The sequence below is a fragment of the Dasypus novemcinctus genome, chromosome 30 (genome assembly GCF_030445035.2).
Source record: "Dasypus novemcinctus isolate mDasNov1 chromosome 30, mDasNov1.1.hap2, whole genome shotgun sequence".
Lineage (NCBI taxonomy): Eukaryota > Metazoa > Chordata > Mammalia > Cingulata > Dasypodidae > Dasypus > Dasypus novemcinctus.
The window spans coordinates 47650485-47722573 of NC_080702.1; the positions used below are offsets into that span (position 1 = coordinate 47650485).

General features: G+C 37.1%; 1 protein-coding gene and 1 pseudogene across 1 annotated transcript; both read left to right on the plus strand.

Annotated features, from left to right (window-relative positions):
• Positions 1 to 22024: 22024 nt before the first annotated feature.
• On the plus strand, positions 22025 to 22972 carry LOC131276883 (olfactory receptor 7A10-like). The gene has a single exon (XM_058290464.1). It carries the CDS (start codon positions 22025 to 22027, stop codon positions 22970 to 22972), a length of 948 nt encoding a protein of 315 aa, XP_058146447.1.
• Positions 22973 to 35143: 12171 nt separating this feature from the next.
• Positions 35144 to 39300, plus strand: LOC131276884 (keratinocyte-associated transmembrane protein 2 pseudogene; annotated as a pseudogene).
• Positions 39301 to 72089: the final 32789 nt, after the last annotated feature.

Consider the following 72089-nt stretch of genomic DNA (forward strand, 5'->3'; position numbering starts at 1 on the left):
CCTTCAGGACAATGAAATAAATATTCTGCATCTTCAAACATAATCCCAACTCTCCACAGTCAACCTGCCAGCATTGCTTTTCACTGTCACCTGCCCTCATCCATTCTGATTTCCAAGATGTTGAACTTAACATGCACCTTTAAGAGAAGGCCATAGTTTCCATATTCAGTGACTTTATCTTTCTTCTTCCCTCTTCCTGGTATCTCTGCAACAGTTCCAGTTGAAGTTTTTTTCACTCCTGTTTTTTATGGAAACCTCTAAACTCCCTCAGGACAGGCTGGCATCATCTATTTTGAACCTTATTTTGTTTATCATCCTCACAGGTGCACATAATTTGGATGATAGGAACCTTGGTTTCATGCTGCTTTTACTAAAGTCTCTGTGTTTTTTCACTGCCAGATGTGAGTTCCTTGAGGGATAGAGCAGAAATCTACATACTCTCCCCCCAGACCTGTTCAGTTCATGCCTGTTTATGACAATGGGTCAATAAATATATATTTTGAGAATGAAGGAAAGAATGTAGTTTCACAGAAATGTCAATGATGGAAAAAGAAGAAGCTGAGGATTGCTAAAATACATGTAGAAGACATACTAACAGCATATTCTGTGACTAGATCCCATATGTGGGTCAATACTGTACTTTGTAAGAATTACAGAATAGAACAAAATATGCTATAAGGAATTAAAGTGTGACTCAAAGAATTAGGGACCCATTCCAAGTATTTTCATGCTTATACAAATGTGTCTGTGTGTGCTTTGCAGATCAGATCTAGAGAAGGAAAGCCACAGCTATTAAAAAATAGGACACAGGTGAACTGAAATGAAGCATGGTAAGTGAGAATGGCATGAGGTTGATAGAATTGATGGAATAAAGGTGAAAGGACCATCCATGGTAAACCACTGGAGAATTTTCTGTTTGGGTGCCTTTTCCATCATGTGCCCTTTTCTGTGTCTCTGAAGTAACTTTACACAAAATCCAATCTTCATTTTCCTCATTGTGGCACTTTATAGCCTCCTCTGGGTCAGCAAGAGTCCATCAGCGAAGCAAGATTTTTCTTGTTCCACTCATCAATGCCTCATGTAAGATCTCCCTGCACTTGAGGAGGTATCCAGAAACAAAAGGGTGTATTTTCTCTTAGGAAAAATCTGCTGATCCTGAGTCAAGGGACACACAGAGAGAGTTTAGATTTGAGGATGCCACAATGTTCCAGTGAAAAATAAGTCATGGCTCTGAATTGAATCAGACTATTCTAGGAAGCATATTGGGCATGATTTCAAATCCTGAGGGAAGTCATTCCTTCCTCATAAAGATTGAAGGGAGTTTTGAACAAAATGGTGATTAAAAAAATTGGATAGTAGAGAAAACAGATTTTTCATAAAAGTGCACTTCAAAGTTTGTGGAAAATGTAGAAAAAGGAGAGATTTTATTTAGAGTAATGGAAAATGTTATATTTTTCTCTTTGTGTAATATAAAACATGGAATTTTGTCATGTATTAAAATGCATATGCCCACTAACACAAAGACACCAAAGATGTCATGAAGTGACAGGTTGCTGAGGAAGAAGTGTGTGGGCATACGGAGGTGGGTGTGAATGATGGTGGCCAAATTGCTGAGCAGGTTCATGGACAGGAAGGGCACAGTGAAGAGGGGTGGCAATTCTGGTTCCTGTAGTCTTCTGTTTTTAGAAATAGTGTCATTCTGATATGTGTGAAATGATGCCACATTGCAAGTTTTTTTTTAATTTTTTATCTTTATTATTAAAGAAGTTTTAGATGACTGAAAAGTTACATTGAAAATATAGGGGATTCCCGTGTACCCAATCCTTCCCCATCTCACCTTTTCCCATATTAATAACATCTTACATATGTATGATATATGGTTACAATTGATGAACACATCATAAAGTGTCTATAGTTTACATTATTGGTAACATTTCACACCACCCAATTTTAAAGGCTTTGACAAAATGTATAGTGGCTGATATCCATTATTGCAAAAATGTGAAGAAAAAGTAGAATGCCCTAAAAATGCTCTTTATTCCAACTTTTTTTCCCTCTGCCTCCTCTCAGAAACTCTGGTAACCCCTATTGCCAGATCAATAGTAAAAGTCCTTCTGTTACTACTATAATAATTTTACCTTGGTCTATAGTTGCAACACACACTTATGTTTATTCATTCCTTAAACTTGAGGATCTGGGGATGGTGATACCTGATCTGCTTCAGGATGAGAGGGTGCTTACTTCCTTTGGGGTGACTGGGTGGAACTGTCTTGCTTGCAGTTGTAAATAGTCTCTGTTGTTTGGTAAGGGCATTGTCCATCATCTTCATTTTGTTTGTTATCCTTAGCAAGTCTGAAGAACTGGAAATTTAAGTGTTGATTGCAAGTCTCCTGAGATTTAGGGGTCAAGCAGCATATGTACAGAACAAAGACTAAGTCTCTGGTACGTATATTTAGTGGGTAGAGTGCTAATTATAGGTTCAAATAAAAGGAGAAGAATCAGGTGTAGGGAAATGATAAGTGAGTATCATTTATTTTATATTGAGGTGATAGGTTATCATATATTCCAAGGTAAAACCGATTGATAGCGTGCCGATTTCATAGGGTTGTCTGCCCTACCTTTAGTGTCTAGATGTCTCTAGTGCCTTTAGGTGCACCCTGTTTGAGGCATTCTTTGTTGTGACATTTGTGAAATCCACCTGAGATGTGCATTAATTATAAACTTTGGAATAATCTCCTGACTCATGCTGAAATTTCTTAGCCATAAAACTCTGTTGTATTTAAATTTTCTCCATTTGCCACTTATGAATAATGCTGCCATGAACATTGGTGCACATATATCTGTTGCCATCCCTGCTTTCAATTCTTCTAGGTATTATCCTAGTAGTGGGATTGGTGGATCATATGGAAATTCTCTTTGTACCTTCCTGACGTAATGCCAAACCATCCTACAAAGTGGCTGCACCAATCTACATTCTCACCAGCAGTGGGTGAGTGTTTCTCTTCCCCCACATCCACTCTAATACTTGTAGTTTTGTGTATTTTTTTTTCTATAGTACCCTGTCTAATGGGAGTAAGATGTCATCACATTATACTTTAGATTTAACTTTCCTCAATATCTAGTGATGCTGTGCATCTTTTCATGTGCTTTTTTAAAATGTATTTTTAAAATACATATATTACATAAAATGTTACATTAAAAGGATATAGGGGACTCCTGTATTCCCCACATCCCACATATCCAACTTTTCCCACATTAATAGGTTCTTTCCTTAGTGTACATTCATTGCAATTTATAAACACATGTTAGAGCATTGCCACAGAGCATGGATTATAATTTACATTGTAGTTTACACTCTCTCCGACTCCATTCGGTAGGATATGGCAAGATATATAATGTTTGGTATGTATCTTTGCAATGTCATTCTCAAAATTCTAAGTCCAAAAAGGCCTTCATATTATACCTCTTGTTCCCACTTCCTCCCTTCAGCAACTCCACTGGCCAAGGTGTCCACATCATTGATATAATTTCTACCATTTCTAGAATCACAATAAATTTATAGTATAATAGCAGTAAGTCCACTATAAACCATATTTTATTCCCCAATCCTGAGGATTCAGGATGGTGATGCCCACTCCCCCTCTAACTAAGAGAGAACTTTCATCCCATATGGCTGATGGATGGAAATCTCCTGCTTGTAGCTGTTGACACTTTCAGTTCCTTGATGTGGTGGTTGTCGATACTCACATCCTTGTTAGTTGTCCTAGGTGAGTCCAATGAACTGGAGAATAGGCATTGCAATTCTCCTGAGCCTCTGGCCCCAGGAGGCACACAGACAGCCCAGAGATTCAAGTCTCCTGAGCATACACCCTCCAACTCCTTCACCAACTGTATGTTCAATAAAATGGACCAAAAATGTGTGTGTAGAGAAGTCATATCTGAGTTTGACTCTGACACACTTGGAAGTACAAATTCCACAGTAAGGTCCACTGGTAATGCACCAGACTCCAGATTACCTGCCATGACCAAAGGACCTGGGTATCTCCAATGAATTCAGGAGCCCCACTATTTGGGCTCATAACTTCTTTTGCTGTCTATGAGATCCTGCTGAGACGTGTGTAAGTGTTAACATCTGTGATAACCTCCTGACTCATTTTGATGTCTTATAGCCATATAAACTCAATTGTATTTACTATTTCCCACTTTATTCAAGGTCTTTTGAAACCATTTGTATTTTTTCTTCATAAAGTGTCTTTTCCAGACTTTTGTCCATTTAAAAATTGGAATGTTTGTCTTTTTATCATTGAGTTGAAGGATCATTTTTAAAATACACTTGATATTAAACCTTTATTGTGTATGGTTTCCAAATATTTTCTCCCACTGTGTAGGCTGCCCTTTTCACCTTCCTGACAAAGTTCTTTGAAGTACAAGCATTTTCAAATGAGGTGGTATCATTTTTCAGTTTTTTTAGCTTGTTCTTGCTTTGTGTGTAACATCTAAGAAACCACCTTTTACCCCAAGATGCTGAAGATCCTTACCTACATATTCTTGAAGGAGTTATATAGTTCTGGCTCAAATATTTAGGCCTGTGATCCATTTTGAGTGTATTTTATATAAGGTGTGGGGACAGGAATTATTTCATTCTTTGGATATTGAAGTACAGCTCTCCCAGCAACATTTTTAAATTTTCTCTATAAGTTTAAAAAAAATTTTTGGTGATAAATGTAGATTCACATACAATTGTAAGAAATGATACAGAGAAATAGTACAGAGAAATGATACAGAGAGGTTTCATGTATGCTTTACCCAGTTCTTCCCAATATAACATCTTCCAAAATTATAATACAACATCACAACCAGCATGATATTGTTACTACCATGATACAGAACATTTTCGTTACCCCAAGGATCCTTCTTTTTTTTTTTCACTAGTGTGGTATATTCATTGCAATTGATGAATATATTTTGGATACTGCTACACCACATGGACTATTATTTACATTTTAGTTTACACTCTATCCAAGTCCATTCAGTGAGTTATGGCAGGATATATAATGTCCTGCATCTGTTCTGCAACGTCATTAAGGACATCTCCAAGTTCCAAAAATACCCCCATATCTAGCACCGTTTTTTGCAGATATTTCTCTGTCCCAGTTTGACTGACTGGTAGCCTTGCCACAAATCAATTGACCATAGATGTGAAGTTGTATTTTTGAACACTCAATTTGATTTCATTGATCAATTTGTTTATCTTGCATACAGAAAACTGCTAAACTTTGCTACAAGAAATCAAACATGGTCTAAATAAATGGAAGGACATTCTATGCACATGGTTTGGAAGACAATTTTGCCCCAGATAATTTAGATGTTCAGTGCATTCTTAAACAAAAATCCAACAGACTACTTTGCAGAAAAAGAAAAGACAATTATCATTTTTAAAAATAGGGAATTGGGGCACCAAACTGCACTTTAATTTTAAATGTTACATTCATTTTCTGTGAAATATGTACAATCTGGGCTTTAGTTCACTTTTTATTTTGAATGTGTGTATCTGATTGTCCCAGCTGCAATTGTTGTAAAGAACACACTTTCTCTATTGAATTGTGCTAACTCCTTTGTCTAGGGTCATTTGAATAGATTTGTGTGTGACTATTTTTAATTTTTTTGACATTACTCTATGTGTCTATTAAACCAATACAACCCTGCTCTTTCATGGTCTTTTTTTTTTTTTCTGAAAACTGCTTTATTTTTTTTTAATTGATTTTGTAAAAATATTACATTAAAAAAAAAATATGAGGTCCCATTCAACCCCACTACCCCCACCCCACCACTCCCCCCCCCCAGCAACACTCACTCCCATCATCATGACACATCCAATGCACCTGGTAAGTACATCTCTGGGCATCTCTGCACCCCATGGCCAACGGTCCACATCAACTCCCACACTCTCCCCCACTCCATCCAGTGGGCCCTGGGAGGACTCACAACATCCGGTGATTGCCCCTGAAGCACCATCCAGGGCAACCCCAAGCTGGTGATATGTGTCCTACAACTTTTTTCCTGTTCAATAGTTTTTTTAGGATTTCTAAGTCTTTTGCCTATCCATAGAAACTATAGAACTGGTTTGTCAATATCTCCAAATTAACATGCCAGTATTTAGAAGGAGATTGAATTGAATACATAGATCAATTTGGGAAAAAGCTGACCTTACCAACATTGAGTCTTATAATCCATAAAAATGGAATAACTTTACTTATTCATTCATTCATTTATTTATGTATTTATTTATTAACTTACTGTTTTAGTAACCTGAAAAAAACTCAAAATTCCTCATTTTATCCATTTTCATGTGTACAGTTTGGTAATATTAATTAAACCTACAATATTGTGTACCATCACCAATATCTAATACCAAAACTTTTCATCACATGATTCAAAATAACTGTTCACAATATATGTGGAATAAAATAAAGTCTAAGAGGATTTGTAGTGAAAATGGTTTCCTTAGCAAAATTCTTACACTTATGGACAAGAATAGCTAGCCAGCCAGAGAATCAAAGAGAAGGACAGGCATTTGGTTTCCCTGATATTTTCAGATAAAGAGCAGAACATCTATATATAACAAATAAATAAATAAATAACACATTTTTAGTACATTCCATTGCATTTATATTAATTTGGTTGTAGCTGTTTGGCTAACTTTGCTTTGCTGTGGTCACTGTTCTACCGTTGCATTGCATACATGGATTCAGAAAACCATACACAAATTTTAGAATTTGTCCTCCCATCTCAGAAGATACAAAAGTGCAGCCCTTCCTCTTTGGCTCTTCCTTTCCATGTAGCTGGTCACCTGCACTAGGAATCTGCTCATTATCCTGGCCATCGTTTCAGACTTCCACCTCGACATGACCATGTAATCGTCCTCTCTACCCTGTCTTCTACAGATACCTATCTCACCTCCAGCACTGTCTGAGGTATGCTGCTGAACATCTGGAATGAAAGCAAAATCGTATCTTATGGAAACTGCCTAAGGCAGATATATTTTTCAAGATTTTTTGCAGGATTGGACACTTTTCTCCTTTCTGCAATGGCCTATGACTCTTATGTTTATTTCTTTGTGTTTGTTTTTGATTTTAATAAATGTTCTGTTAAATTAGGTGGGCCCATATGTTGGAGACTTCTTGGAGGCCTAGGTGGAAAAGAGAGGACGTACATTTGATTTTATTTTGCCATTAGGAAACCAGAACAGATTAATGTTAAGTTTATACCTAGAGGGAAGCGGACTTGGCCCAGTGGTTAGGGCATCCATCTACCACATGGGAGGTCTGCAGTTCAAACCCTGGGCCTCCTTTACCCAGGTGAAGCTGGCCCATGTGCAGCTCTGATGCTCACAAGGAGTGCTTGCCACGCAGGGGTGTCCCCCACGTAGGGGAGCCCCATGCGCAAAGAGTGCGCCCTGTAAGGAGAGCCGCCCAGCACGACAGAAATTGCATTGTGCCTAAGAATGGTGCTGTCCACAAGGAGAGCTGACACAACAAGATGATACAAAAAAAAAGAAACACAGATTCCAGTGCTGCTGACAACAACAGAAGCAGACACATATGAAGACTCAGCGAACAGACACAGAAAACAGACAACCAGGGCGGGGGGTTGGGGGGAAGGGGGGAGAAATAAATAAATCTTTAAAAAAATGTTTATACCTAGACCTTTCATGAGCACTTAGGTGCTGAGATTTCAGACTTCCCACTGGCTTGTCATTCAGGGGGGGTCCCCATCTAGTAGCATTAAGGTCAGGGCAAATATGTATCTTGAACCAATTTTTGATTAATATGCTTATACCTATGTAAGCTTTAGAATGTAGCTATAATTCCAAGGATCTCACTTTTAGGCAGGAATCTCTTACCAGAGATTTCACTTGGGAGAGGTTCTTGTAGCATCTTCATATAAACTCTCTTCAAGAATATAGAATCTCAAGCTTTCCAGAGGTGAGAGTCTGGTAAGCCTACAGCAGGCATTTGAACTACTCTTCCTAAGAAGTTTCCTATTATTTTTATTTTATGGCTAAAATATTTTTAATATACTTTCTAAATTTTTTTAAAAAAGATACTTAGGTTACATGAATGTTACATAAAAAATAAAGGGTGTTCCGACATGCCCCACTTCTTAGCCCTCCCACATTTCCCATATTAACAACATCACTTATTAATATGGTACGTTTGTTAAAATTGAGGAACACATTTTGGAGCATTGTCACTAGGCATTGATTATAGTTTACCTTGTAGTTTACACTCTCTGCCACATATTTTTGTAAGTTATTACAGGATATATAGTGGCCTTTATCTGTCTTTCATTGCAATGTCATTCAGGACAATTCTGAATTCTCAAAAATGCCCCCACATTATATCTGTTTTTTCCCTCTCCATCTCCTCAGAAACTCCAATGACCCCTGACTACACATAAATGATAAAAGTTCTCTCATATCTGGAATCACTATAAGTCTATAATAGAATAACTGTAAATATACTCTAGTCCATTGTTCATTCCCTTATCCTGAGGATTACAGGATGGTGGTGTCCACTATGTTTCTAATTTGGAGGGGGATTAGATTCCATGGGGCAGGTGAATAAAAATATCTTGTTTGCAGTTCCAGACCCTCTCTATTCCTTGAGATGGTTTTTGCCCATCATTATCTCCTTGTTAGCTGTTCTGGGTTAGTCCTGTGAACTGGAGAGTTTAAGTGTTGCAAATCTATTGAGATTTAGGGCACAACTGGCACATGGACATCCCAAATATTTAAGTCTCCTGGACATATACCCATTAAATCTTGTACTAATTATAGGTTCAAATAGAAGGGGCAGAAGACCTATGCATAGTTACCGCATGACTGATTGCAACTCTGTCACACTGGGAGCATAAATTCCAAAGTAGGCACTACTGGCAGAACACCAAACTCCTGAGCAGTCTGAACCAGTCTATAGTGTCCAGATTTCTCCAGAGCATTCAGGATACCCATTATTTGGGGCAATATTTACCTTAGGAGTCAATGAGATCCTGCTGAGAGATGCATAAGTGTAATCTCTGGAATAACCTCATGACCCACCTTGGGTCTTTTAGCCATATTAACTCATTTACCTTTATGCTTTCCCCCTTTTGGTCTTTCTCCGGCTTCTTTGCTAGCTGATGCTTGGTAGTAATTCATCAATGCCAGGGAGGCTCATCAGTGGGATTCATGTCCCATGCTGCTAGGAATTTAATGCATTTATTTGCTGAGTTTGGCTTAGAGAGAGGATTGTGGCTAAATTAATTCCATATGTCAGGCTAGGTTAGGGAGAAAATTTAATGTGAAGGGAAATTTGTAGGTCTGGATGTCAATGTTAAAAAAGGAGAAAGATCACAAATAAATAGCAAAACTATAAATCTGGAGGTACTGAAACTGAAGGGGAACCTAAATCTAGTAGAAGCAAGGATATAAAAAGTTGAGATGGAGAGAAATGAAATAGAGAATAGAAAACTCTTGACAGAAACAAAGAAATTAAAATGAGATTGTTGGAAGTGTTCAAGAAATTGTAAAGATTTATTCATTTTGAAAAAGAAAATAAGGAGAGGATGAAAAATGCTAAAATCCTATATGAAATTGGGGACATTGTTAAATATTACAGATACTAGAGATTTTTAATTTTTTTTGTTTATTTTTCAATATGTTACATTAGAAAATATGAGATCCCAATATACCATCTACCCCCACACCACACTCCTCCCATATCAGCAACCTCCTTCATCAACATGGGACATTCATTGCATTTGGTGAAGACATTTTGGAGCACTGCTGCACCACATGGATAATGGTTTACATTAGAGTTTACACTTTCCCCCCATCTACCCAGTGGGCCATGGCAGGACATACAATGCTCAGCAATTGTCCCTGCAGTACCACTCATGCCTCTCCAAGTCCTGAAAATGCCCCCACATCATATCTCTTCTTCTCTCTCCCTACCCTCAGCATGAAAATAGTTTCATAGTAGAATATCAGGAAGTCCACTCTATTTTTTTCTGTCTTTATTTATTTTTTAATATTACATTAAAAAAATATGAGGTCCCCACATACCCCCACCCCCCTCCTCCACCCCTCCCCCCCAACAACAATCTCCTCCATCATCATGAGACACCCACTGCACTTGGTGAATACATCTCTGAACACCACTGCACCTCAGGGTCAATGGTCCAACATCACAGCCCACACTCTCCCACGTTCCACCCAGTGGGCCATGGGAGGACATACAATGTCTGGCAACTGTCCCTGCAGCATCACCCAGGACAACTCCAAGTCCTGAAAACACCTCCACATCTCATCTCCTCCTCCCATTCCCTAACACCAGCAGCCACCATGGCCACTTTCTCCACTCTAATCCATAATCTATTCCTCCATTCTGTGGACCCTGGGTTGGTTATGTCCATTCCATCTCTATATGAAGAGGGAGCTTAGATTCACATGGATGATGGATGTAATTCTCCGCTTACACTTGTAGGCACTCTTGACTCCCTGGTGTGCTGTTTGGGTTTCTTCACCTCTCTGTTAGCTGGCCGGAGTAAGTCCAATAAACCAGAGTATGGGAATTGCAAGTCTGCTGAGGCTCAGGGCCTCACATGTACAGTCTAGAGATTCTGGTCTCCTTATTATACATCAACCCCAGGGCCAAACACAGTTCAATAAAGTAACAGAAGAGGCATGTGTAGAAAGACCACATCTGAGTCCAACTCCATCACACTCAGGAACCCAATCTCCAAAGTAGGGCCAACTGACATGGCACTGAACTCCAGAGCCATCTGCCATAACCATAGAACCTGTGGGTCTCTGTAGCCCTCAGAAGAACCAATAACTGGGCTTGTATTTGCTTTGGCTATTTCTGGAACCCTAATGAGTCATGCATAAGTGCAACCCCTCTGATGACCTCCCGACTCTTTTTTTGGAGACTCATAGTCATATAAACTAATTTGTACTTTCCATTTCCCCCTTTTATTCGAGGTCAAAAAGCAGTTTTTAACACATGATATTATATGTCAGCTGAGATATTCTGCTTGTCTGAGTTGACCCTTTTATTCAAGGTCATTTACTAGTTACATCGTCAGCTGGTGCTTGGTAGTAATCACTCAGTGCCAGTGAGGCTTATCCCCAGGAGTCATGTCCCATGCTGGGGGAAGGTAATGCATTTACATGCTGATTTTGGCTTAGAGAGTGCCTATGTTCAGGTTGTCAGGAGGTAACTCTTAGACACCCTGCCACTCTTGGCCTAGTTCTTATTTCAGCCACACAGTCTCATAAGCATAGTCATTAGTATCAAGGGATCATTGTTGGACCATCCTTCTTTGTTGGTCTTTGTCATTGCATTTGAGAGATTGTTGCAGTTCCATTGGAGAATGTGATAAATCTCCCCTGGCTAGGAACTCAGCACTCTATCAGTTGTCATTTTTAACTGTAACCACTATGAATCTATCCAAATAGTCTTATGTACCCTGTATACATGCCCTGGAGATCTCCCTCCCAATCATGTGCGCCCCATCAATAACAACCCACACCAGTGTTCCTCCCCCGCCATAGTTGAACTTCTCTGTGGTCCAAAAATTCTTCAAAAAGGCAGCTTAATATATTGCCAGGTTCCATTAATAGTAAAATGGAATATAGTGATGTTTTTAAAGGTTAGATATAGAATACATACTAATTTATCAATATTAAATAAAGTAAAAATAAATAGAGATATCAAAAAATTTAAAAATGAAAAAGCTTTGTTTTTGATGTTTTGCCTTTCTTCACTCCAATAGGTATTGCCCTTCATGTACAGTGGCAAGGCAATGTCCTTCTTTTCTTCTTCAGTGTCTACATCCATTTTTGTCTTTTTTTCTAATTATTAAGTTTGTCTTCACAAAAGTTTTAGGTCACAGTAATTCATATATACAATATACAGTACTCCCACATATTCAACATCAAACACTTTGTCCCTTCCCCAACAATGATCTTTTCACATTCTCATATTATATTTTCTCCAGCTGATGTACAGATTTTGAAACCATAGCTTTCAAACATGGTTCCACTTGGTTTCACATTATGATTTATATTTAAGACTATATAATTTTCTAAATTTTTAGTTATTGTATGTTTTACAATATGGTTTACATTTTAGCCTATAGGCTATTCTACATATTTGGTATAATTTAAGATGTCCTGTATCCTTCTATGCATAATCTTGTAGAACATTTCCATTGCCCCACAGTTACATGGACTCCATATATCCAATACCTCTTTCCCCCTCCCTGCAGGGCCCACAGTATCAATCACTCTTCGTTACTTGAAGAACCACATTCAGAGATACCTGCAACAATGTTGAGGTCCCAACACATCCGCCTTCCCCAACCCATCAGGAACCATCAATTCTCTTGAGAGACACAACTCCCTATATCTGAGAGCATCAATTCTCCCCAGGATGTGAGTATACCTTCACTCTCATTGTATGGGTCTCCATTCAATGATATAATACACAATGACAAAATGAGTAATCACATAATCCCTGGAAATTTGCCCTCTGTCAGATGCCCCCACTTAAGCATCTTAAACAGGTATCTTTATTATATTTTCTAAAATATTTTCTCAACATTATAGTTTCAACCACATACCTGACAATCTCTTTTTTTATTGATTTTGTAAAAATATTACATTAAAAAAACAATATGAGGTCCCATTCAACCCCACCACCTCCACCCCACCACTCCCCCCCCCCCCCAGCAACACTCACTCCCATCATCATGATACATCCATTGCATTTGGTAAGTGCATCTCTGGGCATCTCTGCACCTCATGGTCAATGGTCCACATCATGGCCCATACTCTCCCCCATTCCATCCAGTGGGCCTTGGGAGGATTTACAATGTCCGGTGATCGCCCCTGCAGCACCATCCAGGGCAACTCTAAGTCCCAAAGGCGCCTCCACAGACAATCTCTTATATTCAAATGTTCTCCCCACCCTCCCCCCAATTTCTTGGGCCATCTTAAACATGCTCCCACCCAAAGGTATCCCCATGCCCCCATTTTATCCCTTCCATATACAAATACTTATCTCCAGCTTATCATAGATTTCACCCAGGTAGGTGTCAGCTATCAACTTTCCTCTGCCCTCCAAATTCCTTTAAGGCTATCATCCGGTCTCTAGCTCTCCAATTTTCTGTCTTTTCTTCACTCTTTATATTTTGTCTTTTTTTTTTCCTCTTCCCCTCTCTCCTGGACACACTGGTCTTTTAATTCATAATATATTCCTCCCCATATTCAGTTGACTGTCTCATTATAGGTACTCTACTTACTGTTATAACTCTGCACAGTTTACATGAGTCTAATATCCATTCTCCTAGATCTCACATGGTTCCTCTGTTAATATTTACAATCAATACTACTATTATATATTTTCTTTACTTACTCCTTTTGCTTTCTCTGGCCCTAATATTTTCCTTCAAGTGAACTTAGCCGACATCAAGGAAATTGAATAAGGACAACAAAGTGACAAAGAGAAGACTTAACATGCATGCAAAACAACAACTAATTAAACCCCAAACCTAGACAAAGAAGCTAAACAACTGATTAAATCAATCAAGATAAAATGATGACCAGCAGCAACAAGATGCTATAAACCAAACCAATAATTAGGAAAACATGACCCAATGCAATGAAGAAACTAAAAACAAGGAAGAGCAACAGAACCTCGAACAAGTAATTAAAGCTCTCAAAACGTATATTAGGGACTAATTTGATGAAATGAAGGAAGAGATTAAGAATATGAAGAAAATACTTGGAAAGAATACAAAAGAAATTGCAGTCATACACAAAAAGATAACAGATATGGTGGTGATTAACAGCACAATTCAAAAAATCAAAAATACACTCTCAGCAAATAACAGCAGACTCAAAGAGACAGAGGAAAGAATTAATGGTGTGGAATACAGTACATCTGAAATTAACAGATAGTAGAACTGATTCATAAAAAGGTAGAAAAAATCCAGTTGGTACTTAGGGACTTGAATGACACTGCAAAATGCACAAACATACACATATAGGCATCCCAGAAGTAGAGAAACTAAAAACCAGGAAGAGCAAGGGGACAGAAAGGGTTTTGGAGGAAATAAGGACTGGAAGCTTCCCAAATCTACTAAGGGAGATGGATGTACATGTCCAGGAATCACATCGCACCACAAACAGCATAAATCCAAACAGGCCTACCCCAAGACATATACTTGTCAAATTATCCAATTCTCAAGACAAAGAGAAAATACTAAAAGCAGCAAGAGAAAAGAGAACAGCCACATACAAAGGAGGTTCCATAAGATTAAGTGCTGATTTCTCATATGAAACCATGAAGGCAAGAAGACAGGGTATGACATAGTCAAGGTACTAAAAGGAAAAAAAAATCCCAACCAAGAATCCTCTACCCAACTAAGCTGCCATTCAAAAATGATGGAGAGTTCAAAATATTCACAGATAAACAGAAACTAAGAGATTATATCAAGAATCATGCATTTCAAGAAATCCTAAAGGGAGTTCCGCTGGAAGAAAGAAAAAAACAGGAAAGGCAGAGGTGGAATAGAGTGTAAGAACAACTAAAAAGACAAAAAGAGAAAAAAAACACAAAATATGACAAACACAAATCCAAAGAAAATATGGCAAATGTAAGTAATTCCTTGATAATAATTTTAACCTTTATTCAAGATATTAAATCTTTAAGTGAATACTATGAACAATTGTATACCATCAGTCTAGATAAACTGGAATAAATGAATAAATTCATAGAAACACACAACTACCTAAATTGACCTAAGAAGAAATATAAGCCCTTCATAGACTTATGATATGTTATCAGATTCAATCAGTAATCAAAAGCTTCTGGAAACAGAGAAGCCCAGATCCAGGCAGCTCCAAAGGTGAATTCCATGAAACATTCAAAGGAGAATTAATTTGAATACTTTTCAAACTCTTCTAAATTGAAGGTGAGAGATCTCTTCATAACTCATCCTATGAAGGTAATGCTATTGTGATACCAAAACTGTATAAATATCTATTAAGGAAAGAAAACCAAGGACCAATTTCCCTTATGGATATAGAAACACAACCCCTCAAGAAAAAACTAGCAAATAGAATTCACCAGAACATTAAAAGAAGTATCCATCATGGCCAAGTGGGATTCATCTGAATATGCAAGGGTGTTCAAAATCAGAGAATGATAAGTGTAATAGACTTCATTAACACAGAGATGGAGAAAATCGTATGATAATCCTGAGGCAGAAATGTATTTGATAGAATGCCTATTTCCAATAAATAAATAAATAAATAAATAAACTCAATAAATAAAAAAGAATAGAAGGTAGTTTCCTCTATATGGTAAAGAGCATATATATTGGGAAGCACACTTGGCCACAATGGATAGGTCATCTGCTTACCACATGGGAGGTCCATGGTTCAAACCCCGGGCTTCTTTTACCCGTGTGGAGCTGGCCCATGAGCAGTGCTGATGATGCACATTAGGAGTGCTGTGCCACTCATGGGTGACCCCGCATAGGGAAGCCCCACACACTAGGAGTGTGCCCAGCAAGGAGTGTGCCCCCTAAGGAGAGCTGCCCAGTGCGAATGGCGCCACACACGTGGAGAGATGACACAACAAGATGACGCAACAAAAAGAAACACAGATTCCTGGTGCCGCTGATAAGGATAGAAGCGGTCACAGAGGAACACACAGCGAATGGACATAGAGAGCAGACAACTTGCGGGGGGAGGGGAGAGAAATAAATAAAAAAAGAACGATCATATATATAAAATCACAGCTAATCTTTTATTGAATGCTGAAAGATTTTCAACTTTTCCCTGCAGTTTCGAGCAAGACTAGGATGCCTGCTTTCACTATTCCTATTCAGTATTGTTTTGGAAATCCTTGCCAATGAAATTAGGCAATGAAACTAAATATAAGCACACAAATTAGAGATACCCTGTGTTCATGGAAAAGAAGAATGCATATTATTAAGGTGTCAAAACTACATTAATAAACTTATAGCTTCACATCACGCCACTCAAAGTCCCAGGATCCTGTTTAAGCAAAATGGAAAAGGCAATCCTCATTCATATGGAATTATATTTTACAAGGAATAGTAAACCACATTTGTATAATGTTTTTATTTCCATGCATTTTGGCCTATTTAGATTGGGTGTTGTTTGAGAGCAGGCATAACATCTTACTTCTTTCTTGTTCCCCAGAACAAAGTTTAGTGCTTACCATACAGTATTCTGAATAAATATTTGTTGAATTAATGAGAAAACAAATAGAGTGAGTTGAACAGATATTCCTAACTATGGGGAAGAAAACAGAAGAAATGTGACAAGAGGAAATCCTGTTTAGAGAGGACAGCCTCATAAATGAAAGTCAATGCCAGATGAGACAGATCAGAGATATAAAATATTTTATTGTATTCAGAATCTCTCTCCAGAATCAGCGATAGGGAAATTACTATGGGAAACCTTGCAATATTAGATTAGACACTCAAACAGAGCTTACCTTCTCCTGGGAGTAAGGCTTCCACTGGGCTAAGAAATTAACACAGAGCTCCAAAGCTCTCTCTGAAAGGTCAAAACTGGCACAATTTTGCATTGTGGTTTTCTTTCTTTCCTCTAGGGAACTAAATATCTCATGGAGAAAAAAAGACAAAAGAATTATTCATTAATGATGCTTGTGGGTATATTATCCCTAAAGGAACAGAAACTCAAAAAGCTTCCCCTCCACTAAGTCTACTTTACTAATCTCTGGTGATGAAATAACACAATTATGTCTTCTGGAGACCAGGTAAGTGTTTCCATCTCTCTGCCTTCTTGGGGAAAAAGCTTCCAACTTCATTTCTCATTCAAGGAAGAATCTGCATTGGTGAAATCTGACCCTTCTTTGATAATTTCAAGGTAAGTCACAGAATCTTCACAGGTACTGGGGGAATGTGTTATGGCTTAAGGTAACCTTCTTATTGGTGATAGTTTGAGAAGTGTAATAGGGTATAAACATAAAGAAAGAAAAATCGTTCAAATCCTTTCCTATTTAAAAAGCTTGATTGGAGGTTGATAGTGGGTACAGTAAAATATCTTCCTTCTACTATCTGTCATCTCTGATGTTAGCACTTATTCATGGTGCTTCCCTCTCCCAGCAACCTTTTCCCTTGTTTTGCTGCATCTTCTTTCTCTACAATTGTTTGAGAAATCTGTTTATTCACTTTCATCCATTTATATATATATATATATATATATGTATATAATTGTATTAGAGAAGTTGTGAACTTATAAAGCAAGCATGCAAATGTGCAGAATTCCCATATAGCACTCGCCCAACAGCACCTTACATTGTTATAAAACATCTATTATAGATTGGGTTAATAATAGGGGCTTATGGAAAAAAATAAACCAAAAGGACACTATAGACCATAATTTGTGATGATGGTCTGATGATGTTTTCTCATCCATTTTTAAATTAGTTATTCAACAAACATTTATTCATCAAATACTTTATGTTATTCACTGAATATTATTCTTTAAGTAAAGAGATGAACAACACTTTGTTCTTTACATTAAAGAAAAAATACCTAATGGGTTTAAAAGAATAGAAATGAGTATAGGCCATATACTGACGTGGCTCTTTAATGTTTCTGAAGAATATCCAAAAGTTTGAACTCATACTGTGGATGTTAGTAAAAGTTTCAGAAGGGGCCTTCTAATTGTACTGAGACATGAAGGAGGAACTGGAGTCATTCCAAGAGTATCATGGGGTAGAAACATACCAAGAGAGATGACAAGGAAAGGATGCTGGGATCAAGGTAAACGAATATGTTGGTATTAGCAATACTTATTAATATTTGGTGAACAATGAAAGGCAGGAGATGATAAGGGGAACAGAATCCTTGATATGTTGGCAGTTAGCAGATAAAAGAGATCCTTGTGTTTTGCTCAGAAGATGGATAATTATGTTTGATGTTATTGGAGAATCAGTGCAGGGATTAGAAAAGTTCATGAAAGGGTTTGCCCATTAGAAAGCTCACTTTGGGTCTTTGTGACTATTCCTGTTCACAAATCCCCAGAGAGATGATCAACAATGGAAATAACACAGTGGATGTGAGGTAGGTGTGGGGAGTGAAACTGTGTGGGGTTGAATCATAATGTACAGATTTATCAATATTAATTCCTTTTCATTTCACTAATAATTTTGCTTCTTAATAAACTTGGTTTTTTAACTGTTAGATTTACAAAAAATTTAACAAGGATAGGAGAGAGAGTTTCCATAGCCATAGCCACTCACTTTCCCGTTATTGACATCACCAATCCAGAATATCATTTTACATTTTTTTATCATAAATTCTTAGTCCATTTTTGATGGAGACAGTTACTAAAACCATCTTTGTTTTTGATGAGCTGCATGGTTTGAGGTGTACCGGTCAGGCATTTTGTAAATTGTACCTCATGTGGGATTTGTCTGATATTTACTCATACTAGACGGATTATGTGTGTTTGGAGGATGATGCTAGTTAGAAAGTGCCATTTCCACCGCATCATATCCACGATGCGTCCTGTCAACATGACTTATCAATGCTGATGTTGACTTAAATCAACAGTGTTTCATGGTTCGCCCAGAGTAAAGTTCCTCATTTCTCTGCCTTTCCATATATCACCTTTGGAAAGAAGTCACTAGGTGAAGCCAAGGAATCACATTTATACTCCACCTCCTTGAGAGCTTAATAGCTGCATAAATTATTGGAATACTTCTCCATGGGAGATTTGTCTCTTTTTATTTATTTTGGCAGTAATTTATTCATATCAGCATGGATTGATGATATTTATTTTATATATTGGATGAGATGTAATACTTTTTTATTTATTCCATTCAATTTTTTTTCAATTTTTTTTTCCATGGGAGTTCTTTCAACTATGATCTGTGTCTCTCTGATATATCCCATCATTGAGGGTTTTATTTTACCATCTATTTCCTTTCTGGTACTATGAGATGCTCCAGGCTCTTCTTGTATATTTCCTTCCCCAGTCTTAGAGTCAGTCATTTCTCCAAGGTGCCTTGTATTGGATAATGGTGCATTAAAATCCAAGATTAGGGCCAAAGTTCTGCTCGTTTATTTATTTAATATTTTTATTTTATCTTAAAGAAGCTTTAGATTATATAACTGTTACCTAAAGAGTATAAGGGATTCCCATATTATCACTCCCTCCTCCTCCCACACTTTCCCACATTTACAATCTCCTTCGTGTGGTACATTTATTACAATTGATGAACATATATTGAAGCACTGCTACTAACCATGGACTACAGTTTACATTATAGTTTATACTTTGCCCCACAAAATTTTGTAAGTTATGACAAAATATATACAATGGCCTGTATCTGTCATTGCAGAGTCATGCAGAACATATGTGGGGTCCAGAAAATACCCCTATATTACAGCTATTCTTCCCTCTAGCACCCCTCAGAACCTCCGGTGGCCTCTGTCTTTACATCAATGATGAGAGTTCTTCCACTAGAATAGTAATGTGTATAGTCAATAATTAATTTTGCTCTTTGATTTTGGGGCTTCTAGGCCTTCTCTGCCGAAAGACTAAGGAAATATGTGTGCATTTACACATATCAATACATATTTCTACATGTAATCCTCTGCATCTATATTGAACTACACATGATTTCATATTGATATATCTACCTCTAAACCATTACCACATAGAAAAGTCTAACCTCCTTTCCTTGCTTATGTATGAACTTCCACTCCACAGTTGGAAGTATATTCCATCATCTGCATTCTACTCACTTCTTTGATTGATACAGATACAGAAGTAAAAGATTTGCTAACCCATACCGTGGTGGGATAATCTTATCAAGTAGAGTACAGGGCTTATGTACAGTGTGCTTTGACTTCCTTTTTCAGATGCTATTCATACCCAGTATTACTTCTTTCAGCACCTTTCTCTCATCCCTTATAGAAAGGGCATGTCATACATTGTAATACAGTTAGATGGTTTTGAATATTTTGCATTCCTTCCTGGCATTCCCTTAACCTTGTAAATTGATTTTTAAATTGCATTCGTCAAGGTTCACTCTTTGTGTTACAAATGTATAATGCCATGTGTCTACTCATACAGTGTTATACAGAATAGTTTCACTGCTCTAAAAATCCACCTGTGCTTCACCTATTCAACACACATCCACTTTCATTAAACCCTGTCAACTAGTGATCATTGATTCAGTCTCTATTATTTTGCCTTATCCAGAGAACAGTTTGTACCCAGGTACATATCATATCTATGGAATATATTTAGCTTCATTTATTTCAATTAGTAGCAGTCATTTGGAAGTCATCCTCCCTTTTGTGTCTAGTTGGAACATTTTTTTTTTTTTAATCTCTGAGCTATATTGCCTTGTATAAGTATAGCACAGTGTTTATTCACCTATAGGATGACTTATTGGTTGCTTATACATTATGGACATTATAAATATATCTGCTACAAACATTCACCCATGGGTGTTTGTGTGCACTTAAGTTTTCATATTAGCCACTTATGTACCTAAGAGCAAGTTTGCAGGATTGTATGGTAAGAATATTTAGTATTACAAGAAACCGCTAAACTCTCTTCTGCTTCTACCATTTGTACTCTCACTAACAGTGAACAAGAGCCTATATTGTGACACATTCTCACCAGCAATTGTTATTGTCCGTGTTTAGGTTTTTAACTACTCTAATAAGCATGTGGTGAAATATCATTGTGGTTATAATTTTGCCATTTCCTAATGACAAATGATTTGGGGCATCTTTTTGTTTACACTTATTAGCCGACACTGTACCTTGTTAGTGAGGATTATGATCTGATCCTTTGCCAATTTTTAAATTGAGTATTTGCTTTCTTAATGTTGGGTGTTAGGAGGTATTTACATTTTTTAATACAAAGAATTTGTCAGGTGTATGCTTTGTAGATGTTTTCCCAACCTGTTGATTTTCTTTTCATTCCCTTTTCAAGTCTTTCAAAGAGCAGCAGTTTAATATTTTAATAAAGCCTAAGTTATACATTTTCTTCTCTCTTGTATCATTTTTTGGCTATTATATCAAAACACTCATCACCAAATCCTGGTCCCTAGATTTTCTCACAAGTTTTATTCCAGAAGTTTTATACTTTTCATTACAGTTATAAGTGTATGATTCATATTAAGTTTTCCTGTAAAATTTGTTAATATTAATTACATTCATATGTGGTGCTATTGGGACATGGAGTTGTCCTAAATGTTGTTGCAGGGACAGATGCTGGACATTATATATCCTGCCATAACCCACTAAATGGACTGGGACAGTGTGTAAACTACAATGTAAACTGTAATCCAAGTGGTTCAGCAGTGCTCCAAAATGTATTCATCAAATGCAATGAATGTGCTACAATGATAAGGGAGGTTGCTTATGTGGGAGGAGTCCGGGGTGTGGGGTGCTGGGTATGTGGGAATCTTGAATTTTGTAATATAACATTTTTTGGGGATTCATGTATCTTAAAAAAAAGACAATTGAATAAAATTTATATATATTAAAAGAGAAAATAAAACACAATTAAAAATGTAAAATAAAAGTGGGGCTACCATCAACAATATATATTACTTCAACTTTTTCATCAAAAGGGAAAACATGACTGGTTAAAATAATTGTTGAATAAAATAAATTCTATGAGAATTTGTAGTGGAAAATATTGCCAGGAGTTATTTATTTCCAATTACGGGCAAGGATGACTAGTCACCAAAATTATCAAGGAGAAATGGGAACATCTGTTTTCTCTGACCTTTTCCATTAAAACATACTAGATCTATTTTTACCTAAGAGGAAATCATTAATTTAATGTGTTTACAAGCCATTGCATTTATGACAATTTGTGGGTCATTGCTTGTGACTGAATTCTCACTGTTCTGGAATCTTTCCTAGTAGTTTCCTCTGCTTCATGGAAAATGAAACACATGTTTTAAAATTTGTCCTCCTTGGTCTCTCAGAAGATACAAAGTTACAGCTTCTCCTCTTTGGACTGTTCCTGTCCATGTACCTGGTCATCATATTTGGGAACCTGCTCATCATCCTGGCTATCATCACTGACTCCCACCTTCACACACCCATGTACTTCTTCCTTTCCAACCTCTCTTTTACAGATATCTGTTTCACCTCAACCACTGTCCCAAAGATGCTGCTGAACATCCAGACAAAAAGCAAAACTATAACTTATGAAAACTGTCTCAGCCAGATGTTCTTTTTCATGCTTTTTGGGCAATTAGACATCTCCCTCTTGACTGTGATGGCTTATGACCGCTTTGTGGCCATCTGTCACCCTCTGCACTACATGGTCATCATGAACGCCCAGGTCTGTGGCCGCCTGCTACTGGCATCCTGGTTATTGAGTGTTTTTGTCTCCCTTTTGCATGACTTAATGGTTTTGCGATTGTCTTTTTGTACAGAGTTGGAAATGTCCCAGTTTTTCTGTGAACTTAATCAGGTGGTCCAACTTGCTTGTTCTGACACCTTCCTCAATGACTTAGTGATATATTTTGAAGCTGGACTTCTGGCTGTTATTCCACTCACTGGGATTCTTTACTCTTACTCTAAGATTGCATCCACCATTTTGAGAATTTCAACAATGGAGGGCAAATATAAAGCTTTTTCTACTTGTGGGTCTCACCTCTCAGTAGTGTCCTTGTTTTATGGTACAGGACTTGGAGTTTATTTTACTTCTGCTGCTAGTCAAAACTCAAGGGCAAATGCAATAGCCTCAGTGATGTACACGGTGGTCAGTCCCATGCTGAACCCCTTTATCTACAGTCTCAGAAACAAGGACATAAAGAAGGCCTTAAAAAAACTGAGAAACATTCTCGCTATAAAAGGACTCTTTGTCTCGAGTTGAGAAAAAAGTTCATAATTAACATGGTAAAACCCTAGGAGATCTAAATCTAGAAACTTTGTAAGTGAATGGAGAGATAATCTGTTATTTGCCCAATTTTTAGAATTCAATTTAAAAAATTTTTATATATCAAGGACACCTGTTCCTTCTAAATTATTATACATCCTAAGATCTCTTATTTTATTCCATGTAATCAGTATTGAAAGCAGAATCTGCTGCTTGGATTTTCATCAGTAAAATATTTAGCACAGGTAATTCTGTACATATAAAATTATAGCAGGTTGTGGAGGGATGAAAGTATATGGCATTCACTGCCAGATGAAAGCAACTAATTTTATTTTATGGTTTTGGAGAAAAATAATATCACATCACAGGCTGTATAGCAGCTTCCAGAGTTTTCATGCATTCACTCCAGAAAGAGGTCACATCCTGAACTGGAGACATCAACTGATTTGGCTTACAATAATTACATTCCAACTCCAATTTGCTCCTTTCTTGTGCTCATTTCCAATCATAAGTTAAGTGAAATTGTTTTTTGCAAAACAATCCCTGATTCTTCACATATTGGTGGTGTCAATAATTTCTGTGATTCTTTCAGCAATTTAAGGTTGCCCTTTAAAAATTATTTTCATAGGTAAGGACATTTCCAGGAACTTTCACTTGACACTTCCTATAATACTAGTCCACATTTACAGATCATAAAAAGCAATGTGCATTTTTCCCCACTTACAACTATGTCTTTTTCAACTATTCAACCGAGATAGTAGGATATATGTACTTGGTTATTTGTGAACACACTCTAAGGTGAATTTTCCATCCATTTCCTGATTCAAGGACCATCACCACAACTGGGAAATCAGAATGCCTTTTTGGGATTAGTGATTGCTCTGAGCTGGGGGCCATTTTGGGAAAATTTTTTAGTTGTTACTATTCACTTCACCTTCTTTAGCAAAGCTGTGATTTCAGTCTCATTTTGTGATTATTAGCCCACAAGTTTAGACTCTGTTTTTATGTCCTACCTATCCCATATCTGAACTGCAATATTCAGAGAAGGATATTTCATTCTTGCTGTCTTATAAAATTTCTGTGTTTTGATTTCACCATCATCTGAGAATTAAAAATCTTCAACATGTCATTTCTATCTGGAAGTCTCTCCTGTGCAAGTAAAAAAATTCGTATCACTCCACATTCCTTGAATTATGTGTCCTAACAAAATCATTTATCATATAAACCAGTTATTCAAAATAGTTCCTAGGCACTGTCTTTAGAGGTTACTGCAAACAATATAGAATGATTAAGGTAAATATTTTGCCTTTTAATTTGTCCAAAGCAGATATGATGTGAGGAATATGCACCACCAGAATGATTCCCCTGGCCACTTAAATCATGTTACAATGCAATTCGGGTTGTCAGCTCTCTCTCACCCTTCTTTAAAATAGACAATGCAGTAGAAACATGGGTCCCATCAATTACATGGATAAGTGAGGGAAATGAAGAAAGTCTTTCCCTGACCTTTAGGAAAAAGTGGGTTTTGTGTTTATTTGTTTTGGGGAGTGAGGTTTCTTTTTATTTCCTTTTTGGTTTTACTTTGAAATCTTAAAAAAAATTTTATACTGCAGGCTTCAGACTTGTTAGGCAGCAAGCAGATGAAGAACCAATGGAACAGTGTTCCAAACTCCTTGGTAGTTAAGAGGCTTCTACATGCATCACTGTGGTCCACAGAGCAGGCTGGATAAGGCTGCAAGGAGGTCCTCTATATGCCACTGCAGCTTTAAAACTAAGTTGGTGTCTCTTTGGACTTACACATTGTTTCTATGCAGTTTGTTTTATTTTTGTTTAAACAAATCAAAAAGAGAATTTTTCCCTTGTGAAAAATGTATTATGAATCATATTTCCCCAAGCTATACATACACTAGAGCTTTATATTTATCCTCTGTAAATAGTGTCATTGATGTTCTCACTCCCAACAATCTGATAAACTCCCAGATTTCTATCCTACAAGAATGTGCTTTTGCAATCAGTTTTTTACCGAAGAGTTTACCCATATGCCTTATATTCTTCAATTAGAAATTTCTTCCTGTATGGTTTATTTTCTTCATTCAGAAGTCTCTTAAAAAGCAGAAAGCTTTTTTAAGTATTTTTAGAAAATAATAGTAAGCATGCACACTCATCTTATTGAAGAAGCTAGAGTTATGGCTTTCAAGTAACTGGAAATATAGGAAACACTGGAAAACAGGCCAACATAGAAAGTTGATACTTCTGTTATCAGCAGGAACACTGAATACCCAAGAAGACTCCACTGAAATTGTTGACTCCACAAATATATCTCCTTTCTGCAATCAGATAGTAGGAGGCTCTTGCCTTACGTATTGTTTAACAGGCACCATACTTGCAAGTTCCTCATCTTCTGGAGAACAGCAATACAAATCAAAAAGAGGGAGAAAAGTCTGCTAAGAGAGAAGGGAAGGAATATTATTGATGTGGAGGCAGTGGCCACTGGAGTTTCCGAAGGCAGAGAGGGGGACAAACAGTTGTAACAAGGGGCCAATTTTAGGACTTGGGAATTGTCCTGAATGACACTACAATCACAGATACAAGTTCTAACATATCTTTCCATAACCTACAAAACTGAGTGGGAAAGAGTGTAAAATGCAATGCAAACTTTAATTAGTAGTTAGTGGCAATACTCCAAATTGTGTTTATCAATTACAATGAAAGTACCACACTAATGAAAGATTTTGCTAATATGGGAAAATATGGGAGGTGTGCGGAGAGGGCCATATGGGAATCCCCTATATATTCTGTTATATTTTATGTAATTGAAGTCTTTTTTAATTAAAAAAAATGAGAAGACAAAAAATAAAAAAAATAAATGAGCCAGCCCACCCTACTGACCTCACACTATATCATATAGAAAGAAAGGTAGATGACAAACTTCCTTATATTTTGAGTATAATTAAGAAGAGAGGGTGATTGTATTTCTTTCAAATCTCCTAAAAACCTTGTCTCTTTCCTTACTGATATACCTAGCTGATACCTTGTTTCTTAAGAAAAAATTTGAAGCATAAAATATGAGTGAGTGATGGAGACTGTTTCAAATCTGCTATGTTCTCCTACATCTTACTAACTTCCCATTTCCTGCAACTCCTATTTTTTCTGTCAGAAAAAAATAATATTTCTGGTTTTGTTAGTAGAATGATACTCTTCTCTAGGACCCAAAAATACGTGGAAACAATAAAGATTCATCTGAACTGAGAGTAAAAATTTGTTGTCTTGGAAATCTAAATTAATTCCTGAAGAATCTATAAAAGACTATAAGAAAAATATCAAATTGTCTGCCATCTGTGCATGTTAAGTGCAGTTTAGGGTTTTGTTTAAGGAAAAATTTGAGGAGAGTCCCTAAAAGATTGATTTCTGTTAAAGAAACATCTACAAATTGAGTGAGGGATAAATACCAATTTACAGAAGGAATTACTACTAATTAATCCTGGAGAAGTGGATGAAAGCCATGAAATGTATCTTAAACAGAAGGAGGAAAAGACTCATTCTGAGTGAGTTCTGTTCTGTTCAATTGTATTTTGTTGTACAAGTACAATAGTTATTTAGGTACCCTACCATGAAAAATTTAGAAAAAAATGAACACTCTCAATTGAAGAATAAATGTCCATAGTGAGAAAGTGATAATAAACAACTTCGGTATCCAAGGAACATCACTTAATCTAACACACAGTAAAAAGCAATTAGGATTACAAACATGCACCAGCTGATGATGTAACTAGAAAAAGACCTTGAATAAAAGGGTCAACTCAGACTAGCACAATATCTCGGCCTACATGTTATATCAGGTGTTAAAAATTGCTTTATGACTTTGGATAAAAGGGGGAAGTGGAAAGGACAAATGAGTTTATATGGCTATGAGTCTCCAAAAATGAGTCAGGAAGTCATCAGAGGGGTAATGCTTACCCATGCCTCAGCAGGGTCCCAGAGACAGCCAAAGTAGATAGAAGCCAAGTTACTGGTTCTCCTGAGGGCATTAGAGACCCACAGATTCTACTGTCATGGCAGATGGCTCTGGAGTTCAGTGCCATGTCAGTTGGCACTACTTTGGTGTTTGTGGTCCTGAGTGGGATGGATTTGGATTCAGATATGACCTTTCTTCACATGCCTCTTCTGATACTTTCACCAGACCTGTTGTTGGCGCTGGCGTTGGTGTATACTCAGGCAACCTGAATCTCTGGACTGTCCATGTGACAGCAAGGCCCTGAACCTCAGCAGACTTGCAACTCCTACCCTCTGGTAGGATTTATCCAGGCTAGCTAATGGGCAGAGAAGGCCAACCACCACATCAGGGAGCCAAGAGTGCCTACATCTGCAAGCAGGAGAAGTGCATCCATCATCCATGTGGAACCTAAGCCCCGTCTGGATTTAGAGAAGTGGAAATAACCATACCAGGGTTATGTCCACAGGATGGAGTAATAGAGTATGGACTAGAGTGGACTTCCTGATATTCTACTGTGGTACTATTGTGAGTAGTAATGGAAGAAATTGTAGCATTGATGTGGAGAACGTGGCTGCAGTAGCTGCTGAGGGTAGGGAGAGGGAAGAAGTGATATGATGTGGGGGCATTTTCAGGACTTGGAATTGTCCTGGGTGGTATATGTGGACAACTGCTGGACATTCTATATCCTGGCATGGCCCACTGGGTGGAATGAGGGAAAGTGAAAACTACTATGTAAACCACTATCCATGTGTTACAACAGTCAGTGCTCCAAAATATATTCACCAAAGGCAATGAATGTGCCATGATGATGAAAGAGGTTTTTAATGTGGGAAGAGTGGGGTAAGGAGTGTGGGAGGTATATGGGGACCTCATAATTTTTTAATGTAACATTAAAAAAAATAAAGACAGAAAATAAATCTCTCAGGAACATAGGCAGTGCCTAATTAAAGAAAGCAGGTTAAGAAAAAAAAAACATTTGGAGTTCTTACCTCTTATTATGCATGCTAGAATTGTAGACAGTGTCAAAGTGAGTATCTTTCAAGCATAAAGATGATGATTTCTTCCCCAGCTTCCAAGAGCTGAGTATCCAATTGAAGCAAATTCTGGAGTAACAGTATTGAATGAGAAGATCCTAGATTTACTCTCCTAGAGTCTTTCCCCAATTCCACCATCTTCATTTCCCCTCTATTCCAGATCACTCTTCTCAGAAGAATTGGAAACACCCTTGTAACTCTGAAGTACCTTGTCCCAAATATGGTTACATATGTTGTTCATTTCCTGGAGTTTCTAGAATGAAGGTTTTTAAAAATATATCTATTATCTATTATTATCTACTATCTATTAATAGAGAAGATGTCAGCTATAGGGAAGTCTACAGAAATAAATTTGACTTATTTTTAAACTTCTCTTTCAGTGTGGTGTTGATGTCTTTGATTTCCATTGCAGCTAAATTTCTCCCAATTCTACTACATGGAAATGTTAAATTTTCATCATTGTACTTTTCAAACTTAGAGGTTCTATGTGATTCATTATTGAAATGTATTTATGGAATTTTATATAAGATTTTAAAATTTTTTCTAAAACTCATTAAAAATGTTTCATATTTGATATCTGAATTATTTCCAAATCTGAAACAGTTAAATTCTTTTTCAGACTGTCTACTTTGCTTGTGGCTCTTTGTAAATGTAACTTGTTTCCTTAGTACCTATGGTGATTTTTAATATTGTCTTCTCTTTAATTTGTTAGACCGATATTTGTGAGAATTCTTGGAAGACTCAGTGGGAAAGAGAGCATTCACATTTGACTTTATTTTGCCATTAGCCAGCCAGAACAATTTGATGTTAAGTTTTCCTCCTAGAGCTTTCAAGGCCCAATAGATGCTGTGATTTCAGACTGCATGCTGGCCCCTAATTTAAAGGACTTTCTCACCTCGAAATGCCAGTGTTAGGTCAGGTGTCTATCTTGATAAACATCTGATTAGTGTGTATATTAATTGTTAACCTTTAAAATGTCATTATAATTCCTATGATTAACTTTTCTATTATGTTTTTATTTGTAATCAACCACTCTTTAAAAAGATTTATTTTTCAGTTACCTGCCCCCCCAGCTGCATGCTTGCTGTCTGTTCTCTGTGTCCATTCACTGTACGTTCATCTGTGTCTGCTTGTTTCCATGTGTTGCATAATCTTGTTGCACCCCATCAGCTCTCTCTGGGGCTGGGTCATCTTACTTTCACAAGGAGTTCCTGGGAAGTGAACCCAGGGCTTCCCATATGGTAGACGAGAGCGCACTCAGTTGAGCAAATCTGTTTCCCAATGATCCACTTTTATACAGGAATCTCTTCTAAGAGTGTCATTTTCATATGAAACCTAACACTAACATAGAATCTCAAGATCTTCAGTGATAACAGTGCCAAAACTGCAGCTTGCATTTGAAATTTGATACTCATCATGGTACATTTTATTACTTATTTTATGGCTAAATTATTTTTGTTAAGTTAGATTCGGGATGAATTTAAAGATTCCAGCAAATTTGTAAATGTGAATAACTACATTAAAAAATAAAACACAAATTAATACCCTTTCTGCAGATTTGCAGGTACTAGAAAAAGTAAGGTGAACTAAAGTTAAAACTAATAGTAGAAGGAAATAACATAGATTTAAGTGGAGAGAAATTAAATAGAATATAGAAAAGCAATTGAGATAACTACTAAAATTGTTCTTGGAAAAGAGTATTAAAATTACAAATGTTTTTTTTTATTGAAAAAGAAAAAAAAGAGGCGATGCAAATTACCAAAATTAAAAATGAAATTCAAGATGTTAATTGATATTCCTGACTTAAAAGATTATGCATGAATAATATGAACTACTGTCTGCCAAAAATCTAGAAAATCTAGAGAAAATGGAATAATTCCTAGAAACACAGAATTTACCTAACTTGACTGCAAAGAAATAGAAGATCTCAACAAAATTCTAACAAGGAAAGAAATTCAATTAGTTATCAAACACCTTCCGAAAATCTGAACTCTATTATCAGTTTCCATAATGAAATCTATGAAATATTCAAAGAAGATTTAATTTCAATTCTTTTCAAAATATTCCAACTTGATGTCAGTGTATCTCATTCAAAATTATTCTCTAAGGCTGACTTGATATAAAAGCCACATAAAGTAATAAAAAGGAAAGAAAACCAAGCATCAATTCCCCTTTAGAATCAAAAGCACGCAATACAGGCTAGCATATTGAACTCAATATAGCACTGATGTGGAGAAAGTGGCCATGGTAGTCGCTGAGGGTGGGGAGAGGGAAGAAGAGATATGATGTGGGGGCATTTTTAGGACTTGGAGTTGTCCTGCAGGTACTGCAGAGACAGTTGTTGGACATTGTATGTCCTGTCATGGCCCACTGGGTGGACTGGTGGAAACTATGAACTATAATGTAAACTATCATCCATTTACTGTGGCAGGGCTCTGGAGTGTATTCACCAAATGCAATGAATGTCCCATGATCATGAAGGAGGTTGTTAATGTGGGAGGAGTGGGGTGAGAGGGGTTTGGATTATATGGTGGCCTCATATTTTTTTAATGCAAACTTTAAAAAAAATGAAGAGAAAAAGAAAAAAATAGGCCTTGGATAACTGGATTTCCTTAAATGAAAGTGAAAAAGAGGGAGGATCTCAATCACACTCCCCAAGAATCACCTCCAATTGCATCAAGATCTAAACATAAAACCAGGAAAATTCATTGAAGATAAAGTAGGAAAACATCTTCAAGATCTTGTGGTATGTGGGGTTCTTTTAAACCTTACACACACAGCATTAGCAACAATGGACAATCTAGATAATGTCTGCACCAAAAAGTTTGAGATGAGAGTAAAAATCCAGTCTAACAAATGGAGGAAAATATTTGCAAATCACACATCCATCAAGGACTTAATATCCATGATCCATAAACAGATTCTGTAAATCAAAAATAAAAGATAAATGGACACAATTAAAAACTGTGCAAAAAGCTTGAATAGATATTTTTCTAAAGAAGAAATACAAAAGGCAAAATCTCATACAAAATGTTCCATAAAACTCGTTATTAAGAAGTGGAAATCAAAGCTACAATGAGATCTCATTTCACACTTAATAGAATGGCACAGTTGTTTTTTTTTTTAAGGAAAAAACAAGTGTTGAAGAGGAGTTTGAGTGATAGGAGTACTTATTCACTGTTGCTGGAAAGGTAGAATTTCACAGCCACTGTGGAAGTCTGCTTGGAAGTTCTTAAGGAAGTTAGATATTGATCTACCATGCCACCAGCAGTACCTTTATTAGGTGTATATTAAGAAGAACTGAAAGACGGGACATGAACTAACAGCAACACACTGATGTTCACAGTGGCGTTATTCACAATTGCCAAAAGATGAGAACAATCCAAGTGCCTACCAACTGATGAATGGATAAACAAATTATTGTATACACACGAGAAGGCCGTTATTCATCTGTTAGAACAAATGAAATCATGAAACATATGACAATACGGATGAACCTGGATGACACTATGTTGGGTGTAGCAAGCCAGAAACAAAAGACCAAATATTGTATTATCTCAAAATTATGAAGTGAATATGAACAAACTAATGGAGTTAATAACTAGAATGAAAGTCACCAGAAAATAGTGTGAGGTTAGATAATGAGAAGCTGAGTTTTAGTCTGTGCAGAATTGTTAAAAATGTATTTGTAAATATCTGGAAATGCATAGAAATGGTGAAAGCACATCATAGTGTTTGTAATTAGCCGCTCTAATGTACGAATATAATAACAGTTAAAATGGAAGCCAATGGTTGTGTATATCACCAGAAAGGAAGCTACAGAATGCAACATGGGACTGTATAGCATAACAAACACTCTTGTGAAAATATGTACTATCAATAGTCCATATATGAGAATGTTTATCTATGGATCAGAACAAATGAAGTTATAAGATGCTAATATCAGTGTGATATGTGGGCAAAAATTCAACCAAAATATATTATGGACAGTAATGTATAGTAATAGATTAATAACCATCCTACAATATTAAAAAAGGAGGTATAGTAAGTGAAAGAAATTAGGCAAAATATTATACATTGTTAGACTCTGTCTATAGAAAATGCAAATGCAAATAGATTATAGAGAAGAAAATAGATTAACAATTATGAATGACAGGAGAAGGATAGCAAGATTGAGAAGTGACCAAAAAGATGTAGGGTTTTCTGTGTTCATTTGTTTCATTTGTGTTGGTTTTTTCTTTCCTTTTTGGGAGTAATGGAAAAGCTCTTATATTAAATGAAGTGATGAGTGCACAATTCTGTAATTATACCAAATACCATTTATGGTACACTTTAGATGGATTATATGCTTTAAGAATATGATTCAATAAAATTGATTAAAGAAAGTAATTTGGGATTTTTTTAGAGAGTCAACTATGACTTTTCCAAGCATTAATCCCAGATATTAGGAAAGAGTATAAGACTTTTGTGGAGACCTACTGTTTTATTTGGGAACTTGATAAAGGCTAATATTTTGTTCCCCTTACTCCAGAGCTATCCCTTCAACTGGCAAACAAGAGAGGCATTTTGGGATTAATAATTGCTCGGAACTTTTACCAAACTTTGGGAAAAATGTCATCTGGCCATTTTCCTTTAATCACTTTATATTCTTTGGCAAAATTGCGAATTCAACTTACTACATAATTTATCAATCCACAGGTTCAGACCTATCAATCCACAGGTTCAGATTTTGAGTAATTTCCACATTTGACTGTAGTTTTCAGAGAAAATAGATTTGACTCATACAGTCCTAGAAGATTTCTGGTTTTTGATTGTGACTTAATCTGAGATTTAAAAATCCACAGCCTGTCATTTTTTAATAGTCTTTCCAGGGCAATTAAAGGAAGCAACTCAGTCCACATTTCTTGGATTGCGATTCCAAACAAAATGATTTATCACATAAACAAGTCAACTTGTCAAAATTTTCCCAAGGCACTGTCTTTATGGGTGAGTTCAACCAATATATTGTCAATTAGAATTGTCAATGTTATAAATACACTAGTGGTGTACATTTATCCATTAGAAATAGTGCCATTCCTGTTCTCTAAGCCAATAGCTTATAAATCAATTCCTAGCCTGGAGACTTGTGTTTGTGCAATCAGTTCTTTTAACAAATACTTTCTTGTATGAATAATTTTATTCAGGCAGAGTCTCTATTTCAAAAATACCTCTGAATGTTGAAAACAAACTTGGTGTGTATTCTGAATATTGCTGAAAATTCTAGATGTATGTCTTTCAAGTAAATGGAAGTAGAAAACACTGAAAAACAGTATAACCAAGAAAGCTGATACTTCTATTATCATCAGGAATATTTTATAATCAAGAAGATTCCACTGAAATTGTTGGCTTGACAAATATGTTGCATTTTCTGCAATCCAGGCAGTAGGACTCTCTTTCTGCAAGTATTGAGTAATAGGAATTGCACATGGCAGTTCATCATTCTCTGGAGTACTGGACTGTAAACCAGAAGGAAGAATTGGCTGCAAAGAACCATTCCATCCTACCCACCTCACACCATATCTTGTAGAGTTGATGGTGAATGCCAAACTTAAACTTTGTGTATATTTTAGGAGAGAGGGCAATTGTCGCTCTTTCAAGACTCATAAGACCTTTTTCTGTTTCCTAATACAGCTAGATGGTAGAATGATTCTTAAGAAAGACGTTTGTAGAGCATGTGCTTACTGAGTGATGCAGACCATTTCAACTCTGCCTTATTCTCCTAGACCTCTACTTACTTTATCATTCCTTCCCCTCCAAATTTTGTCTCAAAAAAAGGCTTCCTGATTTTATCAGTAGAATTTTATTCCTCTCAAGAACACTTAAAATATGTGATAGCAATAATGATTCACTATGAACTGAGGGTATAGATTTGTTCTCACAGAAAACTTAATTTTCTTCTTGAATAATCTAATACTGGCTAAAAGAAAATCTTCCTATTATTTGCTATTGGTGAAATACGTGAAGATTTGGACTTTGTTATATCTACACACAGTCACAAGAAAGAAACTAAACAAAGAACAATTTCCTTATGCTTATTGATGCAAAAACCCTCAAGAAAATAAGTAGCCTAACAAATCCATCAGAATATTAAAAGAATTATCCAACATGACCAAGGGAGATTTGCCCCAGGTTGCAAGGGTGTTGAGCATAAGAAATACAATGAATATAATATACCATGTTAAAACAAGGAAGGGAAAAATCATATGAATACCTTTATTGATATAGAAAATGATTTTAACAGAATTCAGTGCTCTTTCGTTTTGAAAAACACACAGAAAAATAAGATTACAAGGTATCTTCCTCAACATCATAAAAATTATATATTTTTATCTTTCAAATACTCAAATCTGAAAGGGTAAACACTTTCCTCTTGACGTTCAGAAGAAGACAAGGCATCTGATTTCACTATTGCTAGAGAGTATTGGACCGGAAACCTTTTTGTAGAGGATGGCTTTACACAGAGCTCCAGTAGACACCAATGTCTGTGCCACAGTCAAGGAGACAACTCACAGGAGAGACTCGCAGGTGGAAGAGGCTTTATACTTGCCTCTGGCTGATGAAATTCTCAGAATGGAAGGGACAAAATGAATATAGACTAAGAGGAGCTTATGAGAGGAAAAACACCTCAATCAGTAACGACAGAGAATTCACAGAATACTTTGATGAGGGTGCCAAAACAGGCAAGCTTAAGCACTTCAGTTACATCACAAAAATGTGTGATTTCAATATTTGTTCATAAGGATAGATTCAAGATGGGCAAGGTCTCAAACAGGATCATCAAGACAGGGAGACAACAGAGCCCAAAACCCACAGGACACAGAGCTGAGGTTCATGATGACCTTTATTGCAGGATGTGACAGATGGCCACTATTTGGTCATTTGTGACCCTCTCCCTCCCTCCACCCCCACCCCGCCCCGAGGCAGGGATCCACAAACAATGAACATGAATATCTCCATGAGGCAGCCTGCATAGGTGAAAATCTTTTCTTAGGTATGGAACTTTGCCTGCATTTCGGGGATGGTGTGGCAGTGAACTTGAGGTCAACAAAGGACAGGTTGGAGAGGAAAAATCACATGAGTGTGTGGAAGTAGGAGTCTGAGATGACTGTGGTGATGATGAGCAGGTTCCAGTGGAGGTAACCAAGTACTGGGACAGGAACAGATCAGGGAGAATGAGTTAAATCTCTGATTTCTCTGAAAATCCCCAAAACAGAAATTCTGAAACGCTTGTTTGATTTTCTGATTCCATGTGGATGATATACCTGCCAGGACAGAGACAAAACAAGAATAAATAATCAATAAACAGACCAAGCAAAAAAGTTATTGGCTTCCTCAATTTTATCAGTAGAATTTTGTTCTGCTGGATGTGAATAAATTTAAAAAGGCCTGTGTTTGTACATTTATCTACAGTTGGACAACATGATCCTATACTACCATATGTCCACTTTGTGAGATTCTTTTCTGTTTCATCAAACAATTTAGAAGACCTAAATACAGCTAATTTATTTTGGAGAATTTATAATTAACCATATTTCATTCAAAATAAGGTAGAATAGATTTGCAGCCAATGATGTAAATGATCAATCAATAAGAATTGTTTCCACAAATTACACCCCTGGGGATCTTTGCAGCAGACAGAAGAAAATTTTTCATTAAAATCATAAAGAAGATGAACATGTTTATTAGAACCACTCTTCATTATGGTTAAAAAGTCTTAAGATAATGAATCTAAATTAGTTGTTTTTCTAAAGGAAAGTCATCTCTTACAGATGGTGACAGACACCTGAAAACACTGATAGATAGTACTTGGGAAATTATCAAAGTAATAAAGAGAGGGATCTTGCAAGTGAAAGTCGTGTGTGGATCCAGTACCCAGGTCACTGGTATTGCACAGCTGTGGATGTTGGAGCTCCTGCTTGTGTCTGCTGTGCTATCCAATTTTCTCTCACATCTTTTTTTTGTCTTTATTTATTTTTTTAATGTTACATTAAAAAATATGAGGTCCCCATATACCCCCACCCTCCTTACCCCACTCCTCCCCCCCCAACAACCTCCTCCATCATCATGAGACATTCATTGCACTTGTTGAATATATCTCTGAGCACTGCTGTACCTCCTGGTCAATGGTCCACACTGTAGCCCACACTCTCCCACAGTCCACCCAGTGGGCCATGGAAGGACATACAATGTCCGGTAACTGTCCAAGCAACACCACTCAGGACAACTCCAAGTCCTGAAAAAGCCCCCACATCACATCTCTTCCTCTCACTCCCTACCCCCCAGCAGCCACCATGGCCACTTTCTCCACACCAATGCCACATTTTCTTTGGTTATAATCACAATAGTTCATCAGTAGACTATCAGTAAGTTCACTCTAATCCACACTCTATTCCTCCATCCTGTGGACCTCGGAATGGTTATGTCCACTCCTCATCTATATCATGAAGGAGCTTAGATTCCACCTGGATGCTGGATGCAATTCTCCTGCTTTCAGTTGTAGGCACTCTTGGCTCCCTGGTGTGGTGGTTGACCTTCTTCACCTCCATGTTAGATGAGTGGGGTAAGTCCAATAAACCAGAGTGTAGGAGTTGCAAGTCTGCTAAGGCTCAGGGCCTGGCTATCACATGGTCAGTCCAGAGATTCAGGTCTCCTGGGTATACACTAAGCCCCAGCACCAACTACAGATCCGGTTCTCTCACTTTTTGATTCACTGAACCAAACTGTTGTCAGTTCAGATGGTTCTATTCCAAAAATGAAAGCTTTAGTACATGAAGACCAACCAACCTTTTTATTTCACAGATCGATAACACTCTGCCTTCCACAAATTGTACAGAGAAAATTGGACAAGAATCTCTGACCCCTCATCCCTCCCCTGCTCTTCCTCTGTCCCAAGAGGAAGCTGATATCAGTGCAGATCCTAGCATAGAGAATGAGGATCTGATCACACTGAAAAATTCTCCACCCACAGCCAAAGACACTATGGTTTTTAAGAAAACCAGGGTTATGTGGACATGGAGCAGTGAGTGAAATCTATTAAGACCCCTTCCTCAAATATGGAAGAGGAAGACAGTCATTTCTTTGCTTTTTATTTAACTGTATCCAGCTTTATTAAAAGATAATTTTCATAAACAATCATGATATTTCATGCAGGACATGGGCAGACAATCATTAACAGTACACATCTTTAAAACTCCCTTCTTCAATGTCCTACCAAAATCAGATAGCCACCATAAAACCCAATGAAGTATTCATCTGATGCTCTAAACTGAGGAAGTTTAGAGAGAGGGTTGACATTTCACTTGTAGCATGATGTTTTAACAACTTTTCACAAGCAGACCCTGAGTTCCAGGAAATGAAATTATAACAGTAGAATCATCCACAGTCTAAAATACGGAACTGCTACTCTTTTGAGGGATGCCATTTCCATGGCATCACTGGAAAGTCCAGATTGTTTGAATCCTGTAACCATTTTTTTCAGGATCAGGCCCCAGCAAGTCTTGGGGTATAAAGGAGTCAAATCTGTGCTGAAGGCTGAGAAAAGTATAGGACATGTGAACATAAAAACAAATTTTCATTTTTCCACACCAAATGGCAACTGTGCTAAGGTGAATAATGCTTATCAACATCTTGGATCCCCTTTTACTGGCAGTAAAGAGGAAATATCTAAAAAAAATGTTTTTAAACTAGAGGGAAAGGTGTTTTTACCCACATCAATCCAGCTCACACATTCTATGAGTGATATTTGACCCTTCCTTCAAAAACAACAATGAAGTGTTCCTTGTGCAAATATAGCTTAGAAAAAAAAATAATGTAAAGCAAATTGAGCAATTTTTTAAAAATTTGATTAAAAATTATTATTTAAAACTGTGCAGTCACCAGAAGTATAGTTATCAAAAAATGCACACATGTCACCTGGCATCTCCAGCACCTACAGCTTTCTGTGCCTTGTCTGTTTTGGCGTCTTTGTATTCTGCAGGGTTATTCCCATCCTTGCCTGCATCAGCTTTCCCTTTTTTCCCTTTGGGTACTTTCTCTTCCTTCCTCGCAGGGGCCTTTTAAGGCATGTATTCTGGCTTTTGAGGAGAAGGTTTAGCAGATGTGGCTTGGCTTTATCTCCTTTATCATCCTCTTCAACCTTTCTCTTGATCATGGAGGTGGTGGCAGGATGTGGGTGCTGGACATGGAGATGCAGCACCATAGGGTCTTGGATGGGGCTGGGGGTCATTTTAGTTGGCTCTTCTTCACACTGCTTCTGTTTAACCTTTTGAGGAACTATTAATTTGCATTCCAACGTGGCTGCATCATTTCACATTCCCTGTAGCACAAGGTAATAAGAGTTCCAATTATTTCAGTCTCACCAAATTTTATCTCTGATTATAGTCACCTCGGTGGGGGAGAAGCGTTATCTCATTGTGTTTTGATTTGTTTTTCCCTGATGGCTGATTATGTTGAACATCTTTACATGTGTGTTTGTTGACCATCTGTTCTATTGTTTTTTGTTTCTTACAAAAACTGCAGAGATATCCAGAAGCATTTTCACAATTCATGTTATCTTTTCCATTGCCAAGGCAATTGTTCTGATGCTCTTTTCCTTGCTCTCTATGACATGCCATGCTCTGTGTTCTGATATATTTGCCAAACCATTCTATGTGACATTGGGCCACCCATCAATAATCATTTGATGCTTTCAAAATCTTCAGAATAATGCTACTGTTAAGAGTTTTTTAAAGCGATTTTTTTTTTCTAACTCCTTGAACTGCAGGTTGCCTTGAGTAATCATCATCCGGACTGTATCCATAATCTTGTTCTTGCTTCTTCTGTGACACTTTTGTTTCTTTGAATTGTTCCCTTGCCCAGTCCTTCAATTATTTGTGATCAGAATCATTTGGATCATGCCAAATTACTTGCAAAATCCATCTGTACAGAAGAAAAACTTGCTACCTTCTCATTTACCATAGTTCAGTAGTTATAGGCAGTGTCATCATTGGGTAGCTGAGGCATTCAAGCTGCAAGAGATCAAGAACCTCTGCCCACTGGCCCACACTATTGCAACTGCCCATTTCTTTATTTAATCTTATTATTTTTGCTTTTTTTGCTATTGTTTAAATCACTTATCCAAAAAAAGGAAGATGTTCCTTTCAGTTCAAAGCACGAAATGGCCTGATAGTCTTTGTTCCAAATCAGTGGGATATCATATAGACCAGAATGTTAATGAGGCAATGCCTTCTCTGAAGGTAATCAATGATTGTATTTTTTGAAATACCATGATGTGTGTTGTTATTACCTAATTATATCTGCTTGGCTCCCTCCCACCCAAGATTTCTCCCTCATCTATTTGCTCATTGTTTTTGCTTGTTGTCTGCTTATTTTTTTCTTTATGAGGCACCTAGAATCAAACCTGGAAATGCCCATGTGGGAAGCAGGCACCCAACTGCTTGAGCCACATCTGTACCCTGCTCTTTTTTTTTGCTCATTGTCTGCTTGATTTTTTATATGATATTGTTCAGATGTTTTCCATAAGCAATTGATACTAAATGAAGGGTAGGTCTCTTTATTTTGCTTGGTGCTTTAGAAATTAAAACATTACATAATTTTCCATCTACACTTCAAGAGCTGAATTCATTTAAGTGTCCACAATATGGAGCTAAGCATAAGTTAATATTTCCCTGTTTGTTTTAGATTTCTTTATCATACTTCTTCTGGAAGTATTAACAATGCTTCTTTTAAAAACATCACAAGCTTGTGACTAAATTCTCAAACATTGGGTGTTGGATTCAAATACCATGTTTTCTAGCACACATATTTTGTGCTCCCAAACTGTAATGTACAAGGACATAATATGATAATGATTTGCTTTTAAGTAATTTTTTTTTCTTCAAGAAACCTGCTGAGGATATTTTGGGTAATTTATACATAATTCAATATAATGATATTGCTCCATCTCACCACTATTTTAGGTAACACATTAATATGTTTAAAAATTCTGGAAATAGAGACTGGTGCAATTTGCAGTTGATGTAGATAAAATGCTATTAGAGATAGAATTTTCTTTGGTTTCAACTACTGAATAAAATTTAAAGATTGAAATTGTGATAAAGTATTAAAGAAACATACATTTGCCCTTAGCTAGCAACTGACCTTAGCATGGGTTTCCCCAAGCTTTCAAACTAGGGGTAGAGTTTAAAATTATATGAGATTTGTTCTCTTTTGCTTATTACATTATAGTATGTTTGAATTAATCTTAGAGTCCATTAACACTTAAATAATCTTATCTCCAGGTCCTTCAAATTAAAATTCTACCTGACTAACTTGTAGGTATACCAAAAGGATATATGTGTACAATCACATTTTTCATCCCTGCTTTATTTTCTTTGCTTAATTACAGGGATTGGAAATTATTTACTGTATTTCATTTTAGTTTATCATTCTACCATAAATAATTGATTAATATATACTTATGTAGTTTGAATCATGGTTGACTACAAGTGTACAACGTTTTAGAGAACATAATCCACTCCATGTTTTAAACACCTGCTCACAAATCCGAGGATGAGTTTGTTGGCATGCATTTAGTATAGCGATGGAAAAAGTAGATCTGGAGGTTAAAATTTATCCCAGGTGGAAATTTTACTGTCTTAATAAGGAAGAGTAATTCACCTGAACTGTCTTATTGCAGTATTTTCTTTGTATCTCAAATTGTATTATTTAATATTTTGAATAAAATTTTAGTAAAATAAATAGCAAAGATTTTTTAAAAAATTATGTTATGTTGGTATGAGAATATCCAGAAAAATTTCCAAAATAATTAGCTTTCATGTTTATTGCACTCATCAGAAAGGAGAAAGAATTGAAAAACAGTTTTTCTCAGAAAACAAACAAAAGGATTGTCCATTTATCAATAACCAGGTCTGACTACATTTATTGAGAGAAAGCTGTGCTTCTGGCCTATTGGACCGTGCATCTTTTCATGCATTATGTAATTTTATGATGGCACAACCTGATTATATAGGCAGTTATTTTTATTTTACTCATTTTACTGGTAAATATTTGCATCCAGTAAATGTACCTTGAATGAATAAATGAGGAAATGAATATGTGAGATCTCACTTGTGGGAAAGGGAGACAGACAGCAAGAAGAGACTGGCTAATTGAGAAATTCTCTGGAGAATATAGGTTCTCGATGATGAGGAAGGGAAGACAGTGATGTTGAAAATGTGAATGAACATGCCCAGAGTTGAGAGAAGAGAAGGCACTGAAGATACAAACACCACCCATAACCTCTGATTTAAACGACATAGGATTCTTAGCAAATAGGTTTTCACCTCTCTTTTTCTCACTCTGTCTACTGGGAATTACTGCTCATAAAAGCCTCCTCTTTTTCCTTACTGTGTCATCAGAAAGGGATGGAGACCATGCAGGTGTGGGTCAGCTGTCTGTAAGGCACAAGTGAGTTTATTCCATTTGGGATGCAAGGGTTCTAGGCAAACGCCATAGCATAATATTGTTAGCCTGTGGCTTCAGCAATTGAATTCTCAATTGTTTTTATTGTTTCTGTAGGTTCTAAGCACTTTTGCTTATTGTGAGCACGTTGTTCAAAAAAGCCAAGGATTTTCTTTAATTCATTAAATTTGAGTGGTGCTATTTTGGAACCAATGAATAAATCCTCAAGTTTAAGAGTTTTCATCTCACAAATGATTTTCTTTCTTAGATTGTGACATTCCTTATTTATAATTCCTGAAATAAATATATCTTTTTATTCATTTTTTAAAAAATAATACATTCAAATAATATGAAGTCCCATTCAACCCCAACACCCCCACCCCCCACTCCCCCCACAGCAACACTCTCTCCCATCATCATGACACATCCATTGCACCTGGTAAGTAAATCTCTGGATATCGCTGCACCCCATAGTCAATGGTCCACATCATAGCCAACACTCTCCCACGTTCCATCCAGGGGGCCCTGGGGGGATCTACAATGTCCCATAATTGTCCGTGAAGCACCACCCAGGACAACTCCAAGTCCCAAAAACGCCTCCCCATCTCATCTCTTCCTCCCATGCCCCGCACCCAGCAGCCACCATTGACACCCTTCCCACACGAACTGCACATTTTCTCTATGGACCTTGGATTGGTTGTGTCCATTGCACCTCTATGTCAAGAGGGGGATTAGATTCCACATGGATACTGGATGCAATCCTCCTGCTTTCAGTTGTAGGCACTCTAGGCTCCATGGTGTGGTGCTTGACTTTCTTCAACTCCATGTTAGCTGAGTGGGGTAAGTCCAATAAATCAGAATGTAGGAGTTGAAGTCTGTTGAGGCTCAGGGCCTGGCTATCATATTGTCAGTCCAGAAATTCAAACCCCTAGATATAATTTAAACCCCAGCACCAACTACAATTCCAGTAAAGTAGCATGAAAGTCTTGTGAAAAGAGATCCCATCTGACTCCAGTTCCATCATGCAGAAACACCAGCTCCAAAGAAGGGCCAACTGACATGGCAGTGAACCCCATGTGCCATGACCATAGAACCCGTGGGTCTCTTTAGCCCTCAAAAGAAATAATACGTGGGGTTGAATATACTTTATCAGTCTCTGAGACTCTGCTCAGGTGTGCATAAGGGCAATCCTTCTGACAATCTCCAGACTCTTTTTTAGAGACTCATAGCCATATAAACTCATTTGTCCTTTCCATTTCCCCCTTACATTAGGTCAAACAGCATTTTAAAGTCATGTTATTATATGTAGACTGGGCTATTCTGCTGATCCGCGTAGAACCTTTAATTCAAGGTAATTTTCTAGTTGCATCTTCAGCTGGTGTTTGGTAGTGATCCCTCAGTGCCAGGGAGGCTCATCCCCGGATGTCATGTCCCACGCTGGGAGGAATGCACTGCATCTACATGCTGAGTTTGGCTTTGAGACTGGCCAATTTTGAGTAACATGAAGGCTGTCAGGAGGAAACTCCCAGGCACAATGCTGCTCTAGACCTTGTTCTTATTTCAGGTGTATAGGCTCACAAGCATAGTCATTAGTATCAGGAGCCCACTGTTGGACCCTCATTCCTTCCTGGTTCTTACCGTTGCACCTGGGGGACTACCGCTGCTCCCCTAGGAACCAAGACAGAGCCCCCCGGCCAGGAACCCAGGACCCCCCAGCTGTTGTTTTTAATCGTTTCCACTATGAGTATATCCAAACATTTCCATGCACCCTGGACACATGCCCTGTGTAAATCCCTGTCAACCATATATAGCCTGTTAATAACATCCCATACCAGTATTCCTCCAATGCCATTGTTGAACCACTCTGTGATCCAAAACTTCTTGTAAAGCGAATCCCATTATAATGTCAGGTTCCCTTACTAGTAAAATGGAATATAGCGATGAGTTTAAAGGTTAGATCTAGAGTACGTATTGATTTGGAAAAATTTCTACATCCTATCTTTTCCTTTTCTTTTTTCCTAATTATTGAGCTTGTGTTCACAAGAGTCTTAGATCACAGTAATTCATATATACAATATACAGTACTCCCACACATCCACCATAAAACCTTTTCCCTTCCACAGTGATAATCTTTTAACTTATTCATATCATATTTACTGAAACTGATGTACAGACTCTGAAACAATATCTATCAAACAAGGTGACATCTGTGCATAAAATATGGTCAACACTTTAGGCTTTGCAGTTTTCTAAATTTTTTAGTTATCCTATGTTTTACATTATGGTTTACATTATTAGTCTGTCATCCCCTATATTTTTTTGGTGAAATATTACATATTTTATATTCATCCTCGTGTACTCTCGTGAAACTCCTCTCTTGCCCCACATTTACCTTGGTTCCATCCATTCAACACCCATTTTCCCCTCCCCTTGGGGCCCACCTTGACAGACAATCTCTGTTTCCTGAGGAGCCATGTCCAGAGATACTTGCAACAGTGTTCAGGGCCTGACTTGCTCAACTGCCCTAATGCCCTGGGAGCCACCCTTTCTCTCGGGAGATACAGTTGCTTCTATTTGATGGCATTAGTCCTCCCCAGGATGTGGGTCCACTCCAACTCTCAATTCTTGCATCTCTACCCAATGGTATAACCCACCCTGGCAAAATGAACATCCAGACATTCCCCAGGAGTCCGTCCCACATCAGACCATCCCTTCCGAGCATTCTAAAGAGGTAACCCTCCTAATTATATTTTGATATGATTTTCTCAGCATTTTACTCTCAACCAACACCTGACACTCTACTCTGTTCGTATGTTGCCCCTCCCTCCCCCCAATTTTTTGGGCAATATTACCCATCCGCCCAGCCCCAGGCCTCGTCAAACTCGCAAAGCCCCACCCAAAGGCAATCCCTAGCCCCCATTTTATCTCTTCTTTTTGCTCATACTTACCACCAGCTCATCATAGATTCCACCCCTGCAGACGTGGGCTCATATCCTTCCTCCACTTCCCGATTTCCTGTAAGCCTATTTTCCAGTCTCTAGCTCTCTGAGGCAGCTTGCTTATTTCATATAATTGAGATAGTGTAGTATTTGTCCTTCAATGCCTGGGTTGCTTCACTCAATATAAGGTTCTCAAGATTCATCCATGTTATCACGTGTGTTTGTAGTGTATTTGTTCTTACAGCCGAGTAGTATTCCATTGTATGAATATACCACATTTTATTGATCCACTCATCTGTTGATGGGCATTTGGGTTGATTCCAACTTGTGGCGATAGTGAACAATGCTGCTATGAACATTGGTGTGCATATATCGGTTTGTGTCCTTGTTTTTAGTTCTGTTGGGTATTGCTGGGTCATATGGCAAATCTATGGTTAGTTTTGAGGAACCGCCAAACTGTCCTCCAGAAAGGTTGGATGCTTCTGCATTCCCAACAGCAGTGGATGAGTGTTCCCCTTTCTTCACATCCTCTCCAACATTTGTATTCTTCTGTTTTTTTCATAGCTGCCAATCTTATGGGAGTAAGATGGTATCTCATTGTAGTTTTGATTTGCTTTTCCCTGATAGCTAGAGATTTGGAGCATTTTTTCATGTGCTTTTAAGTCATCTGTATTTCTTCTTTGGAGAAGTGTCTGTTTGCTGCTCGTGCTTTTGGTGTGATATTTATGAAGCCATTTCCTATTACAAGGTCCTGTAGATGTTTCCCTACAGTGCTTTCCAAGATCTTTTTGGTCTTGGCTCTTATATTTAGGTCTGTGATCCATCTTGAGTTGATCTTTGTATAAAGTGTGAGATGGTAATCCTCTTTCATTTCTTTCATTCTTCTACATTTGCTATCCAGTTCTCCAGGAACCATTTGTTGAATAGGCCATTCTCTCCCAGTTGAGAGGGTTTGGTGGCTTTATTGAATGTTATATGGCTATACATATGAGGTTCTATATCAGAACTTTCAATTCGATTCCATTGGTCTGTGTGTCTCTCCTTATGCCAATACCATGCTTTTTTCACTACTGTAGCTTTGTAGTATGTTTTGAAGTCAGGAAGTGTGATTCCTCCAATTTCATTTTTCTTTTTCAATATGTCTTTGGCTATTTCGGGACTCTTTCCATTCTGAATAAATTTCATAGTTAGTTTTTCTAGTTCCTTAAAGAAGGCTGTGTTGATTTTTATTGGGATTGCATTGAATGTGTAGATCAGTTTTGGTAGGATAGGCATCTTAATAACGTTCAGTCTTCCTATCCATGAACAAGGAATATTCTTCCATTAATTTAGATCTTCTTTGATTTCCTTGAACAGTCTTGTATAGTTCTCGGTGTATAAGTTCTTTATCTCTTTAGTTAAATTTATTCCTAATTATTTGATTTTATTATTTACTATTGTGATTGGTATTTGTTTCTTGATTTCCTACTGATCTTGCTCAGTATTGGTGTACAGAAATGCTGCTGATTTTTGCACATCGATCTGATAACCAGGGACTTTACTAAACTCATTTATGAGTTCTAGAAGCTTTGTTGTAGATCTCTCAGGGATTTCTATTTATAGGATCATGTCATCTGCAAATAATGAAATTTTGACTGCTTTCTTTCCAATTTGAATGTCTTGGATATCTGGTTCTTGCCTCAGTGCTCGAGCAAGTACTTCTAAGACAATATTAAATAGAAGCGGAGACAATGGACATCCTTGTCTTGTTCCTGAGTTTAGAGAGAAGGTTTTTAGGATTTCTCCATTGTAAATAATGTTGGCTTTAGGTTATTCATATATACTCTTTATCATGTTCAAAAAGTTTCCTTGTATTCCGATATTTTGGAGTGTTTTTATCAAGGAAGGGTGCTGTATTTTGTCAAATGCTTTTTCTGCATTTATAGATATAATCATGTGATTTTTTTCCTTCAATCTGTTTATATGGTGTATTACATTGATTGATTTTCTTATGTTGATCCATCTTTGCATACGTGGAATAAATCCCACTTGTTCGTGGTGTATAATTCGTTTAATTTTTATTGAATATGATTAGCAAGTATTTTGTTAAGTATTTGTGCGTCTAGGTTCATTAGAGAAATTGGTCTGTAATTTTCCTTTCTTGTGGTGTCTTTGTTTGGCTTTGGTACTAGGGTAATGTTGGCATCATAGAAGGAGTTAGGCAATGTTCGTTCTGTTGCGATTTTTTGGAAGAGTTTCAGCAGGATTGGTGTTAGTTCTTTCCGGAATATTTTGTAGAATTCACCTGTGAAGCCGTCTGGCCCTTGGCTCTTCTTAGTTGGGAGATTTTTAATGACTGAGTTTATCTCTTTGCTTGTGATTGGTTTGTTAAGATCATCAATTTCTTCTTTCATCAATATGGGCTGCTTATGTGTTTCTAGGTATTTGTCCATTTCCTCTGAATTGTCATTTTTTTTGGAATATAGTTTTTCTAGGTATCCTCTTATGATAGTCTTTATTTCTGTGGGGTCAGTGGTGATATCACCTTTCTCATTTCTTATTTTGTGTATTTGCATCTTCTCTCTTTTTTTCCTTGTTAGTCTCGCTAAAGGTTTGTCAATTTTGTTGATCTTCTCAAAAAACCAGCTCTTGGTCTTGTTTATCTTTTCAAGTTCTTTCATATTTTCTATTTCATTTAGTTCTGCTCTTATCTTTGTTAATTCCTTCCTTCTTCTTCCTGTTGGGTTACTTTGTTGTTGTTTTTCTAGTTCCTTCAAATGTGCAGTTAGTTCTTCAATTTTTGCTCTTTCTTCTTTTCTGATATATGAATTTATGGCTATAATTTTCCCTCTCAGTTCCGCTTTTGCTGCGTCCCATAAATTTTGGTATGTTGTATTATCATTATCATTTGTTTCATGGTAGTCATTGATTTCTTTTGAGATATCCTCTTTGACACACTGTTTTTCTAAGAGTGTGCTGTTTAATTTCCAAATCGTGGTGTGAAATCTGGGCCTCTTTCCCTTGTGAATTTCAAGCTTCACTCCACTGTGGTCAGTGATATTGTTTTGTAGGATTTTGTTCTTTCTGAATTCATTAAGACTTTCTTGGTGGCCTAGCATATCATCTATCTTGGAGATTGATCCATGTGCGCTTGAAAGAAATGTATATCCTGCTGTGTTTGGGTGTAATGATCTATATATGTATATTAGATCCAGCTCCTCTAATATACTCTTCAACTGTTTTGTTTTTTTAGTGATTCTCTTTCGAGATGTTCTGTCCAGAGTTGATAGTGGTGTATTAAAATCCCCCACTATAATTGTAGATGCATCTATTTTTTCACTTAGTTTTTCCAGCATTTGCCTCACGTATTTAGAGACGCCCTTGTTAGAAGCATAAATATTTATGATTCTTCGATCTTCTTGACAAGTTGTCCCTTTCACTAAAATGTACTATCCTGCTTTGTCTCTCACAATTATTTCACATTTAAAGTCTATTTTGTCTGATATTAATACAGCTACTCCTGCCTTTTTTTGGTTATTGTTTGCTTGTATGGTTGTTTTCCAGCCATTCACTTTCAACTTCCATGAGTCTCTGGGTCTAAGATGTGTCTATTGTAGACAGCATATAGGTGGGTCATATTTCCTTAACCAGCGTCCCAGTCTGAATATTTTGATAGGTGAGTTTAATCTGTTGACATTCAGTGTTATTACTTTCAAGGAATTATTTGTGGTAGCCATATTTTGGTTGGATTTGTGTTTGTCATATTTTGTTTGCATTTTTTTCCTTCTATTTCTGTTTTTTTTGTTGCTCTTACACTCTCCTCCAACTTTGCCTGTGCTGTTATTTCCTTTCTTCCAGCAGAACTCCCTTTAGAATTTCTTGAAGGGGAGGTTTCTTTTTGATATATTCTTTCAATTTCTGTTTATCTGCAAATATTTTGAACTCTCCATCGTTTTTGAATGCTAATTTAGCTGGATATAGTATTCTTGGTTGGAATTTTTTTTCCTTTCGTACCTTGACTATATCCTACCACTGCCTTCTTGCCTCCATGGTTTCAGGTGAGAAATCAGCATTTAATCTTAAAGAGCTTCCCTTGTATGTAATGTTTTTCTTTTCTCTTGCTGCTTTTAGAATTTTCTCTTTGTCTTGAGCATTGGATAATTTGACAAGTATATGTCTTGGGGTGGGCCTGTTAGGGTTTATGACCAGTGGAGTGTGCTGTGCTTCTTGGATATGTACATCTGTCTCTTTCAGTAGATTTGGGAAGTTTTCAGCCATTATTTCCTGCAACACTCCTTCTGACCCCTTTCCCTTCTCTTCTCCTTCTGTAATGCCTATAATACATATGTTTGAGCTTTTTGCATTATCATTCAGGTCTCTAAGTCCTAGCTGGATTTTTTCTATCTTTTTGTCAACCTATTCTACTATCTGTTTGATTTCTGATGTACTGTCTTCCACATCACTAATTCTCTGCTCTGCTTCTTCTAGTCTGCTGATATTTGCTGCAAGTGTATTTTTGATTTCTTGAACTGTGCTGTTTATTCCCATCATATCTGGTATCTGTTTGTGTATGTCTGCAATTTTCCCTCCAAGTGTTGTCTTCATGTTGTTAACCTCTTCCTTTACTTCATCAAATTTGTCGGTGATAAATGTTCTGAGATCTTTCATTACTTGTGCGAAGTTCTGCTCCCCTTCCTGATTTTTAGTTTGTTCATTGGATTCAGCCATGTTTTACTGATTACTGGTTTGGTTTGTAGATTTTTGTTGCTGTCTGGTAATCATTTTATCTTGACAGGTTTAATCAGTTGCTTACCTTCTTTGCCTAGTCTTGGAGATTAATTAGCTGTTGTTTTTGCATAAGTGTTATATTTTCTCTTTGTCACGTTGTTTTTCTTATTCTAATTTCTTATTGCTGGTTGAGTTCACTTTAATTTAATGTATTAGTGCCAGGGAAAGGCAAATGTGTAAGCAAGGATAAAGTGTAAAGTAGTGTTGGTGATATATTTTAACAAAGCAACAATATGAGATCTGGGAGGATGGAGGTTAGATTCATGTAAATTGGGTAGAGTTATAGTAGTAGGTAGAGTACCTATAATAAGGTAGTTGACTGAATATGGGAAGAATATGGTATGAATTAAAAAGCTATTGTTTTCGTGAGAGAGGGAAAGAGAAAAGAAAGGCAATAGTTTCTAGAGTGGATAACAGACAGAAAACAAAATAAAGGTATTAGAAATTAAGATTTAGACATTTTGTGGATCAAAGAAAGGGTGATGGAATATAGGAGAGACAGTGGATGATGGAGGCTATCAAGATGTAGGGGAAAGGGGTTAGTGTAGATAGCCAAAATCTATTCACACAGAAATGAGGTAGTGGAGGATGAGGAAACCCAGCAAATGTAAGGTGTTCCCTGCAGCACCTATTTTATAGTTAAGATAGAATAGAATAAGAAGAAGATGAGGGTCAAGAGAAAGAGAAGGAAAAAAAAAAGAGAGAGAAGAAAGGAAGAAAGAAAAAGGGGGTGGGTAAAGGGCGGGGAACAGATAGGGAAAAGAGAAAAAAGATGTACACCATCCACCACATCCACAATACCAATAAAAAAAAAAACCTAAATAACTGAAAAAAAAAAGACTTTGGGGGATACGCTAGGAGAAAAGACTAGGAGATAATGCAATGTTAGCAATCAGAACATTAAAAAAATAAAATAAAAAATAAAATAGAATAAAAACAAAAACAAAACAAAACAAAAAAGAAAAGAAAAAACGCAAACATTGAGGGCTAGGACATTCAAGGACCTCAGATGGACCTCAGGGCATGATGGATTCAGGGATGGAAAGTCTGAGATATTGAAGACTCAAGAGGTGTGAGTCTCTGGGATGTGGGCCACCAGGGTTTAAGGGTCTCAGACCTGGCAACCTCAAATCTGGTTAACAGGGAGCCTGGGAGCACTGCAGTGCAACACAGCCTTCAGGGATCCCTGCAGCTGGGTGCCAGCCCTATGGGTGAGGTCACATCCACAAGCTCTATCCTGTGTTCTGTACCCCAGAATTCACTCACTCACTGGGGTCTATTCTGTGGATGTATCTTGAATTGACTTCATGACCCCTCCCACCCTGTGATCCCCTGGAACAGCCACCTGGGGGCGCCTCTAGACTGCAGCCAATTTAATGACGCAGATCAATAATCAGGCCCGGGGGTGGGGCTCCAGCCAGAAATGCTAATAACAGAGTCCAAACCCGAAATTCCCACGCTTTGCAAAATATTCCCCTAATCAGCTTCCAAACGTCTCCCACCCTGCCAGACCCTGGTAGCGTCTCTTTATTGCTATCAATTTAAGTCCACTGTAGATCGGCAGCCAGGTTTGGGGGAGGAGGACAGGACTGTTGGTGGAAGTGCTATTGTTTGTGTCCGCAATCAAAAATTCCCCCTGCTTCGCAATAAAACTCCCGTTTGTCTCCCCAAATCGGTCTGCAAGCTCCTCCTGTCCTATTAACCCCCCAATAGGCCGCTCAGGGCTTATGAATTCCCCAGTAGTGCAGAGCCTCAAAAAAAAACAAAAACAAAAAAGAAACACCGCGGCAGCACCTGGTGCTGCGGCTCCGCCCACCCAAGGAGGGAGTTTTTCACGCGCAGCTGGGGGCCTCTATGTATATTTTTTAGATATATTTTCTCTGTTACCTTCCCACCAAATTGATGTCCAGATACCTCCTGACCTGCAAAAATCCTGAAACAACATGGTCCCGAAGAGCCTCCAACGCGGCCCAGCCACTTCTTTGCAGGAGATATTATCAGGTAAGCTCACTCAGCCACCATCTTGCCAACTCTTGAAATAAATATTGACAGAGACCTTGAGCTACACTCAGGAAATGAAGCTGACCTTAGTTCAAGGTCACTAGGACACACTACATATACCCAGAGATGTGGAGATGTCACCTGAACACACCCAGTGTCACCGGGAACCCCCAGGATCCTCCCACCACTGCCACTGATATCTTCTGAGTGCAGACTCAGAACCAGGGAAATCATTGTGTTGGGAGAGAGAAAAGAACAGCTGACTGTCCAGCTTCACAGCAGACCACCTGGAGCATCTCCCACTTCACATACGTCCCCCTCCAGGATGTGGTAATAATGCGGCCAGGTTACAAACTTCAGGGAGGGGGACAATTATTTTTATGGAACTCATGCATGATTGATGCTTGGAAATCACAAGTTGCCCTGGAAATATGCACAGACAGACCCTTCAACAGTTTCAAATCAAATCAAAGCAGGATTAGATGACTCAATACCTGGAGCCACCAAAATCATGTTAAAAATAGAGGAAACTACTTAGAATTTTGGTAGCGCATTTCTCCTGTCTTCACCACCAGAGCCCGAAGTTTCTTGTCAAGAGCTGGGCTTTGCACTTTTCCCAGGCCATGGTTTTCTGATGTTTTATGCATGACCCGTGCATCTCAGGGCCATTATATAGGGCCCTGCCTCCCCCGCCCTAGGAGGTGGTCCCTGTGTGAGGTCTTCAGCTCATATTAAGACATAGTTAAAGAACCTTGAAATTTATTATTGTTTCTTTGAAGTGACTGAGATGAAGACGTTGCTCATTAGATGACACAGAATGTCCTATTCAGGAGGGAGATGTGTCTTTTTTTTTTAGCATTGATATATGGAATTGTGAAGTTTCTATTAGAAAAGCAGTTTGCTTTAATATTATGGACACTGTAAAACTAGTAATAAATACTGGTGCCAAAGATTCCTTCCCCAATATATCTGTTCTTCTTTACCTTATTAACTGACTCATCAACCTTGATTGTTCCCAAGAAGTCAAGGTTAATAAAAGCTTTCCTTTTCCCCAAGCCCCATGAACATAGGACTTGCCAGCAGTGGCTTCTCCCAACAGTGTCACCAGAAGGACTTGGCTCTACAGGATTGTCCTTTTCAGACAATGTGAGCAGGAAGTCCAAGGACGTGGTAGGCAGTGTTAGCAGCAGTGAAAGGACATTGTGCAGAGCCTCAGGGGGATTCTCCTAGCCTGGCCTGGTGCCCATAGTGCTGTGGCTCAATGAGAATTTATAGTCTCCGGGGATCCAGAGGCTGAATTCTCAGTACTACTCATTGAACATAGTGTTTTCTTTTACTTGATATGCTTAGCAATTGAGTTCCCTGGAGGACCAGAGGCCATATAAAAGTAAGAATTTCTACCTGTTCTGTCCCTGAGGGCATATGTTTGAAGCTAGATGCATATTCCTTCCCTATCAATAGAGCCATTCTGCCTGAAAAAGGCCTCCCCATGAAGATCTTACGTCTCCTGTAGGGCACACCACAAGGGCCCTTCCTGAGACTCTCACTGCTGTAAGCCACCCTGAGTCCCCACACTTGACTCAGAGATGTGGCAATGTCCCCTGGCCACAACAAACCCAAACAGGGTCCTCCCTTTTACATCATCCTGACCTATAGTACAAATCCTGCAACAGGGGAGTTAAAACAGTCTCACTTTAGGTTAAAGAGAAGGAACTTTCATGGCACATCCCCAGGTCCAATTCTTCCATCTTTCCATCTTGGGTAAACACATGATGTGTGTGTGTGTATATATATATATATAAAAACCCAGGTAAGATTTCAGAACATAACATTGAAGAGAACTTTGTATATATTATCAGACCATGGCAGTGACTTGGAATATAAGTCAGCAGCCATTTTTATGTAAATGGCTAGATGGTAAATATTTTAGACTTTTGGAGCCATACATTGTTCTTGCTTCTAACTACTCATCCCAGTGGTGTATGTAAACACAGCTTTCTGCTATACGTCAGGCGTGAGCTGTTTGCATTAATGTCCTGTGTCTTCTGTAAAAAAAAATAACCATAAATTTGGTGGCTTGAAGCAACATTAATTATTCTCTGGCAGTTCTGTGAGCCCAGATCCCAAGAGCAAGGGGTCTGCAAGGCTATACTAATTCTGAAATTGTTGAGGTGAAAGCATCCATGCCACCCCAAAACTCTACAGACTCCCATAGTCCTTGGCTTGTTTGATGAATCACCCCAATATCTGCTTGTCTTCACATGTTTTTCCCCTCTTCCTTCTCTATGTCTCCTCGTTCCACTTACAAGGACACTCATCATTGGATTTCAGATCCACCTAGATAATTTGGATTTTCTTATTAGAGACCCTTCCATTTATAACTGGAAACACCCATATTCCAAATAAGTTCTCTGTTACTGGCTCCACAGGGGATATTAGAATGTGGACATATCTTTAGGGCTCCAGGAAAATCAGCAGACTGTGTTCTAACAAATCTTTGTACAGATACAGATGAGATGGGTTATTGCCAGCTGTATTTGGGTTACCCTTAACTTAGAGAATCTCAAAGCTGGGATAAAACAAAGGACACTGTAAAATTAAAAGTACAACCACATGCTTCCATTTGTCTTGTGGGATTTGCCTACATGAAGGTCCATGATGATCCTTCTCCTAGGAGCTTGTCTGACTCCCTTTTCGAACACATTTAATTGTCAGACCCTCCATGCAACACAGTTGCTTCCTGTGGCAACCTAGGTCCTCAAATCTTAACTTCAGGAGAAGACATTGTACTTACCCAACCAGGAGGGATCCTTTGACTTTTTTGCTGATGGTTCCAGTAGCCTCAGAAGAAATTCCCTTATTAAGGATTTGGATAGAGTCCTTCATGTCCCCAGAGCAAAGCTTAAGGCATGAAGAAGACATGGAAAAAAAATATGGCCACACTGACCACCCCTGTGTCTAAGGGGCAGCATGTGATCTCTGAACCCAGTCTCCTTATCTGTTAATGAGAATGAACATACTTTGTACCCTTTAGGTAAAAGTGAATCTTCAGAGAAGATGTGCAGGTATAAGTGTTGGTACCTTGCCTGGACATACCAGCATTCCCAAAACCTGCTATTTCAGACCTATGGGTGCAGGTGCACTTTCTCCAGCTTGCTTGGTGGATTCTTTGCTCCTCCTGGATTAATTCAGTCAGCTGGATGGCTTTGCTCTTGGTGCTACATTAGTGGGCAGCCAGGGTCTGGTCTTCCCATTTAAGTGACCAAGTCTTGAGAGAGCAGTGGAAACATGAAAAGTGTTCTGAGGACCCAGCTCAGAAAAATTATGCTGGCACATACAGACACATGCCATTAGACAAAAAGGCTACATGGAATCAGAAATTATCAGGGAATTGACCCTTGCATGTTTTGTGAGAATGAGTAACAGACTCCACAATGTCTACATCTTTTATTAGCACTTTTTTAAAAAGACTTATTTATTTATTTATTTCCCCCTCCCCCCCCCCCCCGTCCTGGGTCCTGGTTGTCTGTTCTCTGTGTCTATTTGCTGTGTCTTCTTTGTCCGCTTCTGTTGTTGTCAGTGGCATGGGAATCGGTTTCTTTTTGTTGTGTCATCTTTTTTGTCAGCGCTCTGTGTGTGAGGCACCATTCCTGGGCAAGCTGCAATTTCTTTTGCGCTGGGCAGCTCTCCTTATGGGGCGCACTACTTGTGCATGGGGCTCCCCTATGCGGGGGACGCCCCTGCATGGCACTGCACTCCTTGCGCGCATCAGCACTGCTCATGGGCCAGCTCCACACGGGTCAAGGAGACCTGGGGTTTGAACCGTGGACCTCCCATGTGGTAAACAGACACCCTAACCACTGGGCCAAGTCCACTTCCCTATTAGCACTTGTTATTTATGATATATTATTTTATTGTTATCATAGTCATTTATATTTGGTTGAAATCCCCTGTTAAAAAGCTTCTGTACTTTCTAGCTACTGTCATTGGGAAAACAAAGTATATTGTCTTGTTAATGCTGTGTAAGCAACCAGTCCTACACAAAGAGGATAGAAACAATGACCACTCCGTGGATTTTTTTACATTAATTGTTTCTAATCAGTGAGGTCATACAACATTCGTACTATTGGGTCTGAATTCTTTCATCCAATATGTTGCCTTTGAGCTCATCCATATTGTTGCATGCATCAGGGCTTCAATTTTAATGGCTGAAAAGACTCCATTATTTGAATATACTACATTTTATTTGTCCATTCTTTGTTTAATGGGCATTTGGGTTGCTCCCATCTTTTGCCAATTGTGAATAATGATACTATTAAAATTGTGGCTCAGATATTTGTAATGATTTTTGATATTGGTGATGCTAGCACAATATTGTGCATGCAATTACCTGCACTGACTAATACATTTGAATGTGGTTCAAAGGGGAAATTTTAGTTATATATACAGTATTAGAACAAAAGTTTGAAAATAATCTATGAAACTGTACAACACAAACAGTAAAACTAAGTTTAATCATGGACCAAGTTTAAGATTAAATGTAAAAAAATTTGCTTTCACCAAAAGTAAAAACTATACCACATCAAAGCAAGGTGTTAATAAAGGGTGGTATATGGGAATCCTGTATTTTATGCAGGATTTTTCTGTAAACCCACAACTTTCTAACATACGAAAAAGACAAAAAAGTAATAAAAAAGAAATTATATATCCATAGAAATTAGGCCTTTTTAAGAATTCTAAAACAACATATATGGTTTGTGTAATTTTGATGTTAGAAACTATGTAGATGAAGGAATTCATTAAATACCATCAATCTGCAAAAGTCATTTGGGTCAGTATGCTGGAAAATTTCCAGGACTTTATAATAGCAGTGTAATCAAAACAATTTAGAAAACAGCCTATGTTTTTTTAAGTTAGTAAATTATATATTTATTTTTAGTTTAATGACTAGTTCTTCATTAGAATAACAAGTGTACATATTTAATAAAGAATAGATTGTTAAGATTGGCAGATCTGTGTGAAAGAAAAATTCAGTGTAAATAGCATTTGCAAAATACACTTTTGTAAAGAGGAGTAAGAATTTTAGATGTTCTTTACCTTTCTGAGCAAGGCATTTCCACATTCTTAATTTTTTAAAATGTTTTTAGAGATACTTAGATTACATAAATGTTAGATAAAAATATAGGGAATTCCCATATGCTCCACTCCCTATCCCTCTCACACTTTCCCACCTTAACAATATCCATCATTATTGTGGCATATTTGTTAAAATTGAAGAAGAGATTTTGGATCATGCCACTAAGTGTAGATTAGAGTTTACTACATAGTTGACACTATCCCACATGACTTTGTAATTTATGACAAGATAAATAATGGTCTATATATGTCATTACAATGTCATTCAGGACAAATCCAATATCCCCCAAATACCCCCATATTACTCGGATTTTCCTCCTCTTTCTCCCCTCAAAACCTCTGGTGGCCACAGCCTCAACACTAATGATGTAATTTCTTCCATTTCTCAAATCACAGTAAGTCTATAGGAGAATAACAATAAGTTTACTCCAGTCCATTTTTCATTCCTCAATCCTGAGGATTCAAGATTGGCAATGCCCACTCCACCTCTAATTTACAGGAGGCTTAGATACCGTGGGGCAGATGGATGGATCTATCTTGTCTGCAGTTTTAAAGTTTCTCTGGAATGGTCATCGTCCATCATCACCTCCTTTTTATTTATCCTGGGGGAGTTCAAAGAATTGGAGACTAGGAGTTGCAGCTCTGTTGAGATTCAGAGCCTGACTGGCACATTGAAAGACCAAAGATTTAAGTCTCTTGGACATAAATCTTTCAACTATAATACTAACTGTAGGTTCAAATATAAGGGGCAGAAGATCTATGTGAAGGGAAACCACAAGTTAGTCCAAAATATCACAGTAGGAACAGTCTCATACACACACACACACACACACACACACACACACACGAGAGAGAGAAAGCAGGGACCTACTAAAGGAGATATATGTTGAATGGGAGATGCTCTTGAGTCATCTAGGAGGGTATTGGAAAGATAAGTAGCCAAAGGAAAACCATGAGTTGCTCATCCTTGTAGTGAAAACTGCACATATATCCAAACTCAAGTCAAGTAGCCTTGGTGTCCATGGCACCCTGCTGCCAATGGATTGTGAAAGGATGTTCACTTTCTTATAACTACGAATAGTCAATAGGATTTGAAACTTTTGAATGATTGTTAATAAATAGGATTCATTTTCATATCTTAACTGAATAATTCTAAAACATTTCTGTCCTTGTCACTCATCTACTATTTCCTTAATATGAATTTCTATCATAATTTAGGTATAACCATTATAATTAATTTTATAAGACACAAGAATGATGCTGGTATGATGTGGCCTTCTTGGGGAACCTGCTCATCATCCTGGCTGTCATCTCAGACTCCCACCTCCACACTCATGTAATTCTTTCTCTCTAACCTGTCTTTTACAGATATTTATCTCATCCCAATTACTGACTCAATACTGTTGAACATCTGCACAGAAAAAGAAAATCATAACTTCTGAAAACTGTCTGAGCCAAATACATATTTCATGAATTTGTAAGAGGAGATATGATGCAGGTGCATTTTCATGACTTGCTTTCCTAGGTGGTACTGCAGGGACAGGTGCTGGACATTGTATGTCCTGCCATGGCCCACTGGGTGAAGTGGGGGAGAGAGTAAACTACAATGTAAACCACAATTCATGTGGTAGAGCAGTGCTCCAAAATTTATTCTCCAAACACAGTGAAAGTCCCACGATGATGTAAGAGGTTGTTGATTTTGGAAGAGTGGGGTGAGGGAGTTGTGGGGTATATGGAGACCTCATATTTTTTTAATGTAACATTAAAAAAAATAAATATGGAAAAAAGAAACAAGAGAAAAATTGGACAAACTAACTCTGGTTCTTTGAGAAGATTAATAATATTGACAAATCATTAGCTAGACTAACAACAACTACAAAAAAACACACAGGGGATTCCTGTATGCCCCATTCCCCACATCTTCCTCCATTTTTCACATTCATAACTTCTTTCGTTAGTGAGGTATAGTGGTATATTAATTTCAATTGATAAACCATTTTGGAGCATTGTCACATATCATGGATTACGGTTTACATTTTAGTTTACACTCTCTCTCAAGACATTCAGTAGTTAATCACAGGATATGTAATGTCTTGTCTGTGTGCTTGAGATGTCATTCAAGAAATTCCAAGTCCCAAAAATGCCCTCATATTGCACCTCTTTTTCCTTCTTCCTCCCTTCAGCAATTTCAGTGGCCAATGTTCCCACAAAAATGTTAAAATTTCTTTCATTGCTAAATTCACAATAAGTCTATAGTAGGATACCAGCAAGTCCAGTCTAGTCTATATTTTATTCACCAATCCTGAAGATGGTGATGTCCACTTCACAGGTAATTGAGAGGTGTTTTCAATCCCTTATTGCCTATGAATGGGACTTGTTTGCTTGTAGGTCTTAAACCTCTTGGTTCCTTGGTATGATGGTTGTTCATCCTCACCTTCTTGTTAGTTGTCTTCGGTGAGAGCAATGAACTGGAGAGTAGGTGCTGCGAATCCACTGAGGCTCAGGGCCAGCTGGCACATGGACATTCCGGAGAGTCTCCCTGGGATATACCCACAAACTCCAGCACCAACAATATGCTCAGTAAAAGGGATAGAATCGGTGTCCATAGAGAAGTAACATCTGAGTCGATCTCTGTCACACTTGGGAGCACAAACTCCAAAGTCAGGCCCACTGAGAATGTACCAAAGTCCAGAGTTATCTTCCATAACCGTAGGACCAGGGTATCTCCAGTGCCATCAGGAGGCTCACTATTTGGGGTAGTATCTACTTTGGCTGTCTATGAGAATATGCCAAGATGGGAATAAGCATTACCTTTCTGAAGACCTCCTGCCTAATTTTGAAGGCTCTTAGTCATATAAACTCATTTGTATTTACCATTTCCCCTTTTATGTAAGGTATTTTGATCTATTTGCATTTTTTCTTCAGAAAATGTCTTTTCAGAACCTTAGCCCATTTTAAAATGGGATTTTTTTTTGTTTTAACAATGACCTTAAAGATCTTTTATTAAATATCCTTGATATTAAACCCTTATTGGATTTGGTTTCCAAATATTTTCTCCCATTGAGTACACTGGCTTTTTCACCTTCCTGACAAACTTCTTTGAATAACCATTTTCAATTTTGAGATGGTCCCATTTTACTATTTTTTAAAGTTTTTTCTTGCTTTGGGTGTAACATCTAAGGAACCACCTCTTACACAAAGATGTTGATGATGCTTCCCCACATTTGCTTCAAGGAGTTTTAAGGTTCTGATTAAAATACTTAGGTCTGTGATTCGTCTTGAGTTAATTTTGTATAAGATGTAGGGATAGGGGTCCTCTTTCATTCTTTGGATATGAAAACACAGCTCTCCCAGCAACATTTTTTCTTCTTTGTACATATTTAAAATGTTTTATTTTGAAGTAATTGTAGATTCACATACAATTATAAGAAATGACATAGAGAAATTATACAGAGAGTTACTATGTACCCTTTACCCAGTTCTTCCCAAAATAACATCTTGCAAATCTGTACTTCAATATCACAACCAGCATATTGTTATTACCATGACACAGGACATTTCCATTAACTCGAGGATCCTTCATGCCAATGTTTTGTTTTATTAGTGTGGGACATCCATTGCATTTGATGAATGCATTTTGGACATGGCTATGTAGAATGGATTAGAGTTTACATTTTATTTTACACTCTCTCCCAGTCCATTCAGTGGGTTATGGCAGGGTAAATAATGTCCTGCATCTGTCCCTGCAACATCATTCAGGACTACTCCTACTTCGGAAAATGCTCCCATATCTGGCACCATTTTATTGAAGAGATTTCTCTGTCTCAATTGTGGGGACTGGAGGCCGTGGCAAAAATCAATTGACCATAGATGTGAAGTTGTATTTTTGAGCTCTTAATTAGATTTCATTGATCAATTTGTCTATGTTGCACACAAAAAACTACTAAAATTTGCTACAAGAAATCAAATAAGGTCTAAATAAATGTTAGGACATTCCATGTGAAAGGGTTGGAAAACTTAATATTGTTAAGATGTCAATTCTAGGCAAATAAGTTTACAGATTCACTATAATCCCAAACAAAATTCCAACAGCCTACTTCATAGAAAATGAAAAGCCCATTATCACATTTATGTTGAAGGATGTGGGGCAACACACTACCTTGTAATTTTAAGTGTAATACTCATTCAAATTTTAATCTGTGAAATATGTACAATCCTGGCTTTAGTTCAATTTTTATTTTGCATGTACGCATCTGATTTTCCCAGCAGCAATTTTTGAAAAGATCAGACTTTCTCTACTGAATTGTACTTAATCCTTTTTCTATGATCATTTGAATACATTTCTCTGGGCCTATTTGTGAGTTTTTTTGACATTAGTCTATGTGTCTATTAAACCAATGCACACTGTTTATTGCTCTTTTATAGTAAGTCTGATTACATGTGTCTTACAAAGTTGTTCCTGTTCAATAGATTTTTTAGGATTTCTGAGTCTTTTGCCTTTCCCTAGAAACTATAGAAATGGTTTGTCAATATCTAAAAAATCACTTGCTGGTATTTAGAAATAAATTGAATTGAATATATAGATCAGTTTGGAAAGAAGCTCATCTTACCAATATTGAGTCTCCCAATCCATAAAAGTGGAATAAATTATTTATTTATTTATTTATAAACTTATTACTGCAGTAACCTTCATAGAACTCAAAATTTCCCATTTTATCCATTTTCAGATGTACAGTTTGGTGATATTAGCTATACTCCACATTTTGTGCTACCATAACAAATATATAATACCATAACTTTTCATCACATGGTATAAAATATATGGTAACAGCAAATGTTGAATAAAATAGTCTAAGAGAAATTTTAGTTGAAATTGGAGCATTTGGAAAATACTTCCCCCTATGGACAAGGATGGCTACTAAGTGAGTTAATCAAGGAGAAGAAAAGGCATTTGGTTTCCCTGATATTTTGAGGTAAAGAAGACAACATCTAAATATAAGAAATAAGTAACTTAACGTGTTTTTTGTACATACCATTGCATTTGTATTAATGTGCTTTTAGCTGTTTTGACTACCTTTTGCTGTGGTCACTTTTCTAGCAGTTTAATAACCTACATGGAATCAGAAATCCACACACAAATTTTAGAATTTCTCCTCCTGGGACTCTCAGAAGATACGGAACTCCAGACTTTCCTCTTTGGGCTGTTCCTGGTCATGTACCTGGTCGCCTTCACTGGGAACCTACTCATCATCCTGGCCCCCATCTCAGACTTCAACCTTCACATACCCAGTAAATCTTCCTCTCTACCCTGTATTTTACAGAAATCTATTTCACCTCCACGACTGTCCCAAAAGTGCTGCTGAACATCCTGAAAGAAAGACAGCCTCAGCCAGATGTATTCATTCATGCTTTTTGCAGGATTAGACACGTTCCTGCTATCTACAATAGCCTATGACAACTTCGTGGCCATCTGTCACCCTCTGTGCTACAGAGTCATCATGAAACCCAGGCTCTGTGGTCTCCTGCTGCTAGCATACTGGTTATTGAGCATTTTACATGATTCAATGATTTTGTGATTGTCATTTTGAACAGAGTTGGAAATCTCCCTCTTATTCCATGAACTTTATCAGGTGACCCCACTTGCTTATTCTGACATCTTCCTCAATGTCCTAATGTATTTTGTAGCTGGACTTCTGGGTGTTATTCCACTCACTGGAATTGTTCTTTCTTACTCCAAGACTGTATCTTCAGTTTTGAGAATTTCAACAGCTGAGGACAAATATATATCATTTTCTACTTGTGGGTCCCCTCACTCTGTACTGTCTTTGTTTTATGGTACAGGTGTGGGAGTGCATTTTAGCTCTGCTGCTACCCCAATTTCAAGGGTAAATTAAATCACATCAGTGATGTGCACAGTGGTCATTTCCAGGCTGAACCACTTTATCTACAGTCTTAGAAGCAAGGACATAAAGCAGTTCTTTATGAGGCATTCTCTCTATAAAAGATACTATATTAGACATTTACTCCTGATTAGCAGAGATCAGACACTAAGAAATCCATATTTACATACTTTTAACATTTTATAGAAAAGTAATTTGCTATTTTCATAGTTTGAAAAACTCTATCTACTTAATTTTATACAACAACACACTGTTCTGTCTTTCTTTAAAAAATCATTTCAGGTTTTCATGTATTTCCTGGCTATAGTTTGGAAGATGGAATGTGCTCCCTAAATTTTCAGCAGTAAATTATTTAATACAGGTAATTGGGTATCTGTACAATTATAAAATGTGCTGGAGAAATGAACATGAACTGCATTTTTCTGTCAAAAGAAAGCTACTGTTCTTGGGTCATGTGCATTTGGTGCAAAATAATTTGCTGTGCACCATATGGCTCTACTCCCTCTTTTATTTGAACCTATAATTAGCACTTTACTTGATAAATATATCTCCTAGAGACTTACATCTTTGGTTCATCTATGTGCCTTTTGAACCTTGAATTTCAGCAGATTGCAACATGAAATTTCCAGTTAACTGACTCATTGAGGAAAACTACCAAAGAGATGATGATGGAAAATGCCTATCTCAAGGAACAGAGAGTATCTGCAACTGCAAGCAAGATAATTCCATTCATCTGCCCCATGGGATCCAAGCTCCCTCTTAATTAGAAACAGAGTAGGTATCACCAGCCCCAAATCCTCAAGATTGGGGAATGATCAATGGTCTAAAGTATAAGACATTTTTGAGACACAAGTTACCTGCATGAAATTGCAGTGATGGATATAAGCCATAGTATTTTTGTCATAACCTACAAAATTTTGCAGGACAGAGTGTAAACTACAATGTAAACTATAATCCACACGTAGTGGCAATGTTCCAAATTTGGTCATCAATTGTAATAAATGTTCCACACTAAAGAAGAATGTTGTTAATGTGGAAAAAGAGTGTGAGGTGAGAATGTGGGGCATATGGGAATCCCTTATATCTATTTTTTTATGTGACATTTATGTAATCTAATGCTTTGTTTAAAACAAAAGAAAATAATTATTTTTAGAAAGCCTGTGTAACAGCTACACATTTGTTTTAATTGGATCCTGAAAGGGGTCATGTCCTGAATTGAATTCACCATATGATTAGTTTTACTATCATCCACTTTCCATCTCCTGTATGTGCCTTTCTACTGCCCATTCCCCAATATTAGTTCTTGAGGATACAATAGATATTATAACCCCTGATTCTGCAGACATTTGCGGTGTCATTAATCTCTGGGATTCTTCTAGTGATGTACAGTTGCTCTTTAAAATTATTTTCATGTGCTGGACATTTTCAGGAAATTTCTCATCACGCTTTCTACAATAATACCTCTCATTTACAGATCATAACAGGTAATCTGCATATTTTGCCCACTGCCAGCTGTGTATTTTTCAACTATTAATCCCAGGTATTAGGAAATAGCAGCAATTTTATGTATACCCTCTGTCCTCTCTGTGAGGTAGACTTAGGTGAATGGTTCATTCATCCCTGACACAAGGGCAATCACTTGGATTGGTAAAAGTGAGTTGGAATTTATCTTAGTGATTGCTCTTAGCTAATGTACGAGTTTGAAAAAAAAGAAAGAGATCTGGTCCTTTCTTCTGTTTCTTTTTTTTTTAATATATAGCCAATATTTATATTTTCGATACTATAATTAAACAGATACAAAATAAGCATTACTTAAGTCTATCAAGATTTGGTTAATTCTACCACAGAAAAAAAATAAAACACAAATTGTAAAAGAATAAGCCATTCATTTCCAAACTCAATGCAAATTCTAAAAGCCTACAGAAAATTTTAACAGCATGCATTTTTAAGCACTAAACATAGACAACCAGTAGGAATCTTTCAATATGTGTTCATCAGCTGTAACAGATGTACCACACTAATGAAGGATGTTGTCCATATGGGAGAGTGTGGGAAGGGGAGGGGGTGGGGCATCTGGGAATCCCGTATGTGTGTGTATGTGTGTGTGTGTATCTGTGTGTGTGTGTGTAAATATATATGTATATACTTTTAATTTTCTCTTTATTGTTTTTCCTCAAAATTTTGATGTATCATTTATGTAATCTAAAGTTTCTCTAAGCATAAAATACAAAAACTCTATGTATTCATATTTTTTAAAAAGGAGGATCTTTAAAATAGGGAAGGTGTATTTTATATAAAGAGGAAATTCTATGTTAATTGTTAAGTTTTTCTGCAGAGAATTAGAATTATTTCAATAACTGGTATCATGACTGTTTTTGTTACACACAATATAAAATGAAGATTGGACTTAAAACAAGGATATTGGGCCATTTCTTATTTAGAAATATCAATTTGTCATTAAGTGCAAATTTATGACAGTTATTTTGTATGATGGGTGAGCATATCCTGGTCTCTGATAAATGGCCAGTTTGCCTTCACCAGGAGGCTCAGCATCCTGCGTCTTATGCCAGTTTTGACAAATCTTCCTTTCCTGCTGTTTTCCTTTTTTCTCCTTCAGTTCCTCTCTCCAACTTTCCTGACATCTCTCCATTCTTCTCTTCACTGCTCTGTGCTCCCAAGAGGCTAATTATTATGCTCTGTGTCAAATAGATTTCCTAATACTCTAGGTACCTGGTAAGTTCAGCCAATTTGAGACACTGGCAGAGGGCAAGAAGGTGGAAGTGGAGAGAGTTCAGCTTATTTATTCCCATGGCTCTCTCTCTATGGAGTAGTATGTAGACAACAGGTGCTTTGCTTTTCCTGCTGGGCAGCTCTCTCCTAAGGCTTAGGTATTGCTAGATTCTAGTAACTTCTCCTTTTTGCCCTTTCAGGCACATGGGTGTTGGTGGTTTTCTACTGCTGCAAATTCTAATATTAGACTTCCTTGGTCCAATGTAATTTGCTCAGTCATTTTATTCTTGAGTCACTGTCTGTTGGTGTACTCTCTATTTTCTACCAGAATCTTGGCTGATTGATTCATCTCCCCTCTCTTAATTGATTATCTCATTTCTTCAAATGTCAAGGGGCAAATAAGTTCATCTTATAACTAGACATAAGCTGATGTGCTAACTCTGGCTCATGCCTTTATTATTTATCCTATAAACAAGCTCAAGTCAGAGAAGCCTCTAACAAAACTTTGACCTCATTCCCTCTATTTAATTCGTTTCACCTTTCTATTCCCCTTAGTCAAAACTGCTCTAAGAAAGTTCACATTTATTATCCCTGCTCTCCCTAATCTTCTTTATTCCTCATGAAATGCAACCTGTCTTCTTCACCACCCCTTTGAAATCGTTCTGGAAAAGTAACTCATAACCTCTATATTGCCACATTTAGTGACCACATACAGCTTCTCTCACTGCACCAACATTGAAACCAGTCACCGATTTTTAAATTTTCTTCTCCCTTTACTTTTATGAAATTTTCTGATTACTTACTTTTCTAATTCACTTCCTTTCTCTCCCCATTTGGAGTTGGATATTGTTCAAGGTTGTCTGTTCACTGTTATTTCAATTATACCCAAATCCGCTAGGGGATTCCATTCATTCCCATTTCTTCAAATTTTACCTGCACAGAGATGACTTAAGTCATATTTGTATGGTAGGCTTCTCTGGCAAATTTTCATTGTGTTTCTTACCATTAACTCCTTTGCAAAGAGATATTTGCATCATGCAGGCATCTCAAATTTAAGATATCAAATTAACATATTAACCTTGTTTCCTTCAACCCAAGATGTCACTGATTGTAAGATCATCATTTTATAATCTACTAAGAAAAATTATACAAAGTAAATTGGTAAGATTCCATCAATTATAAGAATCATCCAAATTTCAGAGATATTGAAATGTAACAAAAGTCTATCTTTGAGCCTGTGAAATGGAATATATTTCTCTGTCCTTCTCCACCCTAATCCATTCTTCACCATGTGTTCCCTATATTAAATATTAGCACAACCATTCACTACTTCTCCCAGTTCAGGACCCTGGAAATCATCCTAACCCTTTCCTCTCCCTCCTTCACAATCAATACTTAATGTGTTTTAATATCTCCTAAATGTATTCTCTCCTTTCATAAGGACAGACTTGGTTTATGTCATCCTTCTTGGTTTTGACTGTAACAACCACAACAACTTATCTGATATTAATCTAATTCAAATTTTCCTCACCTTCAATCCAGGCTTCAGATAATTTTAAAAGGATATTTCTAAAATACAAGTATAATTATATCTCTCTTTGGCTGTAGACACTTCACTGATTTCTCATTGCTTACAGGATGAAGTCCAATTTTCTTATTAGTACATATAAATCCATTCAAGGTTCTGAACTATCCGCTAATTCCTCTCACTCTCATACTGATTTCTCAAGCAACAGTGAAATTGCTAAGAATAAATTAAAATATAAATAAATAAAAATACAAAAAAACACAAAAAGACTAAAATAAAAAGCAAAGAACAGTCAAAAATAAAGAAAAAATTCAAAACAAATGAACAAAAAAATGAACATGATATCTTATGCTTCTATGTTTTGCACATCCTATTCACTTGGCAGAAATTTTGCTTACTCTTTTCCAAGTCTGCCTGAAATACTCTTTTTAATATTTATTATTTTTATACTGGAGATGTTGTTGTTTTATAGAAGCATCACTTTAAAAAGTACAGCATTCCTTTATATACTCTTTTGTTGGCATGTTGCATTAGTGTGGTGTCATTATTACAACGGATGAAAGAATATTAAAATAGTACAATGAGGTATAGTCCATAATTTAAATTGCTTGCATTTTCACCATATTCCACCCTATTATTAACACACTCTATTAGCATAGTACATTTGTTATAATTCATGAAAGAACATTCTTATACTTATACTATTAATTCTAGTACATTGTCCACAACAAGTTTCACTGTATTATACATCATTCCATCTCCCACACTTTCCCACATTTTCAACATCCTTCATTAGTGTGGTTCATTTATTAAAATGGATGAACCCATATTGAAGCATTGTTACTAACCATGTACTACAGTTTACATTAAAGTTTATAATTTGTCCCACACAATGTTGTAAGTTTTGACAAAATATACAATGGCCCATATCTGTCACTGTAATATTGTGCAGGACAGATCCAATGTCATGAAAATATCCTTATATTTCAACACTTCTTCCCTCTTGCATCCCTCAAACCTCTGGCAGCCCCTGCCTTTCACATCAATGATGAGAGTACTTCCATTGCTATAATAATATAGTCAAATAATCAATTCTAGTCTTTGATTCTGGGGCATCTAGGCCTTCTCTGCTGAAAGGCTAAAGACATATGTGTGCATATACACATATCAATACATATTTCTGCTTGTAATTCTCCAAATCTATATTATCCTTCATGTGAGTTAATACTGATGTATCTACCTCTAAACCACATAGGAAAGTCAAGCTTCCTTAATTTGCTTATCTGTAAACTTCCACTCCAAGGTTGAAAACAAATTCCTTCATTTGCAATCCATTTACTTCTTTGATTGACACAGATGCAGAAGTAATCAAAAATTTAACTCCTACCCTAGTGGGATACAACTTAATTAACTAGAATACAGTACTTTGGTAGAGTGTGCATTGACTTTATTTTTCAGATACTACTCATATCAAGTATAACTTCATTTAAAAATTATTTGTCTTTATATAAAGATACATAGGACACAAACAATGTTATATTAAGAAATATAAGAAAGTATAACTTCTTTCAGCACCTTTTGCCCATCCTCTATAGAGAGGGTATGCCATACATTCAATGCAGTTACATGGGTTTTTAATATTTTGCATTCCATCCTGGGATTTCCTTAAGCTTTTAAATGAATTTTTATTTGCATACATCAAAGCTCATTCTTTGTGTTACAAGTGCATAATTTCATGTTTTACAATTATAGTATGATTCAGAATAGCTTAACTGCTCTAAAAATCCACCTGTGCTTTACTTATTCAGCACTCCCCGCCTTTCAGTAAACCCAGTCAACCACTAATTATCGATTTTTTCTCTGCTATTTTGCCTTATCCAGAAGGCAATATGTCTCCAGATACATATCATATTTATATAACACTTTTAGCTTCATTTATTTCAATTAACAGCTATCATTTGAGATTCATCCTTCCTTTCGTGGCAAGATGGAGGTTTTATTTTTTTAATCTCTGAGCTTTATTGCCATGTGTCCATATAGCACAGTGTTTATTCACCTATGGAATGACTTATTGGTTGCTTACAGATTTTGGAGATTATAGATATATTTGCTAGAAACATTCACCCTTGGGTGTATGTGTGAAATTATGTTTTCATATAAACCATATATGTACCTAAGAGCACAAATGAAGTCTTACATGGTAAGACAATATATAGTTTTACAATAAACCACTAAACTGCCATCTGCTTGTACCATTTTGTTTTATTACTAACAATGAAAGTGAACCTGTATTGTGCTACATCCTCACCAACAATTGTTATTGACAGTTTTTAGGTTTTTAGCTATTCTAATAAGCATGTGGTGAAATATAATTATGGTTTTAATTTTTCAACTTCCTAATTATGAATTATATTGGACATTTTTCTTATTTTTCTTATATCTCCCCCTCCCCACCTCCATTGTCTGCTCTCTGTGTCCATTTGCTGTGTGTTTTTCCATATCTGTTTTGTTCTCATTTGGCAACTCCAGAAACCCATCCTGGGACCTTCGTAATAGGAGGGAGGTGATCATTCTTTTGCTCTAACTCACCTCCTTGTGCACTGTCTCATGGTCTCTTTTTGTGTTTCTTTTTTGTTGCATCATCTGTTGCATCAGCTCTCTGTGTGGGTGGCATGATTCCTGAGCTGCACTCCATTGAGGGGGAACCACTCCTTGCATGGGGGTGACACTCCTTGCACGCACCTTGCAGGCAGCAGCACTCCACATGTGCCAGCTCACCACACTGGTGTGGAGTCCCTGGGTATGAAAACCCTGGACCTCCTATATGGTAAGTGGAAGCTCTATCCATAGACCCAGATCTGCTTCCCTGGGCATCTTTTTGTTTATGCTGATTTGCTGACACTATATCCTTTTGTTAAGGATTCCGTTTAGCTCTTTTGTCAATTTTTAAATTTAATATTTTCTTTCTTATTGTTGGGTATTAAGAGGTCTTTATATTTTTGAATATAAACAATTTATCAGATATGTGTTTTGCAATTATTTTCCCAAGCCAGTTTATTTTATTTTTTCTTTTAATACCATTAACAAGTTTTTCAAAAAGCAGCAATTTCATATTTAAAAAACAACCAAATTACAGATATTCTTCTCTCTTATATCATGCTTTGGGTGTTATAAAAATACACCCATCACTAAACCACAGGTCCCTAGATTTTCTTGTATGTTTTATTCTAGAAGTTTTATACTTTCCATTTTATTTACACGTGTATGGTTTATACGGAGTTAATTTTTCTGTAAAATTTGGTAATATTAATTCCATTCAAATGTGGTGCTACCATCACCAGTATATATTACAACTTTTTGTTCAAAGGGTACAAAATGATTGGTTAAAATGTTTGCTGAATAAAATAAACTGTAAGAAAATTTGTAGTGTAAAATATTGACATGACTATATATTTTGAATTATGAACTAGGAAGACTAGTCACCAAAATTATCAAGGAGAAGCAGGAACATTTGTTTCCTCTAAAATTATCCAAGAAAGCATACTAGATCTATTTATATATAATAAGAGGAAATCATTAATTTAATGTGTTTACTAACCATAGCATTTATGATAATTTGTGGGTCATTGTTTGTGGCTAAATTCTCATTATTCTGGTCTCTTTTCTAGTAGTTTCATCAGCCACATGGAACACGAAACACATGTTATAGCATTTGTCCTCCTCGGTCTCTCAGAAGATACACAATTGCAGCCTCTCCTCTCTGGGCAGTTCCTGTCCATGTACCTGGTAATCATTTGGGAACCTGCTCATCATCCTGCCCATCATTACTGACTCCCACCTCCACAAACCCATGTACTTCTTCCTCTCCAACCTGTCTTTTATAGATATGTTTCACCTTATTCAAGTGGAGGATACAATCTTAGTTTAAGGGGAAAAGATGCAAAGTTTACATTTAAAAAGGAAAAAATATCTAACATTCATGATCTAACTGCACATTTGGAAGAACTAGTAAAAAGCAGCAAATTAATCCCAAACCAAGTCAAAGGAAAGAAATAATAAAGATGACAGAAGATCCTACCTCAATACATCCATTTACATCTTCTCTAACCTGTCTTTCGCAAATGTCGGTTTCACCTCCACCACAATTCCACAGGTGCTCATGAACATCTAAACAGAGAGTGAAATCATAGCTTATGAAAACTGCCGCAGACAGATGTATTTTTTTATTTCACAATCTTATGAATAAACTAAAACCCAGTAGGAGAAGCAGAACATTGAACAACTAATCAGACCTGTCCAAACAAATATCATGGACAAACTTAAAGAAGTTGAAGGAAGAGATTAAGGATTTTTAAAAGGACACTGGAAGAACATACTGAAGAAATTGCAAACATACATTAAAAGAAAACAGATATGATGGTGAAGAACAGCACAATCCAAGAAATCAAAAATATGACAGCAGATTTGAATAGACAGAGGAAATAGACAGCGAGGTGGAAGATAAAACATTTGAAATTAAACAGAAAGTAGAACAGATAGCTAAAAAGATGGAAAAAATCCAGCAGGGATTAAGGATTTGAGGATAACACAAAATGCACAAACATAGGCATTATAGGCATTCCTGAGAGAAAAGACAATGAAAAGGGGACAGAAAGAGTGTTGGAGGAAATAATGTCTGGAAATTTTCTACCCTTATTGAGAGAGATGGATGTCGATGTCCATGAAGTGCAGCACACCCAAAAAAGTATAAATCCCAACAGTCCAACTCAAAGACATACACTTTTCAAATTTCCCAATGCTCAAGACAAAGAGAAAATACTGAAAGCAGCAGGAGAAAAGAGAACCATCACATAGAAGGGAAGTTCAATAAGATTAAGTGCTGATCACACATCTGAAAACTTGGAGGCAGTAGGGCAGTGCTATGACACTGCTAAGGTACTAAAAGAAAGAAACTCAGAAGCAAGAAATCACTACCCAGCAAACCTGGCATTCATTCAGAAATGATGGAGAATTCGAAATATTCACAGAAAAACTGAAGTTAAGAGAGTATGCCAATAAGAGACCTACCCTTCAAGAAATACTAAAAGGAGTCTGCAGGTTGAAATGAAGAAACAGGGGAGAGAGAGTTGGAGGAGAGTGTAAGAAAAACTAAAAAGACAAAAAGAGAAATAAATTTATGACATACATCAATCCAAACAAAATATGGTAAATATCAGTAATTCCTCGAGAGTAATAATGTTGAGTGTTAATGGATTAAACTCACCAGTCAAGGGACACCAGTTGGAAGAATGGATTAGGAAATATGACCCATCTGTATGCAGTCTACATGAAAACTGACTTTAGAACCAAGGATTCAAGGAGGCTGCAAGTGAATGGCTAGAAAACAATCTTACATGGAAAGAATAACCAAAAAAAGGGTAAGAATAGCTGTACCAATATCAGACAAAGTAGATTTTAAATGCAAAGCTATTGTAAGGGACAAAGAAGGAAATAACGTTTATAGTGGAACTAAATGAAATAGAAAACACTAGAAAAAATAAACAAAACTGAAAGCTTTTTTCTTCAAAACGAACTCAACAGAAGAATCACAAGAAAAGAGACAGAAT

Bases quoted from the DNA above. Each gene is read 5' to 3' on its own strand.
- LOC131276883 (XM_058290464.1), top strand. From the start codon at position 22,025: ATGGAAAATGAAACACATGTTTTAAAATTTGTCCTCCTTGGTCTCTCA.